This window comes from Mobula hypostoma, chromosome 26, assembly GCF_963921235.1.
Source record: "Mobula hypostoma chromosome 26, sMobHyp1.1, whole genome shotgun sequence".
Lineage (NCBI taxonomy): Eukaryota > Metazoa > Chordata > Chondrichthyes > Myliobatiformes > Myliobatidae > Mobula > Mobula hypostoma.
Genome location: NC_086122.1, coordinates 24,761,887 through 24,822,834, shown reverse-complemented (window position 1 = coordinate 24,822,834; position 60,948 = coordinate 24,761,887). Strand labels below are relative to the sequence as shown.

At 41.1% G+C, this 60,948-nt stretch overlaps 2 protein-coding genes and 1 long non-coding RNA gene across 6 annotated transcripts; 2 read left to right on the top strand and 1 right to left on the bottom strand.

Moving 5' to 3' along the window:
* The first annotated feature begins 7,994 nt into the window (after positions 1-7,994).
* On the top strand, positions 7,995-39,145 carry zbtb8b (zinc finger and BTB domain containing 8B). 2 transcript variants are annotated; one of them, XM_063033591.1, is made up of 4 exons: positions 7,995-8,080; positions 9,272-10,244; positions 22,163-22,341; positions 33,877-39,145. In XM_063033591.1, exons 2-4 carry the CDS (start codon positions 9,311-9,313, stop codon positions 34,183-34,185), a joined length of 1,422 nt encoding a protein of 473 aa, XP_062889661.1. In that variant the 5' UTR covers positions 7,995-8,080; positions 9,272-9,310; the 3' UTR covers positions 34,186-39,145. The 2 variants fall into 2 exon arrangements, with proteins under 2 accessions (XP_062889661.1, XP_062889660.1); XM_063033590.1 differs by having other exon boundaries at positions 7,995-8,060; positions 33,877-39,144.
* On the bottom strand, positions 10,165-30,268 carry LOC134338063 (uncharacterized). Its single transcript, XR_010016128.1, has 4 exons — positions 30,166-30,268; positions 23,215-23,329; positions 22,913-23,078; positions 10,165-10,253 (listed from the first exon to the last, which is right to left on the bottom strand). It is a non-coding gene; the product is annotated as an uncharacterized LOC134338063 (long non-coding RNA).
* A 52-nt stretch (positions 39,146-39,197) lies between the features above and the next one.
* LOC134338062 (zinc finger and BTB domain-containing protein 8A-like) lies at positions 39,198-52,486 on the top strand. 3 transcript variants are annotated; one of them, XM_063033593.1, is made up of 4 exons: positions 39,198-39,349; positions 46,664-47,596; positions 48,787-48,965; positions 50,080-52,486. In XM_063033593.1, the coding sequence occupies exons 2-4, from the start codon at positions 46,693-46,695 to the stop codon at positions 50,407-50,409; spliced, it is 1,413 nt and encodes a 470-aa protein (XP_062889663.1). In that variant the 5' UTR covers positions 39,198-39,349; positions 46,664-46,692; the 3' UTR covers positions 50,410-52,486. The 3 variants fall into 3 exon arrangements, with proteins under 3 accessions (XP_062889663.1, XP_062889665.1, XP_062889664.1); XM_063033595.1 differs by lacking the exon at positions 39,198-39,349 and adding an exon at positions 44,731-44,752; XM_063033594.1 differs by lacking the exon at positions 39,198-39,349 and adding an exon at positions 44,851-44,881.
* Positions 52,487-60,948: the final 8,462 nt, after the last annotated feature.

The window sequence follows — 60,948 nt, the reverse complement described above, 5'->3', positions numbered from 1 at the left end:
GTTGGAGGCTTGAAGTTTTCGGACAGACTCAGAGTCGGACTGTGGGTGCTTCCAGGGTGCTGCATCAGCAAGTTTGCGGCACTGGAAGCTCATGGCAGGGAGAGTTTCTCCCCTCAACTGTCTGCGTGAGATGATGGGACTTTCGAGAGACTTTGAGACTTTTTTTTTTACTGTGTCCATCGTCTGTTCTTCATCAAATTACGGTATTGCTTTGCACTGTCGTAACTATATGTTATAATTATGTGGTTTTTGTCAGTTTTTTTTAGTCTTGGTTTGTCTTGTGTTTCTGTGGTATCATTCTGGAGGAACAAATTGTATCATTTCTTAATGCATGCATTACTAAATGACAATAAAAGAGGACTGCGTATCCTCATAATCTAATCTAAAAACCGGAGCACCTGGAGAAAACCCACATAGTCATGGGGAGAACATACAAGCTCCTTACAGGCAGCAGCAGGAATTGAACCTGGGTTGCTGGTACTGTAGAGTGTTGTATTAACCACTGTGCTACCGTGCCGTGCTGTCCATATACATCACTCCCATATTTTATTGCTTTAGTTTAAGCTAGTAGTTCCCAACCCGGGGTCCATGGACCCCTCGGTTAAAGGTAGGGGCCCACGGCATAAAAGAAGTTGGGGACCTCTGGTTTAAGCAATTTTGACAAGCTTGTGCTAAATTTATCTTAATAAAGTGGCTGCACAGCTGAATTTTCTTTGTCCCATTTGTTCATATACCAAAATGGTGACATGTTTATTTATAATAGGTTAGAGATACTTAGGGCCCTTTTCTGCCACAAAGTACATTCATTTTCAAAGTATATATACTATATATAGTACTGCATAAAAGTCTTGGGCACTTATATATAGCTAGGGTGCCTAAGACTTTTGCACAGTGCTGTATATTGGTTAAAATAGGAAAGTGGTTGGGAAACAGAAATAGGAGTACTTAGTTTTGTATTAGCTCAGTAGTATTAAATGTTATTTGGTGACTGGAAAGACTTAATGTACAGTACTGTGCAATCCTGAGATTTGTCTCCCTTGCATGAAACTCATCCAGTGCCAGTCCAATTCCAATATGGTTTTGGTAGATCCAGAAGACTAGGAACTAGCTAATGAATAAGGCATAAAGACAGGAAATGCAATGAAACAGGGAAAAAACAAATTAGGATAAAGGGAATAAACCTAAGATATAAGCAACACTAGTTTCTTTAAGGTTGGTACATCTGGTGGTGGTAATGGGAATAAGCTCCTAGCTATTAAAAGCTCTCAATAATGTGCGTCTCAAATTGCCTCTGACAACCGTCCAGTTCCTGGCCTTCACATGTAGCTTAGCTACTAAGCCTGGCAGAACCATTTCTACTGACAGGAGAAGGGGCAAAGGCAGGTTACTGCTGCCTTAGAACCAGTCCCTTCTGGCAGATGGGGCTCATCAACCATGGTTGGCAGCTCATCTAGGAGAAGGAAAATTAAGATTTCAAACCGCTGCTGATTTGCAGCTAAACCCATTCACGGGGAAGGCTTTGGGAGTAAACTCCCAGGGAAAAATCCCTAAGGCTGTCCTACATTGAGTTCAAGGCTAACAGAGGAGAGTCTCAGTGGTCGGGTCTCTGGCATTGAGTCTGCCTCTGTGACTCAGAAGGGAAGGTGTGACACGAGTCACTCTGTTGTGATGGGGATTTGTTAGTTAGGGGAATAGACAGGAGGCTCTGTTGGTGAGAATGAGATGCCTAGATGGTATGTTGCCTCCCGTGTGCCAGGGTCCAGGATATCTCGGATCAAGTCCTCGGCATAGTTAAGTGGGAGGGTGAACAGCCAGAAGTAGTCCATGTAGATACTGTTACGAGAATACACATAAAATTAAGATGTTTGCTGGCCTGGGCTAGCATCAGTGGCATCAGCAGTTGGTCTGCCACCTGCCCTCAGGGGAAGGAGAGATAAGGAACAATGGAGCAGCGTCTGGAGATGTGTAATGAAGGGATGTGGGAGGAAGAGCTGTCTGGAGCGGCTCCCCCCTTTGAACCCTGAACTGTTTGAAGTGATGGACAGGCGATACCCCAGCAGGGGGATAAAAAGGGACAGGTTCGCTAAGACAGACACACACGCCACCCGAGGTAACGAGACCCTGGAAGCGGTGCGCTTCTCACGAGTGGGTGAGAAGTAACAAACAACGACCAGGGTGGAAAGGTACGATCAGCGGGAACCCGGTGTGTGTCCGCCCTTGCCTGGGTGCCGGGTTCACTGCAGAGGATCGACCGCATCTGGAGGAGGGGTCACAGTCGGTGACCTCAGGTGACATCACCAAGGACCTGCCCAAAAGCTGTTTGTGAGCCATCTCGCTGGTCTGTGAGCCATCTTGCTGGTCTGTGAGTGAAGCCGTTCTGAATGATGAGTTGTTCCTGTTCTCTCTGTCTCTCTTCCCCCACGTTGTCCATCGCCATGGAAACGATTACTGCGAACTGAACTTTGAGTCATTTTGAAATTTGGTCATTTACCCCTAGACAACGATAGAGCTTGATTGATGCTGTTATCTTAATTCTGTGCACATGTGTGTTTATCATCACTGAACTGTTGCATTTATTATCCTTTCGATTACTGTGTTGCTTGTTTCCTTAATAAAACTTTCTTAGTTCTAGTACTCCAGACTCCAACTGAGTGATCCATTTCTGCTGGTTTGGCAACCCAGTTACGGGGTACGTAACAATACCAAAGACATGGGTAGGATGAGTGATGAAGTTCTGCGTAGGGAGTTCAGGGTGTAAGGTGCTAAGTTAAAGGACAGGATCTCCAGGGCTGTGATCTCAGGATTGCTATCCATGCCATATGCTAGTGAGGCCAGAACTAGGAAGATTATACAGTTTGATACGTGGCAAAGGAGTTGGTATAGGAGGGAGGGCAAAAGATTTTTGGATCACTGGACTCTCTTTCAGGGAAAGTGCACAGAAGGGTCGGTTTGCACCTGAATTGGAGGGTGACTAATATCCTAGTGGGAAGGTTTGTTAATGCTGCGTGGTGATGTTTAAACTAGGGTTGCAGGGGAACAGGAACCAGAGTGCTAGAAAAGTTAGTGGAGAGGTTGTGGAGGTAGATGTCAGTAAGACCTCAGACAAAGTTAGGAATCAAAAGGTTGAGCATGGTGCAACTAGTGTCCTGAGCTGCCTATATTTCAATGCAAGAAGTATCGTAGAAGAGGCCTACCATCATGCTGAAGATAAGGTAGCTGGTTTACAGAGGCAATATGCAGTGAGGAGAGGCTGTTGATAGGGCAAAATTGCACTCAACAGGATGAGTTGCAATATGAAAGGCGGACAAAATCAAAAATGGTGAATACAAGACTGAAGGTGTTGTATCTGAATACGCACAGTATATGGAATAAGGTAATTAACTTGCAGTGCAATTGCAGATTGGTGGGTATGACATTGTAGGTATCACTGAATTGTGACTGAAAGATTATAGCTGGGAGCTTAATGTCCAAGAATACACATTGTATCGAAAAGATAGGCAGGAAGACAGAGGCGTTGTTGTTGGTAAAAAATGAAAACAAATCATTAGAAAGAAGTGACATAGGGTCCAGAATGTGTTGAATCATTGCGGATAGAGCTAAGGAACAGCATGGGTAAAAAGACCCTGATGGGAGTTTTATAAAGACCCCAAACAGTCGTAAGGATGTGGCCTACAAACTACAACAGGAGATAGAAAATGTATGCCAAGAGGACAATGTTACAATTGTCATGGGGGATTTCAATATGCAGGTTGGTGCTGGATTACAGGAGGGGGAATTTCAAGAGTGCCTACGAGAACAGCTCATGGTTAAGCCCACTAGAGGAAAAGCTATTCTAGATTGGGTGTTGTGCAATGAACCAGAATTGATTTGAGAGCTTAAGGTAAAAGAACCCTTGGGGAAAAGTTATCATAATATGATCAAATTCACCCTGAAATTTGAGAAGCAGAAGCTAAAGTCAGATGTATCATTATTACAGTGGAATAAAGGGAGTTACAGAGACATGAGAGAGGAGTTGGCCAGAATTGTTTGGAAAGATCACTGGCAGGGATGACGGCAAAGCAGCAATGATTGTAATTTCTGGAAGCAATTTGGATGGAACAGGATATAAACGTCCCAAAGAGGAAGAAGTATTCTAAAAGAAAAATGACATAATCGTGGCTAACAAGAGAAGTCAGAGCCAACAAAACAGCCAACGAGAGGGCATATAATAGAGCAAAAAATAGTGGGAAGTTAGAGGATTGGGAAGCTTTCAAATACTAACAGAAGGCAACTAAAAAGTCATTAAAAAGGTAAAAATGGAAAATGAAAGTAAGCTTGCCAATAATATTAAAGAGGATAACAAAAGTTTCTTCAGATACAAAAAGTGTAAAAGAGAAGTGAGAGTGGATATCGGACTGCTGGAAAATGATGCTGGAGAATTAGTAATGGGGACAACAAAATGGCAGAGGAACTGAGTAAGTTGCTTGAATTTCCAGCATCTGCAGATTTCCTCGTGTTTGAGGAACTGAGTAAGTAATTTGCATCAGCCTTCATTGTTAAAGACACTAGCAGTATGGTGGAAGTTCCAGGTGTCGGGGGCATGAAGTATGTGAAGTTACCATAAGAGAAAAGGTTCTTGGGAAACTGAAAGGTCTGAAGGTAGATAAGTCACATGGACCAGATGGTGTACACCCCAGAGTTCTGAAAGAGGTGGCTGAAGAGATTGTGAGAATATAAAAGCAAGGATATAATGTTGAAACTTTATAATGTACTGGTGAGGCCTCACTTGGGAGTATTGTGAGCAGGTTTGAGATCCTTATCTTAGAAAGGATGTACTGGAACTGGAGAGGGTTCAAAGGAGGTTCTCAGAAATGATTCCAGCATTGAATTGCTTGTCATATGAGAGTGTTTGATGGCTCTGGGCCTGTATTCACCAGAATTCAGAAGAATGAGAGGTGACCTCAATGAAACCTATTGAATGCTGAAAGCCCTTTATAGAGTGGATATGGGGAGGATGTTTCCTGTGGTGGGAGAGTCCAAGACCAGAGGAAATAGCCTCAGAATAGAGGGGTGTCCTTTTAGAAAGGAGATGAGGAGGGTTTTTTTTTTAGCCAGAGTGGTGAATCTGTGGAATTCTGTGCCACAGACAGTTGTGAAAGCCAAGTTTTTATGTATATTTAAAGCAGAAGTTGGTAGGTTCTTGATTGGTCAGGGCATGAAGGGCTATGGGGAAAAGGCAGGAGATTGGGACTGAGAGGAATATTTAGATCAGCTGTGATGAAATGGCGGAGCAGACTCGATGGGCCAAAGGACCTAATTCTGCTCCTATGGTCTTATGGCCCCCTGTGACGCTGCTAGTGCCAAACTGTATCAGTCTCTGCCATTCCTTTAGGTGGAGAGGGGGAGCTTGCTCTCCATATTATATTGTCCAGGCTTGCGTATCTAGGCAGCTGGGATGCAACATCCACGGTTGACTCTGACCGACGGAGGCCTCACTCATAAGCAACACCTCATAAATATTTACATTGTGACTAAACTATAAATACTTTGAAATAAATACCTCAAACAGACAAATAGATAAAACTTAAATCTTAGATGTTATGATGCATAGTATCTGATGAAAGGTAAACTTGAGGTAAAAGAATGGTCATCCCCTATGTGATGTCCAAAACCTTGACATAGTTCTACTTCATTCTTTGTTGCAGCTACATTCACTCTTCTCCAGCTCTCCCTTCCCCCAATCAGGAATAAGATACAAAATCCTGAAAGCATGTACCAACAAACTCAAGGACAGCTCCTACTCCACTGTTATAAGACTATTGAATGGTTTCCTTGTATGATACAATGGACTCTTAATCTCACAATCTACTTTGTTATGATCTTACACCTTATAGTCTACCTGTGCTATACTTTTTCTGTAGCTGTTACACTTTGTTCTGCAATCTGTTATTGTTTTAACTTGTTCAACTCAATGCACTGTGCAATGAATTGATTAATAAGAGCAGTATGCAAGACAAGCATTTCACTGTACCTTGATACATAAACCAATTCCATTCATATGATGTCACTGAAAACATTAGTTTTCTTACTCTGCTGTAGAGATATTTTATGCAATTCAGTCTGATGTGAATTTTTCAAGAGAGGGTCTGGGTCCACTACTTCAATTTCAGTAAAACTACTTCAACTTGTATTAGTTAGGTTAATATTTTTTGTATATTTGGTTCGTAAAACCACCACATTTTGTCAAAAAAAACCCTATGTAAGAACAAACAAATGCAATGACAACACAAAATTGAGATGATTTCAAACATGAGAAAGTCTGCAGATGCTGGAAATCCAAAGCAACACACGCAAAAACACTGGAGGAACTCAGCAGGTCAAGCAGCATCTATGGAAATGAATAATTCCTCAGGTTTGAGAAGGAAGGAGGAAGATGCCAGAATGTAAAGGTGGGGGGGGGAGGGGAAAGAGGCTAGCTGTAAGGTGATTGGTGAAGCCAGATGGGTGGGAAAGGTCAAGGGTTGGAGAGGAAGGAATCTGATAGGAGAGGAGAGTGGACCATAGAAGAAAGGGAAGGAGGAGGGGGCCTGAGGGAAGTAATGGGTAGGTGAGAAGTGAAAGGTCAGTGGGGTATAGAGGAGGGTACACCTAGGGGATTAAATTGCTCACTGGAAGATGCCATCAGGTTGGAGGGTACCTAGCTGAAATGGAAAGAGATGATTTAAATTTTTTGATGCATTCTATTTTCCTCTGTTACTATCCACTTGTTTGATTCATACAGGAATTCACATATGAATGGAGGCTGAGGTGATTGACCTAAACCTATTGAACTATAGAAGAATGAAAGCTGAACTAATACACCTATGATTCTGAGGGGGAATTGATGGGCTGGATGCTAAGTGGATGTTTCCCTTTACAGAGATAACTAGAAGTAGAGAGCATCACTTCAGAATAAAGGATCCTTCATTTCAGCTGAAAATGATGAGGAGTTTCTTTTCTCAGAGGGGTCTGAATCTTTTGCAGTCTATACCCCAGATCAATGGAGACAGAGTCATCGAATACTTTAAGGCCAAATTTAACAAGCCATTTAAAATAGAGTGGAGTCAAGTGGTATGCAAAGAGGATGGCTAAATATATTAGTGAACTGGTAAATATATCTACATTGTACCTAATCTGTAAACACTTAGAAATAAATATCACAAGCAGTCAAATGTATAAATTTTAAATCTTGGTCCAGTGACATACCGTTCATTGAATAGCGGGACAGGCAGCGCCAACTAGCCGGCTCTTGATCCCAATGTGTTAAATAAACCTGCCAATAAGAAAATAATGAAGGCCCTAACAGCTTTTAAGTTACTAGTTAGCCCAGGTTAATTGACCATACACAGCTGTATAGAGTGGAATGCAACTTCTCAACACAAAAGGGGTTTGGACATCGACGCGTTGGGAGGCAGGGTATTGCTGTCGCTGGTACAAACACCAGAACAACACCCAGCACACTAAAAGAGGGCGCAACTGCGGGATCGCTGGTGAATTTGGCGCATTCGCAGCCTTCAGGAGGAATGACAATCCAGGACCGCGCTGAATGGGACCAAGGAGGAGGGTCGCTTCTGTCAGTCCTCGTTCCCTCCAAAGCACACTGCATTAGCTGACCCTGTCAGCTGAAAATTAGGCCAGTCGCCCTGCTTAACATCAACGAACAGAACGGAAACCATCAACGGACGCCGGCCACTTGTCATTCCATTGACGTGGACCGGGGGGGGGTGATTTGGCGCACGGAACCCTGGGAACTGTAGTTCCCGTGACACGGTTTAACCCTGGCAAATAATCTGGAGGAAACTCCAACTCCCAAATGTAGAATTATGCGCACGCGCGTAGACCTTCAGCCAGTGTAACCTAACTTGGCAGCTCAATTATCCCGCCCACTATCTTGTTTTCCATTCGCTACGGTACTAGGCCTGGCTTCTAAGTGGTGTGTGCGAATGTCAATCAATATGTACGCCGCGATTTCCGGTGTAAAATTAGGTTGGCAGGACGTGTGGGCATCGGTTTGATCTCTGCCTTGATTAAAAGGTGGAAAGGTAAATACAGAAAGAAATAGGTAATTCTGGGTTTTAACGATTTTATGATATTACAATTGAGTTTTGAGGGATGTCCGTTAAACAGAATTAGAGATTGTAACCCTAAGCTCTGACCTCTTGGTGTATTCATTGGGAACTGTGTTGCAGCAGAACAGTTATAACCACTGAAATGGTTCAACGTCTAATTCTTGGCACAATTTATTTTTGTGCCTGCTATTTTATAGGAAGTTTATTTTTTTTGAAGGTTTCTTCTTGGCTCAAAAGCAATCTGTGACGTCATAAAAAAGAGCCTTGAACCAATTATTTTTTTGGGGAAAAAAATTAGTCTATCAGAACAGAACCTGAAACAATAGCCTAGTTGAGCTTCCTGAGTACTGCTAATGAATAGTATTCAAAATTTAGACCTTCATTTGCTAAACAGTATTCAGCTATTGTTAATGCCTGATATTTTCTATCAGCTTTTAATGTGAAACTGGGGTAAAGAGTTAATGGAACCCAATAGCAACTTAAAAAAAACAATGCAGCTTTTCTTGATGATGGCAGTTCATTGCCTGAAAGCATTTTTTATGCAAGATGTGTATTTATGAATGAAAATAGTACTATTTAAAATAGTGGTGCTACCTAATGTTATGAGTCACTGTGTTTTTGTCAACAATGCATACTGCGTCTACATGATAACAATCAGTTTTTTAAAAAAATCAGTTTGCTCAATATTTGATGCAGTTTAAATCTTTTATCTGGAGTTACAGGAATTCATTTATTTTACTCTTACCTATCCATGCAGGTCAAGCACTTTAAAATGAAAGTTTCTCTGGTGCTAATTGGGCCTTTGTGGGTCTCTTAACCTGAATTATAATTTAAACGTTGCAGTTTCCTTCAGAGTGTTTAGATTTTATTTAGCTTCTAATAAGTAGTTAGTGAACTGTCATTCTAATGCAGGAGCTGTATAGAAAGCTGAAGTGGAATGCTCTCTTTTATAATGGTTTAAGTGCATTTTTGCGGCTAGATAAATAAACTTTGTTTTCCTCCTGGTTATTTGATATCTAAGGGTTTTTCCACCATTGGTAAATTATTCTGGGGAAAAAAAGGAGAGCTTGGTCTGTGATTTATTGTTGACACCAAGGGCCAAGTGGGTAATTCTTTCTGTTGCTGCTTTATTGTGGAACCCACTGTTTATTTTTGAAAGCTCTTGACTTTTGTTTCTTCTACAGGTAAAGAAATACCTTTTGACAAAGTCCTGCTCATGAAAGATGGAGATCACATCGTATTATACTAAACTTCTGGGAGAACTAAATGAGCAGCGTAAGCAGGACTTCTTCTGTGACTGCAGCATAATTGTGGAGGGAAGAATTTTCAAAGCTCACCGGAACATTCTATTTGCTAACAGCGGCTACTTCAGGGCCTTGTTAATTCACTATATCCACGATAGTGGACGCCCTAGCACTGCTTCGTTGGACATTGTCACATCTGAGGCCTTTTCAATTATTCTGGACTTCCTTTATTCTGGAAAGTTGAACCTTTGCAGTAAAAATGTTATTGAAGTAATGTCGGCTGCTAGTTATCTACAGATGACGGATGTGGTCAGCTTTTGCAAGTTGTATATTAGATCTTCTCTTGACATCTGTGTGAAAGATGAAAAGGATGATGATTGCAGTCATGTGGAGAATGGAAATAATATAAATGCCTTTGGAGATGCCGTGTCCTTCTGTCGGAATCAATGTCCAAACCCTGTTCCGACAGTTCAACAACAGAAAGAGGCAAGCCCGGAGAATAATAAAGGACTTAACTGGAATGAATGCAGTACTTATCATCCCATGGATCTTGCACAAAAGGATCAAGATAATCTTTCTCCAGAGAAAGTTCATCCTCCATCGCTACCCAAGCTTCCAGAACCGAAGGTTGAATTCGACGAGGATGAAGTGGGATCGGTTGAGCGGTTCCGACAGTTTACACCGTCTGCCACAGATCAGACCGAGGAGCGGCTGCAGTCTGCCCCAGCCATGGAGATAGCTTATGAGAATTACCAGATGAAACAATTCCTGGAAGTTTTATTGAGGACAGGAAATGTCCAGCGGAAAGATGACATCATGCAGCACTTTTCCCGTGGGGGGCGTCCGGAGGATGGAGGGGGCACCTTCTCGAATATGATGGATGTCCAGAGCGATTGGTATGGGGAAGATGCAGGTGAGATCACTGCAACAGCATAACATAATGCAGAACTTTCGTTAGAAACATTGCATCCTTTGATGCAATACATAACTATCTTAGACAAATACTAAGATTCAGATTGGAAATTCTCCACAAAAAATCTGGGAGTAATTGACTATTTCGATAGCACCTACACCTTAGTGAAACTAATGTAATACTAAAATAAATGCTGGTATATTTCAAAACATCAGCCATGTTAGTTTTGGATTGTATAAGTGGCACCAGTTGTTTTTTTTTGTGTGACAATCCACATATTCAAATACAGGGTCTCGGCCTGCAACATTGATTGTTTCTTACCCTCCATAGATGCTGCCTAATCTGTTGAGTTCCTCCAGCATTCTGTGTTCGTAGCATAGGTTTTGCGTCACAATTTAAATTCCTCAGGTGTCATCAAGGTTACTCTCTTGTGATGGTGTATGAGAGTGTCTGGTGCTTTGGGCGAATCAGTATTTCCCCACAAAATGTTATCTGGGCACCAGCCCACAAATTGAATACATTCTCTGCATTTCCCCAAATCAACAAGTGACTGCGTGGCTACGATGGAGGGAGAGTGGGTGGAGTTTTTTCCTGTTCTGCCAGAAGCAGGAACAGATTGTGCTGCCCCTTAAGTCTATCAGGCCATTCATTAAAATTATGGCTGGGTTTGTACCTCGTCCACTTTGCCTCTATCCTTAATGTCTGAAGATCTATTGAATTTGGTTTTGACTATACAGTTGATTCTTGTTAATTGGGACACATGGGAGCAGTACATTTTGGCCCAATTAAGCAGTTGCCAAAGTTTCATAGAAATAGTTAGAAAGGTATTAAAAAAAACGTGAGTGAGCAACAAATTATGTATTTAAATGAACACCCCCAATAGTATGATAATACTATAAAACTGTTTATTAATTCTTCTTACTTAGAATTTATCCATGTTACATTCTTTTGACTGGAAATGAACCAAATCAATGCAGATATTGGACTGCCTTCATACAATGCTATTGATAATTGCATCCTCCTAACACTCATTTTCATTTTAACATTCAAGATCTTACTTTCAAAGTAGGAAAGGTGCAGAATTCGATACCTTGAAAATTTTTTGTAGTTTCTAAGTTTTTGAAGTAGTGAAATCATTTCATTTTCACTCCCAGCTGTTTCTGGCATCTCCAAGCTGGAATGTTTGAAACTGCAGTGAACAAAACAGTTCTGAATTGTCTTGTTGCTTATTTCTTCCCAACTCAGTGACAAAACACATGGAACTAATGCTTTTTAAAAACAGTTTGCTGGAAGCATGGTGTTGTGGCTAATGGCTACAAAGTGCACGTGACTAATGCTAGTTAGAAACTCTTCAGCAAGTTTCCTACCCCGTAAACAAAGTGACAAAGTGTTCCAAATAAACGAAGAGAACCCCAGCTATTTTCTCGATTGGTTTTTGTTCTTTAAGAGTGGTCTCAAATAAGTGGCTGCCCCGATTAACTCGTGGCCCAATTATCTGGAATCTACTGCACCTAAAGTACACCCACAACCCTCTGGAGTAGAAAATCACAAAGATTTAAAACTCTAAACTGAACACGTATTCCAGATGGGATGCAATTTGGAACTCAATTCAGCTGTCATTCCTTGGTAATTCAAACTTGAGATAAAAGCCAAGATTCCACTAAACTTTATTTTTTAAAAGAACATAGTATGTTTTTGTTTCTTCTAAATGTGGGCTCCCAATTCTGATCGTTCATTTCTAACTACCAGCTGTTTAATAAATATTCCAAGCGTTGCCAAATTCAAGTGATCTTGTATTCTCTCACATTGACCTCCACCTGCGACAATGTTAAGCTCTTCACTGAACCTCCAAAGTTCTTTGCAACTTTGTACTTTGCTCTACACTACATTATTCTCCAACAAATCCGGTGCCATTGATAATCGTAGATTTTCTAATATCTGTTCCTTCAGCTCGGTCACTTACTAATATAATGAAAAGCTGTAGCCCTTTCCAGATTCTGAGAAGAACACTGTCAGTCACGTTTTGCCAATTTAAAGGTTCACTGGTTATCCCTACTCGGATTTGATTGAAAAATTGGAGGTCATTCAGCCCATCACAGCTGGTTCCTAAAACAGTTTCCTATCTAAAACAATAGGTAGTACAATCCCACACTTCCATTTTCACCCCTCCTGCTCCACTCCAACCACCATTTCCTTTGTATGGGACAATACTGTCGAAGTCGAATTCACCATATTATCAAAGTATGTCTGCAGAATGCAGCTCTGAGCTTCGTCTTCTCCCGATAGGCACAAAACAAGAAAACTCATGGAAGTCATTGAAAGAAAAGACATCAACCCCCCCCCCCAACACACACAGACAGACAGACAGACAGACAGACACAGACAGAGAAAGGTAAAACAAAAACTCTCAAAATCCAAATCCCCTACCCCCACCCTCACAAAAAAATGAACAGATCGCCCACACAGAAAGTGACAACAAGAACATCAAACCCCAAATGCCCAACCCCTGACTTGCACAAAAAAACTAACGTATGGCCCACTGGTAAACAGTCTTGTCTCAAATATTAATACAATCCCAAGAAGGTTCCTTGGCCACTATGTTAATTGTCACCTGTTTGTAACCAGCTATCAATTATAATAGCAACAATTCTCATTTTTTAGATAGTTTAACAAAATATCATCTGAACATGATACGACAAAGGGATATGTTCATGCAGATGACCAGAGGTTGGTCAAAGTTGGTTATAAAGAACATCTTCATGAGGTGATGACAGAGCAATTAGTTTCAGGAATATTCAAGAGACCAGAAAATAGATGACGTATATTGATAGTACCGGGGTTGATTAGAGCAAGAGAAGGGAGTGAGGCTGAGGAGGAATTTATAAACCAAGATGAGAATTACATTCATAGACACAATTATATATTGGTTATGATTATAATAAGCTTGAATTTTCCCAATTTAAAAAAAACCTAAGTAATACACAGAAAACGTTGCAGGAACTCAGCAGATCAGGCAACATCTATGGAAAAAAAGTAAACAGTCAATGTTTTGAGCCAAAACACTTCATCAGGAGTAAAAAAATACTAAACCTCAATGTAGAAATGCTATTGTAATTTATAATCTCACACATCTTAGTGTGGTATTTTGAAACATTTCAGATCTTTTCATACACTTTCATGACATTTTTTTTAATCTTCTAAGGTACAGTGGCATGCAAATGTTTGGGCACCCCTAGTCAAAATTTCTGTTACTGTGAATAGCTAAATCAGTAAAAGATGACCTGATTTCCAAAAAGCATAAAGTTAAAGATTACACATTTCTTTAATATTTTAAGCAAGATTACTTTTTTTTATTTCCATCTTTTACAATTTCAAAATAACAAAAAAAGAAAAGGGCCCGAAGCAAATGTTTGGGCACCCTGCATGGTCAGTACTTAGTAACAGCTCCTTTGGCAAGTATCACAGTTTGTAAATGGTTTCTGTAGCCAGCTAAGAGTCTTTCAATTCTTGTTTGGGGGATTTTCGCCCATTCTTCCTTGCAAAAGGCTTCTAGTTTTGTGAGATTCTTGGGCTGTTTTGCATGCACTGCTCTTTTGAGGTCTATCCACAAATTTTCGATGATGTTTAGACCAGGGGATTGTGAGGGCCATGGCAAAACCTTCAGCTTGCACTTCTTGAGGTAGTCCATTGTGGGTTTTGAGGTGTGTTTAGGATCATTATCCTGTTGCAGAAGCCATCCTCTATTTTTCTTCAGCTTTCTTATAGACGATGTGATGTTTGCTTCCAGAATTTGCTGGTATTTAATTGAATTCATTCTTCCCTCTACCAGTGAAATGTTCCCTGTGCCACTGGTTGCAACACAAGCCCAAAGCGTGATCGATCCATCCCCGTGCTTAACAGTTGGAGAGGTGTTCTTTTCATGAAATTCTGCACCCTTTTCCAAATATACCTTTGCGCATTGTGGCCAATAAGTTCTATTTTAACTTGATCAGTCCACAGGACTTGTTTCCAAAATACATCAGGCTTGTTTAGATATTCCTTTGCGAACTTTTGACGCTGAAGTTTGTGTTGAGGGCGCAGGAAAAGTTTTCTTTTGATGACTCTTCCATGAAGGTCATATTTCTGCAGGTGTTGCTGCATAGTAGAACCGTGCACCACCACTCCAGTGTCTGCTAAATCTTCCTGAAGGTCTTTAGAAGTCAAACGGGGGTTTTGATTTGCCTTTCTACCAATCCTATGAGCAGTTCTCTCGGAAAGTTTTCTTGGTCTTCCAGACCTCAACTTGACCTCCACCGTTCCTGTTAACTGCCATTTCTTAATGACATTATGAACTGAGGAAACGGCTACCTGAAAATGCTTTGCTATCTTCCTATAGCCTTCTCCTGCTTTGTGGGCATCATTTATTTTAATTTTCAGAGTGCTAGGCCGCTACTTAGAGGAGCCCATGGCTGCTGATAGTTGGGACAAGATTTGAGGAGTCAGGGTATTTATAAAGCTTTGAAATTTGCATCACTTGGCCTTTCCTAACGATGACTGTGAACAAGCCATAGCTCTAACAAGCTAATTAAGGTCTGAGACCGTGGTAAAAGTTATCTGAGAACTCAAATCTCTTGGGGTGCCCAAACCTTTGCATGGTGCTCCTTTCCTCTTTTTCCCCACTTTAAAATTGTACAAAACAAAAATAATACGCTAATCTTGCTTAAAATGTTGAAAAGAATGTTTCATCTTTAACTTTATGACTTTTGGAGATCAGTTCATCTTCTACTCACTTAACTACTCACAGTAACTGAAATTTTGACCAGGGGTACCCAAACATTTGCTTGCCACTGTAGGCATGAAAATAAGTGCAGTAGTGTAGTAAAGTCAAAAATTACTTTAAAAAGAAGTAAATTTCCATTAAAAGAAATGGGTTTTGATGGAAGTGTATAGATTGCACCTGTTTGTATGCCCCTTAACTTGAGAGTCTTCCAAGTCTTTCATTCAGGTAATTTTTTTTAATGATGCCAAACTAATGGTAGATTGAATGTGTCTTTCCAAAGTAGAAAAGGAACCAATTGTAGACCTTGGTCAGACTACAAGCATATTACTGCACTGTTGAAGCCAGAATAACTGGGAAGACTGAAAAGCAGGATATAGTAGATGTTTGTGGAGTAAGTTATGACTTTAGTTCTATTGGTGAACGTACCACAGACGTGCAATGTTGCCTTTTGAACCTACCTTCCCACTGCCCATTGCACCGATGGCGATGAGGGCAGCAATGAAGGTCCTCCATTGCTGGCAGTGTTCATTATGTCAGTCGTGCAGGTTCCAGGTGGAGACTGAGGAACACAGCCGCACCCAGATGTGGAGGATTCTTCATTGCTATTTCTGTAACAGTTTTGGTTTACTAGTCAGGATTGTTAGCCCTGAGCTGAACCCTCGAACCTGGAAGACCAGTGAACCACTCTTAGTCTGATCTCTACCCTTTGACCTGTTTGGCATGGGTGACCCTACCATGAGCTGAAGCATAAAGTCCTGACTGCATCAAGCATTGGTCTCTGGGTTATTCAGACTTGCATGCCTCAAAATCCTATGACAAGATTGTGGTACTCTTGGAAGAGCCTCTTGAAGTGGTTTCTTAAAATTATGGAATTTAATTCATGTTAAGATTATGTCTGTGATCAGCAAGGACTATTTCTTTTTAAAGATCAAGTAATGTAAATTGATTCAACAATTTATACCAATTTAAAATGTATGATCTATTTGATAAAGAAAATCTAATTAATGAAGTGCATATAATTCTTTAGGATGGATTAAACGTTTCTTTGTCTGATCATGCAGGCTGGTTTATCTGACAGTGGTAGTGAGATTGCAACAATCTGACTTGGAACCCCCGAGTTATTCAGTAACTCCTGTGGTAAAATTATATGCAATTTGATGGAGGACAGCACTGATTCTCAAATAGGATCTATTTTGTTTAATAGTTGGTTGTTGAGGTTCATATCTAACTGATAACCACTTGACAATACAAAACAATGGATGTCTTTGGAGTGATAACCAAGAGTTTGAAAAGGTTTCTCACGGATGCCATTTGATGATGGAAATGGACTCTGTTTACAAGTCCTGACTGTAAATTGGTTGGAATCTTTTTACAAACAAAGGAAAATCTGCAGATGCTGGAAATCCAAGCAGCACACACAAAATGCTGGAGGAACTCAGCAGGCCAGGCAGCATCTACGGAAGAAAAGTATAGTCGACATTTCAGGCTGAGATCCTTCAACAGGATTCAGTCCTGCCGAAGGGTCTCGGGCACGAAATGTCGACTATACTTTTTACCTTAGAGGTTGCCTGGCCTGCTGAGTTCATCCAGCATCCTGTGTGTGTTGGAATCCTTTTAAACTCTGTGATGTCATGAATATTTTAAACATAAGTGGGTTCTGAAATGCAGTGTCAATGGCAAAGAATCTATGAGATATAAATAGTCGTTCAATCATTTTGTAATCTCACCTGTGGGCTACTGTCGCGTTTTCAGTTTGTATCTGGCTGGGAGAACTAGATTTGATCAGGTAGTTGATGCCAACCAAAATGAATTGACACTGTGCACTCAGTAGCTACTTTTAGGTACACCTGTTTGTTAATGCGAATATCCAGTCAGCCAGTCGTGTGGCAGCAACTCAATGCAAAAAAAAAACATGCAGGTATGGTCAAGAGGCTCAGTTGTTGTTCAGATCAAACATTAGAATGGGGAAGAAATGTGATCGAAGTGACTTTGACAATGGATGTTTGTTGTTGCCAGACAGGGTGGTTTGAGTATCTCAGAAAATGTTGATCTCCTGGGATTTTCATGCACTATAGGCTCCAGAGTTTACAGAGAATGGTGTTTTTAAAAAAAAATCCAGTGAGCTGTAGTTGTGTGGGCAAAAATACCTTGTTCATGAGAGAGGTCGAAGGAGAATGACCAGACTGGTTCAAGCTGACCAGAAAGAGACAGTAACTCAAATAACCATGTGTTATATACAGTGGTGTGCGTAAGAGCATCTTTAAATGCACAACATATTGAATGTTGAAGTGGATGGATTACTGCAACAGAAGACCACGAACATACACCTAGTGGCCACACTTTAGATACCTCCTGTACCTAATGAAGTGACCACTGAGTGTATTTCTGTTTTATGGCTAATATAGTACCCAGATGCTTCAATAATATTGTATTAAATTGTTCCATAATAACCCTGGCCATGAATTCCATAGTCACCTGTGTCTTTAATGCTTTTCTTGCTCTTTGCTCTAAATCTTTTGTTTAATCTCGTACCAAATCATCACTGTCTAATATTAAAGTAACAGAGTAGAGTCTGGATTATGGGGATGAGTAGAGAGTTTTGAAAATTAACTTTTACAAGCATCAAGAAAGCAGATGCAGTTTCTCCTTGATCAGTGGCATTGAACGTGCAATATACTAAATCGTGTGCTATATTCCACTTCGACTCCCAGGGGCAAAATCCTGGGTGTTGTTTAGTGCTGCTAATCCAAGGCTGAATTTTTAAGTGAGTACCTTTGGGGAATGCAAACAACAGGAATTCTGCAGATGCTGGAAATTCAAACAACACACATCAAAGTTGCTGGTGAACGCAGCAGGCCAGGCAGCATCTGTAGGAAGAGGTGCAGTCGACGTTTCAGGCCGAGACCCTTCATCAGGACTAACTGAAGGAAGAGTGGTTTGGGGAATGGTCTACATTATCCACCCTTCATAATATTGACTATTTTATCAAATCACTTCATAATGTCCTCTAATCAAATGATAACAACACTAGTTCATTTTTGTTTTACACCAGAGGCTTTCCATCAGGCCTATGCCAGGGTTTCTGCTCCGTGGGAGTGTTTCCTCTCCACCCTACCACATTAATACATCCTTCATTTTGTTTCCTCCCTTCTGAACTCATTGAACTTCCCATTGTGCTATTTGCATTGATTGCTCCACAAACTTGTGTTTTATGTGCTTACCACTGTTCCTCCCCCCCCCCCCCTTTGATTCAGGCTGTATGCTAGTTCATCTGTTCAACCCTTAGATTAGTAGCATTAAATGCTATGTGTAGATGCATCTGGGAATGATACATTGTTCCTGGTATTTCTAAGATAAATTGCAACATACACAAGCTTCCAACTTGCCACTAAACCCAGTTGGAAATTATCCATGTTGTATTTAATGTTCTGTGCATATGCATTCCTAAAACTTTTTTCCCTTCCTTATAGCCCACTTTTTTCTCCTCAAGACCGTTGTTGTTAAAACTAAAGTAGTATATAACAAATATGAGGTGGTATACATCTGCCATTTATTTTACAACTCAACCATCTTGGCAGTATCTGCTTACAACTTCCTTTGCTCTTTGGTGTTGTTCAGGTTGTCTGCTATCCTAATATGATAGGCAAGTTCGATCATAGTTTCATTTAGGTGTAAATTACTGAAGTATACAGTGAACAGCAGTGATCCAAAACAAAACCGTGTGAGCTATGGTTAATCACTTCTGTCTCATATGCAAAACCACCCTTCACTTCAACTTTCTGTATCCCCTCTCCTGATCAGTTTTCAATCCAGTTTGCTACAGTTCCCTTAATTTCAGTAATATTCTGTTTGGGACTTTGACAAATACTTTTAGAAGATTTTCCTTATATTTATTTCCCCCCCATCTATAGTATCATTTCCTTGAAGGACCATTTCATGATTGTAAGCATTAATTTTGCTTTCAGAAATTCAGCTGCTTCTAATTTTTTTCCCCTTAAATAAGCAAATTCATCTTTAATGAAAGATTTCAAAATGTTTCCTTCTGCAGCTGTTAAAATACGTGGGCTATAATTACATCGTATGCCTTTCTGAAAATGGATGTCACATTGGCAATAATTTGGTTCTCTTATAGCTGCAAATGATGTAAATATAATTGCTACTTAAAGATTTTTCCCATTTGCATCTTCTGAAGCCAAGGTTATTTTTCATGCATTTCTATGAATCAGTGACCCAGACTGGGATTTATTGGGTGCATAATTTCACTGTTAGACTTCAAAATTCTGAAGTAGATAATAGCAGACTGCTGTGTACAAATTGAGGACATTTAATAGAGTATTGGAAAAGCACAGTGAGCTGAACGACTTCTGTGCCACATCACTGCTCACTTTGAGTCAGAGGATGATGCAGTATCAAAAAAAAGCAGCATCAACTAAATGGTCTAATTTATAGGGAATTCCAGATCAGGAAACTGGGGAATTACCATAAGATATAGGAGCAATATTAGGTCATTTGGTCTGTCGAGTTTTCTCTGCCATTTAAAAACGCAAACATGAGGAATTCTGCAGATGCTGGAAATTCAAGCAACACACATCAAAGTTGCTGGTGAACGCAGCAGGCCAGGCAGCATCTCTAGGAAGAGGTACAGTCAACGTTTCAGGCCGAGACCCTTCGTCAGGACGTACCTCTTCCTAGAGATGCTGCCTGGCCTGCTGCGTTCACCAGCAACTTCGTGTGTTGCTTTCTCTGCCATTTCATCATTTCAATTTTGCTTTTGGCCCTAATCTCCTGCTTTCTCCCTATATCCCTTCATGCTCTGACCAATCATGAATCTATCAACCTCTGCCTCAAATATACCAATGACTTAGCCTCGACAGCCGTCTGTGGCAAAGAATTCGATGGATTCACCACTCTCTGGCTAAAGAAATGCCTCCTCATCTGTTCTAAAAGGACACCTCTATTTTGAGGCTGTGTCCTCTGGTCTTAGACTCCCTCACCATAGGAAACATGCTTTCCTCATCCACTCTATCAAGGCCTTTCACCATTCAATAGATTTCAATGAGGTCACTCCCCATTCTTCTGAATTCTAGTGAGTACAGCTCCAGAGCCATCAAACACTTTTCATATAACAAGCCATTCAATCCTGGAATCATTTTCTGAACTTTCTTTGAGCCCTCTTCAGTTTCAGCACATTCTTAGAGGTAAGGGGCCCAAAACTGCTCACTATACTCCAACTGAGGCCTCACCAGTGCTTTATAAAGTCTCAACATTACATCCTTGCTTTTTTATTCTAGTCTTCTTGAAACATACGCTTTAAGTTTGCAAATTAACCTTTAGGAAATCCTGCACAAGGACTCACAATTCCCTTTGCGCTTGTTTTTTATATTTTTTTCTCCATTGAGAAAATAGTTAACATTTTTATTTCTTCTAACATACGCTTCCTGACACTGTATTCCATCTGCCCTTTCTTTACCCACTGTTCTAATCTGTCTAATCCTCTACTTCCTGAAAACTACCTACCCCTTCACCTATCTTCATATAGTCTGCAAACTTTGCAACAAAGCCATCAATTCCATCAAACAAATCAGTGACATCTAACTAACAAAAAAAAACAGTCCAACGTAGATCCCTGTGGAACACCACTAGTCACCAGCAGCCAACCAGAAAAGGCTCCCTTTATCCCCACTCTTCGCCTCCTGCCAATCAACCACTGCTTTATCCATGTGAGAATCTTTCCTGTACTACCATGAGCTCCTAGCTTGTTAAGCAGCTTCTTCTGTGGCACCTTATCTAAAGCATCCTGAAAATCCAAGTACACAACCTCAACCGATTCTCCTTTGTCTATCCTGTTGTTTCTTCAAAGAATTCCAATAGATTTGTCAGGCCAGGATTTTTCCTCGAGGAAGCTATGGTAATTACAGATTATTTTATCATGTGCCTCCAAGTACCCTGAGACCTTATCCTTGATAATCGACCCCAACATCTTCCCAACCACTGGAGTCAGACAAACTGGCCTATAGTTTCCTTTCTTCAGCCTCACTCCAAGAAGGGATTGAAGTGACATTTGCAATTGTCCAGTCTTCCCAGAACCATTCCAGAATCTACACAAATAGTTGAAGTCTTTGGGAAAGGCTGAAATTGCCATTTCAAGATGCATAGCAGTTCAAGGGCATATGAGACAAGCTACAAAAGCAAGCTTCAGATGTTTTCTTTCAACATGGACTTTAAACTCAGTTATGATCACTGCTGCTGTGTTGCTCACACATCAACCCTGTTTTGTTGTCCACAGCCTGATGTAGCAAAGCTCTTTCCCTCTGTTAGTTACTGCCTGTTACACCGCTGGCATTTAGAGCAGCTTTTTTTCCTGCTGTTTCCGTAACAATTTTTTTTTTTTAAAAACCTGTCAGGGTTGTTATCCCCAAGCTGAACCTGGAGGACCGGTGGACCACTCTTAGTCTGGCCTCTACCCTTTGATCTGTGTGGCGTGGGTGACCCTACCCAAGAATCAAAGCACAAGGTCCTGACTCCAGCCAACATAGCTCCTCGGGTCATTGAGGCATGAAAGCTTCAACACCCTATGACAAGTTTGTGGTCCTCTTGGAAGCATCTGTATCCAAACAATGAATACCTGAAATTCAAAACAGTATTTATCTGCTTATTTGATGACTTACCTAAATAACCTTTTGCATTTTCTCATTCATTTAGTGATTTCTTGTTTTCCCTTTGAGTTCTGGAAGCCTTTGATAGATCAATCTTTCACAGTCATATGGAAACTAAAGCCTCTTTTTGGCTTTATTTTTGGAATTACTGGATTAAGTATTTACCAGATTAAATGGTTGAGGTCACAATCCAGTATTTAAAGAGCAGATATTTAAATGAATTTGTGCAGGTTTCTTGCATTGAATTCTTGTCTATTGTGTTCAAGGGGAGTTAATATGATAGAAATTATTCTTGGTTGCCAGTGCAAAACAGAGTGAGATATCAGGTCTTTGTCACGTCTCTGATACATTGGATGTGTGGAACCAAGGAAAGTAGTGTGTTGGATTTATTCTTGTGCTTTATATTCAATATCTCTTTTGACTACAGTATTTATCTTTATTTCTGACCCTAAGCTCCTTTAAGTTGTTCCATTGTTACAATATTTGATTATTTCTATTCCTAGGGAATGGGATAATTGTGCCAAAAAAGATCTACAAGTGTCCATTTTGCACCTACACAGCAAAGCAGAAAGGGATCCTGAAGCGACACATGCGTTCCCACACAGGAGAGCGCCCATACCCTTGTGAGACCTGTGGAAAGAGATTCACCAGACTTGAGCATCTTCGAAGTCATGCTTTAAGTGTGAGTAAAGGTCTTACGATTGAACCAATTTCTTCCCACTTCCCAACAATTGTGCGGTTATGAACCCATGATTTAAAACATCCATATTTTTGTAGTTGGTTTCTTGATGAAATCTAACAATGTAATTTATAACTTAGTGTACAAGAGCCACTTGGTGTCCATGGATTTGAACACTGTACTGAGGGAATGCTGAACTGCTGGAAATGGTGACTTTATAAGTAGTTAGACCAAGGTTTATTAGCTCTCACAAGGAGATGAAGAACATCCCATGCAGTACTTTGATAAAGAGTAAGAAAATTTTCCTTGCCAATATTTAGATTGAAGCAATACTTAAATGCAGTCTGGTTATTAGTGTACTGTTGCTTATTGGATCTTCCTAAATGTAAGATGGCTACCTTGTTTTTTCTAATATAGTAATCAAGACTGTTCATTTATTAATTGTGTGGAAAGCTCTGAGACATCACAAAGTTCTGAAAGATGCTTTATAGAATATCACTGAGTTAGAGGTCTGTATGCAAAATGCTGGTGATATATATTTAAATAATGTGAGCAAATATCTTCACAAGATTACCTGTCAATTATTCAGATTTTCACTCTTCATTGCCTTCCCATTTTTAATATGTTCTCCCTTTCCTTGATTGACTGATTTTGATTAGGATCCTGTCATGCTGCATCTTCAAATTCACGAACAAAATCAGAGTCTCGGAAGGGTTAAAGAAAACTTGGAATTTTGTTAACTAAAGAGACAAAGCAAAACAGTAGAACTGAATTTATTGGATAACTCAGCCAGAACGTCACTAGGCAAGGATCAGGATGACCAAGCCGATGAGGGGTTAGCACTGCACTTTCTATCTGCACAGCTGATAAACTTACTTACGGTCCACTATGCCACTGGCATTTAGGGCAACAGTGAAAGTCCTCCATCTCTGGCTGTGTGCCTTCGTGTCAGTAGTTTCCACTATTTTCACTGCTGTCAGTCATGCAAGTCCTGGTAAGAGACACTCGGATGTAAAAGGAATCTTCATTCCTGTTTCCATTATAATTGTTTTACTAGTCAAGGTTGTTATCCCTGAGTTGAATTCCTGAACTTGGAAGACTGGTAGACCACTCTTGGTCTGTCCTCTACTCTTTGACCTGTTTGGCACGGGTGACCCTACCAAGAGCCAAAATACAAAGTCTTGACTCCAGCCAACATGGCTCGCTGGGTCATTGAGGCACGCGAGCCTCCAAACCACAACAAGGTTGTGATCCACTTGATAAAACCCCACACTAATTACAAGCTAACAATTAACTATTCTATTAAGAAACAAAAGTCCAAGGGAACTTAATTGGACACCTGAAAAATCTGAGAATTAATTGGAAGTAATCAAGGACAATTGCAACTTAAATGTGGACTGGAGAAGACCTACCAATAACCCAAAAACCCGAAGTGCAACAACAGTTAAATATAATGAAACAATACAAAAAGCCAACAGCAAAAAACTTAGAACCCTCAGAATACCCTACCAATGACCCAAGGTTGTGACAGAACTACTCACCCCATGGCCAGCACATGACGGCCCAGGACTATCTGGATATAAAGTGGAATTCTGAAATAAGGTCAGGAGCCAAAATCTCTGGAAGTAACCCACAGTTCTTTTGGACCATATTCCTCCCAGTATACCAAGTATTGTGGTTGTCCCCTTAATTTCCTTAAATTGAGCAGTTTTTGGACTTTGTAGACAGACCAAGGGGCTACAAAGTAAAGATTTCAATTTAGATACATGAAAGGTGGGATGAATTTTCAGAACGTAGAAGTTGTAACACGTTACTGGGTTAATTTTCCTCTTGACTTTAAAGGGATTGATAAAGGGAGGGGCTAGTTTCCATGATTCTAGTTAGAGTGAAAGATCTTCAGTTGAAAACCAGACCCACTGACTAGTATAGAAGGGGAGACCAGATGCCTGTTTCTGCTGGCTTTGGCCTGTCACTTGGCTGACCTATCTTCCAGAGTCTATTTCACCTTGAGCCACCTTTGTTTGCACCTCACAGCAAGTTGTTCAGCTGAGGGGTCACCAACTTCTGCCTCCTGAGAGGAGGCCGAAACCCGAATTAACATTTGAAAGGGATCCTACCAAATGATGAATGCTTAAGGGTATTGTGGATGAACTCTGCCTAAATTAGTTGGTCAGTCCAATAGGATGGATTACCAGACACTAGGCAAAGGGTGCACTGCAGTTCCTGTTTTGTCCTCTGTCTGTCCATTAGTCAGAGGATAGAACCCCTGAGGAAGACTAGAGTTGGCTCCAATCAGCTTGCAAAATGTTGCTTGAACTTGGAGCTGAATTGAAGACCCTTGTCCAAAACAATCAGTAGGAAAACCATGTATAGGGAAAACCAGATGCATGAGTATTTCTACAGTCTCGGGCTGATGCTAGCTTGTTAGAGGAATGAGTCAGCAAGCCTTGGAAAACCTATTGACTACAACTAAGATAGTGGTAAAGGTATGTGACTGGTAATAAAATCTAGAGAAAGCTGAGACCAGGGGAATGAAGGAACGGGTAGAGGTTTTACAAGGCCTTGGAGGGGAATTAGGATGTTAGTAATGGCACAGCTGTCAAGCCTGCCCAAGTGGCTTAACGTCCTTATGTACTGGGCCACCAATATCTTTTAAAGAACTGTAGAGTCTGCAAGGTACTGGGGTGACACCTTAGAAGTGTGACACTGTTTAAGAACCTCAGATTGCAACTCAGGCAGGACAAATAATTCACTGGGGGAACCACCTTCTGGAACCTGGTTATTCCCTTCTAGGGCTTGCCCGGCTTGTGTGTCTACATCTCATGAGACAGGGGAACTAATCTTTCACTGGTATAATGGGTTCCAACCTCTCCACCTTAGCTGGGGGCTTGAATTGTTTTGATAATACATCGGATTTCTGATTTTTAAACCAAGGACGATATGTTATAATACAATTTTTAAAAAAACAATGACCAGCAGGCTTGCCAGGCATTCAGTCTTTTCACGTCCTGAATACAAGCCAAGTCCTTATTGTGTGATCAGACGATGAATGGGTGCCTAGCCCCCTCAAGCGAATGCCACCACACCTCTAGTGCCAACTTCACTGCCAAGAATTCTCTATTCCTGATGTTGTGGTTCACCTCGGCAGGTGACAGACATTTTGGAAAAAAAAAATAGGCACGGGGATGCAACTTCTGGCCAGCAGTGGATCTGAGATGAAATGGCACCCATTCCATTAGAGTTATTTACCCCAACAATGAAGGGTCACTCAGGATCAGATGGATGCAGAACTGGGGCAGTAATAACATGGCTCGAGCTCATTAAAAGATGTCTTGGCCTCTGGGGACCAATGGAAAACCCAATGTCATTTTGGTCAGATTAGCTATTGAGCTTCCCTTCTTGCTTTTTTAACTGTTTTTAATGGAGGTCGGGTTTGAGGACGTGATTGTTTTAAGTTGTTTAAGTCTACTTGATACCTAGTTAGCCCATTGCTTTGCTTTTTAGGTTAGTTGCACGGTGGGGGTTTTTTTTGGGTTTTTTTTGGGTTTTTTCTTCTCTTTATTGATATGTATGGAAAATTAGTATACTATTATATTACCTTGTTATTTTATATCTAAACTGCACTGTTTGTACTAACTTTTTTTTCTGTATTAATATCCCTTGCACATTTATATTGCAACAGTGTATTAGTGTCTACATGGTTTACCTATTGTGTACTAATTTAATAAAAGATTTTAAAAGATTAGCTATTGAGCTAAAATTTCAAATAAACCTCCTGTAAAAATTTCTAAAAACCATTCAACTTGTTTAACAGTAGTAGGTGGAGGTCAATCTTGCACTGCATGGGTTTTTTCTTTTTTTTTGAGGGCCTATAAGTAGATTTCCTGGAAGGATGTCAAATCCCAAGAAAGATTTTTGGGATGTGGACCTCACTTTCCCAATTTCACAAACAGGCAATTCTTTTACAGGCACTGAAGAACCTGCCCTGTGTATGTGTTACATGCTCAGGAGTTAGAAAAAAAAATCAAAATGTCATCCAGGAGCACAAACATGAAATTGTTAAACATTTCCCTCAGAATCTCATTAATAAATGTCGAAGCCAGCTGGAGCATTGACCAGACCAAAGGGCATCACCAAGTATTCATAATGACTTGTCAGGGTATACAAGGCCATCTTTCAATTGTCCCTTCATGAATGCAAATTAAATTGTAAGTGTTCCTCTAGTCCAGTTTTGCGAAACATTTGCTCCCTTGTGACAGTTCAAACTGTTAATTAGGGGCAACACACATAAAAGTTGCTGGTGAACGCAGCAGGCCAGGCAGCATCTCTAGGAAGAGGTACAGTCGACGTTTCAGGCTGAGACCCTTTGTCAGGACTAACTGAAGGAAGAGTTAGTAAGAGATTTGAAAGTGGGAGGGGGAGGGGGAGATCGGAAATGATAGGAGAAGACAGGAGGGGGAGGGATGGAGCCAAGAGCTGGACAGTTGATTGGCAAAAGGGATATGAGAGGATCATGGGGCAGGAGGCCCGGGGAGAAGGAAAAGGAGGGGGGGAAAACCCAGAGGATGGGCGGGAGGTATAATGAGAGGGACAGAGGGAGAAAAAGAGTGAGAGAAAGAATGTGTGTATATAAATAAATAACGAATGGGGTATGAGGGGGAGGTGGGGCATTAGTGGAAGTTTGAGAAGACAATGTTCATGCCATCAGGTTGGAGGCTACCCAGACGGAATATAAGGTGTTGTTCCTCCAACCTGAGTGTGGCTTCATCTTTCCTCCAACAAACCCATGTAGAATATCAGTAAAATATAACGGTGCAGAATATGCATAAATATAGTCCAGACCTCCTGGTCCACAGATCTCTCAACTAGCCCAGTCACCTGCTAGGCAATACCATGGCTTAGAAGCCCAGTCCTTGCATATACAGGCAGAAAGAATATCAGTAAAAAACACAACCAGACAAATGTATATAGTCCAGACCCCTCAGTCGACCACAACTGCGCTCTGCTACCCCGGTAAAGCACGACGGCTCAAATGCCTCTCCTCTAGCGACTGAAAAGCAAGTGACCCTGCACCCTGCAGCTTGAGGTCCAAGTCCATCCATTGCTGCCAAAATCTGCAGTCAATCACAGAGCTCGTCTTCTGCCAGGCAAAAGCCTGGGAGAGCAGTGCCAACTCCATTCTGGACCTCTGGTAAGGTGCATCGGCTTTGTCTGAAAACTCCAGCGGCTGCAAACAGGTGAAACAGTGGCTTTAGGCCTAGTACTCACCATGACCGAAGCCAGGGAGCTCCCACGCCATCTACCTGTTCTCATCCAATAAATCAGCTAATCAAACATGTGGCGTACCAGATTAGCAATGTCCAAAGGGGTCTTGCGATTGCAAGTAAAACGACTGTCAACTTGGGCAGCAGCAGGTTGGGCAGCTCCTTCATTATCTCCGCCAGCGTGCAACTTGCTGATGGTGTAGACCTGCAGCACTGCGAGTTCTTAATGTACAGCAGGATCTTGCAATCATTCGAAGTTCAAGCAGAACTTCGTTCTTTTGTTGACACTGTAAAAGCAGCAGCGACCAGTCACACTGCCATCTTGCCGGAATCTGAGGCAGATGCAGAAACACAGGTGACAGATTTGGGAACTCGGGAAGCTTCTAGGAGGTAGTCCTCAAGATAGCTGGAAGCTCAGCCCAGGATACTGCCATTAGACCAGTCTATAACAGGGCCATGCTGCAATAACCATGGATACCCTAAGGCGAGGGGGACCCCAGGGAATAGACCAGGTGAAATCTGAAGCAAAGGGGCTCTGAAACACGACACCTTTCCTTGCTCAGGTGGTCTACCATCAAGAGCGATGCCTTTCAAAGGATGATCAAGCCTGGAGATTGGGACTCCCGTCTGTCAGGCCACACCCAAATCGAAAAGAAATTACCTGTGGAGTTGGAGTCTAAATGATTGAAGGGTCAGTTCCTTGCTGCCCCCGGCAAATAAAGAGGGCACATGTACCCCAGACGTAGTCGGTATCTTTGGGATAGTCACAGATACTGGATGGCCCTTGGAGTTTCTGACCTCTGCACCAGTAGGTTGAAAGTGCCTTGCTTCTCTCCAACACAGGCACAGTCTCCCTCTCTCAATCTCCTGTCCCGCTTAGCAGGGGTGAGACGGGTTCTGCCCAGCTCCGACGCCTGCTCGGTTGTGGCTTTGCGGTGAGGAGCTTGGATGATTAGAAAATGTGGGTGGAGAATGTGGAAAGGAGGAACCTGATCTGGGGAACTCACCGTGATGCTCCCTGTGGTGCTGAGACATCTGATCATCGAGTTGGATAGCCGAGTTAATCAGTCCATTGAGGTCCTGAACCAGTTCACGGGCTGTCAGTTCATCCATGAGCTTTTCATTCAGTCCTCTGTAGAGCTTGGCGACAAGGGCTACTCCAAGGTGTTGTGGGTAAGGAACTGTGTGGGTAGCCCACACTGGAGCCTTACCTGACAGGAGTGATATATATGCTATAGGATACTTACTTGGGCCCTTGGCTCCTACGTGGAGCATTGGCCATCAGTGACTTCCCATCTCCATTTGTCCTCTGAAGTCGAAAGGTTTCATACCCGGCAAGTAAGTATCCTATAGGATCGCCAACTGTCTTGTATTAGCTGGGATATCCTGTATATTAGGCTCAATTGGTTTGTCCCATACGGGACCACCCTTGTCCTGTATTTCCCCCGCTAAGGTAGAGCGTTCCTATGAAACCTTTCGTGCCGAAATGGCGTAAAGCGAAGAAGCAATTGCCATTAATTTATATGGGAAAAATTTTTGAGTGTTCCCAGACCCAAAAAAATAACTTACCAAATAACACAAAACTTAAAATAACACTAACATATAGTAAAAGCAGGAATGATATGATAAATACACAGCCTATATAACGTAGAAATAATGTATGTACGGTGTAGTTTCCCTGAACAGAATCGCCCAAACCGATCTGTAGAAAAAAAAATTAGCACACATCACGCATGCACACGCAGGTGCCCGCACAAGGCTTCATGGTCATGGTAGTCTTTCTCAGGGTAAACACAAGGGTCCCGTATTTGACTGCTACTTTTGTCCCTTATTTGGGAGTGAGGAAGTTGGCAACCCTACTCACTGCCTGTCTCACCACCGAACTAGGGACACAGGCCTGTAGCATCGTACATTATCAGTGTCCAACAGGAAATTGAGATAGCAAAAAAAAAAATCAAAAATAATCACCCAGTTACACAGCACAGTCTTCATGCACCAACTCCAATGCCTTTGAGTAGCAGCCAGCATGGTGGTCTGCACTCAGGCCCACTCCTCTACTGAGACATGCTGCCAGCTCCTCCAATCAACTCACTGATGTGGTGGACCTGCTTACCCCATGTTCTTGGAGTCTAGTTTAGTCTTGCAATCTTAAAAAACACATTTAGCAAAGGAAAAAAAAGCTGTGGTTGGCCCCTGAGAAGCCACCATGTCCAAACTCTTAACTATCTTACCAGAATCAGGGATTCTTATCAAAGCACTTGATATTGGGCAACCTTTCAACACCATCTGGCTCGGTCAGGGATGTTCCTGACAGATTGGCTCCATGGATCTCTGAGAAGGTCTTGATGGCTACCGCCAACTCTTGCAGCATCTCTTTGTGCCAGCCAACTACCACGTCTTGCAGTGCCAGGGCTAACCAAAATTCAAATCTTGCTAGATTCAGGGGTTGTTTAGTCATACTGTCATGCTGCATTTTCAGACCCACATGCCAAATCACACAGAGACTTGGAAGGTTAAACAAAACTAGGAATTTTACTAACAAAAGGGACAAAGTAAAACTTACAAGGTCTTGGATAACACAGAATTACTTGGCCATAACTTCACGAGACAAGGATCAGGACAGCTAAACCAACAACGAACTAGCACTGACCCTATAAATACACTCCAGAGCATGAAAGAATCTGTGAGCAGCTGATAAAACCCCAGACTAATTACAAGCTAACAAGTAACTATTCTAATAAGTAACTATTCTAGTAAGAGGTAAAAGTTCAAAGATACTTAACTGGACACCTGCAAAGTCTCAGAATTAACTGGGAGAAATCAAGGACAATTGCAACTTAAATGTAAACTAGAGAAGACCTAACAATAATACATTAAAAAAGATCACAAAATGCAATAATACAGATAGTTATAATTAATAAAATGAAGAGAATACCAAAAAAAACACAATAGCAAAAAACTCGGAGCCCTCAGAATACGTGACCTGAGGTCGTGACAGGATTCCAGTGATGCTGGCTAACTTCCACTACTTCCAAGCAATCTTTGAACCATAGAAAATTACACCACAATAAAGGAGAATTGGACCAATGCTTTGCTTTGTTTCAACTTATGGATTCCTGTAAAAACAGAATTCATTTCTTGGGGACAGTGGGGGAGGGGGGCACGGATGGGAAATAGATTTCTGTTCTTTGTGTTCCTATGCATTAAAGGAAAAACAGTTGGTCATTATTTCCCAAATTGCTGTCCATTAGGAATTGTGCTAAATTGGGAAAGTACCGAAATGACTATTTTTTTTAAGAAGGGGCAGGAAGGGGGAAAAAATACAACTGAAGGCCTGTCATTTATTTTGCCTGAAAGTTACTGGAATCTATCATCAAATTCCATGCTAACGTCCTTTTATTTTGTTGAATTGATTTTCTAAAGGTAATTTTAAAACACATTCTGTGAATTTTCTTCACTATTCTGTTACAATTTCAAAAAATTCCAAAAAGCTGTTTGAAACGTAAGCTGTCCTTTAGTTATCTATAGTTTAAGGTTTGAGTTCCTCCTGATCTACTCATGAATCTTGGAGTTTCTTCACACTGCTGCTTTTCTAAGCTCTACATTTACATGTGAAAATATTTCCTATTAATGTTTTACAGTTCTGTTCAATTTTGGCTAATAGTCTCATCCAGTTGTAGCTTGCTTCTTTCCGGTCAACACTGAACCTCGTTATAATGTGGCCATAGTTTATACTATAACCAAGTCTGATCCTGCATGCCTCTTCAGTAGCAATTTATTGACAAAGGAAACTATCCTAGGCGCACTATTAAACAAAAAACATCTGTTTTTACCACAAACTTTAAAAAATTCTATCTACTTTTGAGAAAGATTAACTCGATAGTATTAACTTTGAGGAAACTGTTAGGTTTGTCTACAGATGCAGAGGTATCAACAGTGTAAACGCAAGCTGGCTTTTTTCACTGAGGTTGGGTGAGACTAGAACGAGGTTAAGGGTGAAAGGTGAAATAACTAAGGGGAACGTGAGGGGAAACTTTATGTGAGGGGAGGGTGGTGAGAGTGTGGAATGAACTGCCAGTGGAAGTGCTGGACGCAGGATTGACTTCAACACTAAAGAGAAATTTGGAAATAAAGGGCTATGGTCCAGGTGCAAGTCTATGGGACTAGGCAGAATAATAGTTCAGTATGGACTAGATGGGCCAAAGATGTTCCATGACTCTATATTGCCATCAATTTATTCTGATTGCTTAGCAATTTTTGCTGTACTGTCAGTAATGATTTCTTGTTATCAATTCTGTTTGAACACACCGTTTTTATAAAATGCTATGTGGTCATTGGTACACCGAGAATTATTTCTGGCCCTGCAGTAGGTTTCAGTGGCGCTGAAGGTCCAAGGATTGGGGGATCAGTGATTAACTGTTAAACAATCAGTCACATCAATAAAGAACAGATTATGCATAGATGCTGGAAATTGATCTTTTAAGTCCATCTATCTCCATCTTAAACTGCTTCCACCACTTGTCCAGGGCTGGGGGAGCCGGCAAAGGTATACAGAGATTCATTACCACTGAGTGAAGAAATTTCTATCCACCTTAGTTTTAACTGGCCCCTTGATTGTGACTCTCCTACTAGTGAGAAATCTACCTCGTCAACAAGCCCTACAAGGATATTCTGTGTTTGAGTGAGATCACTCCAGGGAATACAAACTCAAATTATCTAGCCCGGGAGTTTCTGACCTTTTTTATGCCATGAACCCTTACCATTAACTGAGGGGTCTGCGGGCCCTGGTTTGTGAACACCTAATGTAGCCTCTTGATAGGACAACCCTCTTGTTCTTTCCTGGTGTATCTTTTTTCAGACTACCAGCAAATGTACTATATTCTTTTTAGGTAATGGGACCAAAACCGCAGAATATTCCCAGGTGACCTCATGAGCACCCTGTACTAACCTGACTTCCTTCTTATTAAATTTTACCCTCTTTGCTATTTTAGTCCGAAATGCCGCTTGTCGCCTTTAATACTTTTTGAACTTACAAACTTTTTGTAACTCGTGCACCAGGAAACCTTGATCTCGTCGAGTTCCTCCAGTGATTTTATTTTGCCCTGGATCGCTGTGAACTTCTCTCATTTGCAGTCTCTCTGAATTTTGATAATCTATTTTTTGATTCCTTGAGGCAAAGCTGTTATCAACTGATCCATGGCCAGCACTGCTCTTTACTGTCTGTAAATCAAAGACAGTTATTTGGTATCATTTCGCTGAAATGCTTCCCTTGCCTTCCTTTGAATAAACTAGTCCATGTGAAAGACACAATACTCTCTCCTCAGATGCAGATAGTTCCTGTTGCTGTATCAATGTATAATGCAATTGTAAAGTTATATATTGGGCTATTTGGATGTGCAGCTGAATTTAACATATCTCGACCACCATTAAAGTGACTATTGTAATTTGTAAACAAAAGAATATCTAAAATCTGGAACAACTTTTCTGCCAGTCCAGCTAAGATAAACCAATTTGATGTATCCAAATCTAGTTTATTATATCTGTTTTATTATGGATCAGTATCTTTACCATCTGTGACATTCAGATGTCCTGTGCTTTCTCAAACAACGCTGCAAGTTTGGTCAATAATTACTTGTGCTAGACTTTATTTGATGCAGCAGAGATCTTTGATATTTATTAATTAGATGTACTTGTACACTGTTTATTGATTGCAGTTTAGGTTCCAGTCAGTGATTGTTCCAGGTATATTGTAGCAATCCAGCATATTTTCTTTTCACCATTGTGATACAATCTAAAGGCTATCGGATAGCAAGAATAACAAAATTTAAGAGAATACCCTCCCGTTTAAGTTCTGATTTCTGAGAATCACAATAAATGAGAAGACAGAAGGCTGTGAGTTTTCCAATCTAAAGGCAGTGTCTGTTTCTAGCAGGACGTAATATTTTTATTATTTGCCTGCCAAGTTATGCACGTGTAAGTAACATGGCATGGGAAAAAATATTTTCAGCTGGTTGGAAAAATTCACTAAAATTAGTGGCGAATGACAAGTTTAAAATACTTTGAAGTTTTAAAATGATGAAATGGAAAGTCAGATACCCATATTTACAGATGACACAAAGATAGAAGTAGTTTGTAAAGTATGAAAAAAATATTAAAGGACCATAGTGGGAGATGACTTATTTTAACTTTTTAAAATGCTAAAATATAATATTCAATCTGAGCATCTATGTTTGATCAAAGAATGAAGTATGCATGTTGACTTCGCTTCCCTCAGGTGCACCGTTCTAACAGACCAATTGTCTGCAAAGGATGCAGGAGAACCTTTACCAGCAACTTGCAGCATGGAGCAAGGCGGCTTGGCCTCTGCGATAGCTGCACGTGTGTGATGACAACGAATGAGGAAGCATCTCCAGTCAATCTAAGCCAGACTGAGCAGGGTTTGGAAACCCAGGAGAAGGAGGACAAAGATGCTAACTGGCCTGTGTACATAGAATCAAGTGAAGAAAATGAGTCTGCTGGAGACAATGTGGACGACAAGCAACAGATTCAGAGAAGTTTGACAGATAGTGAAGGATTTATTTAGTGACACAGTTTATTCCCTCCACTCCAGATGGGTTGCAAATGTTCTTCCCTAAGCATCATGATAAGCAAGTGCAGTAATGTACCATTATAGTGTTGGAACCTTCAAGGCCAAAGAAACTCCAGCCAATATAGATCCCTTATTAATTTTCAAATGGGGTATCAACAGTTGGAATGGACCTCTGCCCAAGGAATCCAATTAGAAGTTGGTAAACTGGACAGAAGAATAATACAGAATGGTTGCCAACCTGAATGGAGGAAGCTGGGAAGCCTCTTTCTGTGACAATTCCTTAAATAGAAAGAGCCAAATATCTGCTGGTACAACCAAAGTAAAATCCAGAGCCAATTCCCTTTCAGCATTTGCTGATTATTACTGCTTGAGAATATTTTTCCCAAAAGAAACTCCGCAAATACAATGGGACTGTGCTAATTCTACTTTAAGTGACTTGTTCAAAGCAAATACATTTTGGTTGACTATGCCATTGGCTAATCACTTAGTTCAAGATCAAACAACTTGTAATGTTCTGCATTGAATAGATTTGTGGATAAACGTTTTATTTTAAAAAGCACTAAAGTGGTGGTGTTAGTGCATTCAGATCTTCACCTTTGAATTTTATGTGGATGTTTTCTAACTTGTACTTGGTGAACATTGTGTTGATGTTCCTTCGGTTGAGTAAAAAGTCAGTTCTCCAAGACTTTTATTTAGGGGCCAATAGCCAGACCAACTGGATAGCCCAGTCCTGGCTGCGATACTGAACATTCTTTAATCACTATATGCCACAAATGAAGGCAGGCAAGTTGGACTTCAGACAACTGAAGAAATTTCTCCAGCACTTGATATATTTATGATAATTGTAACCATTCTCATTATCGTCTTTTTCTGTTTATGTTTTTTTATTGTAAGGGGTGGGGGGGGGAAATATGTCCCCAATCCTGGAAGCCCGCAGGTTCAGTTAAACAGTAATGAACTGCTGTAATGCCGAGAGCTCGATGAACCCTATTCTTCACAATAGAAAATAAAATTCAAGGGCTAGAAAATAGTATTTAAACGCAACTTGGAAAAGAAGCTGAACCTTGTCCAATATAAAACACTGTTTTGATGTATCAGAACTGCTTTAAACTGCAATAATTTTTAATTCACATTTGACCTCTCAAAGGGAACAAGTAGAAGACTAAAATGCTTACCTGAAAGGTCTCCTCACCATTGTCTCTCTGACAGATTATATTGCTATTTGATAGCCCGACATCAATAAATTGTCAATGTTTGTGTGGTCCACATAATAATAGGGTGGAAGCAAGGACCCTGTGATTGATGCATCATTCCTTTGGTGTCAAGATGTTTGCTGTTTTTAAGCTCATCTTTTTAATAACTGATTGGATGTGATTTTAATGTATGTGTGCATGTTATAAAGTTTGTTCTCAGCTGTAATGAGTCTAATGTTCTTTGATTAGGTACAGAGAATCTTTTAATCATGCTGCACTAATCTTGGAATATGAAGAAAAAGAATGATAGTATGTTCCTTTGTCCCCCCAACCCCAATGCTATGGGTTCAAATATATTCTCACCCCATAGTACATGTGCAAAAACCTGTTTTGTAAATTTTTACTTGTTATTTATCGACACAAATTTATTTGCAACACAAAATTGTTATTAATAAGGCTTTTGACGTACCAAAGGATCTCAGCAAGCTTCATAGTAATGTTAATGAACAAAATTTGACACCAGACTGCATAATGAGATATTAGGTGAAGAAAATGAAAACTTGCTTGATACTTTTTCCTTGTTTGAGAAGGAAAGAAACAGAAGAATGGAGAGGTTTGAGGGTAGGATCCCAGAACTGAAGACATAATCCACACTTGTGGACTGATTTTAGTATTTAATCTGCAAGCCACTTCAAGGGGTGTGGGGGAGGGCTGATAGTGTAGCTTGCTAGAAGCTTGAATGGTCTGGATGGACTCCAGTGATTATAATAATAGATTCATTTAGTTTAACTGACCTTTTTTTGGCCTGTTTTGCATTGAGAGGAAAATAGATCAAGTAAGTTGGTAATCTTTTAATTCTGACACCTGGATATTAAATCCAGCCGAGAGAAATGGAATTTATCTCTCACCTAACTGTTTCCATTGATGGTAAATGTGACTGTATGGCCAATAAATTATGGGTCATTTGTGCAGTTTTATTTAGGTACAGATGATGTGAGGGAAGTTGTGCTATTGAATAGGTGATCTAATCAAGTTTAGAATCACACCACCAACATATGCAACCAATGAAATTGCCCACTCTGCTGGCAGAGTCAAGTGGAAACTTAAGTATGTGGATGAAAACGAATTTTTAATCTACACCTATATTTGTTATAATGATGTTACCGGGGGAGCAAATAGTTGCATATTAGATTAGCTACTAGCAATCAGTTCAAAATGTAAGACTCTAGATCTGGAGAGAAATTTCCCTTGTGCTGGTGCAGAGTTAATGGATCTTTACTGGTAATGAACCCGTATGTTGTTCCATGTTTGACATGGTATCCAAGAAATTCCATTTGCACTTCGAATCAATACAACTTCAAAGCTTTCTGAAGAATTTTTATTAATTAAGCTTAAACATTCTAGAATTGTTGCTTTATAACAAATTTCGGTTTCCTGTACAATTTTCTACTATGTCTTCAGTTTCAAGTACAAATTGATGCATGATACCGTTCAGTAATCGTGCTGTTAAGCAGGCCGGTGGTGTAGTGGCATCAGCACCGGACTTTGAGGCAAATGATCCCGAGTTTGAATCCGGCCGGCTCCTAGCAACTCGACCTCGTAAGAAAACCCCATAAGGGCAATGGCAAGAAATGCCGCCTGATGCGCCACAAGGCGTGAAAAGGAACAACTCCAACAGCACAGTGCTGTTGATGTGTCCATAACAAATGGATAATTCTTCCTGTGGTCAACTGTAAGGAATAAAGGATGAGTGGGGAGGACGGGCTGCTGTCTTTAATAAGATTATTACTAACCTGATTGTAATCTCAATCCAGTCTCTCCTAATAAGAGGAAATATGCCATAGCATAAAAATACTTGTTTATGAATAAAATTCCTTGCAGTGAAATCCATAAAAGTCAGTAATGATTGTTGTGTTATGCATAAACATATGACCTGAGGAGCAGTATACTGTAAAGAAGATGGGTATTCTCGCCCATCGATCTGTGGCTATTGAGTAACATTGGCTCCCTGTTGAGCAATGCCTTAATTTTAAAAAAAATCTTGTGTTTTCAAATCCTTACAGTGTATGACCTTGTCTCTAATTCTTATAAACCTCTTCAGCTCTACAACCACTGAGAAATCTTTGTACCTCCACTCTTGACTTTTTGATCCTCAAATTGAAATATCAAAACATTAATGGCTGTCTCACCAACAATGCTGCCAAAGTTCTAATTACTTGAATTCCAACTCTAAATCATCCAGCTTTTCTTTATTCCTTAAAACTTATGTTTTCAATTAAACTTTTACTCAAACATTGGTATCTCCTTTTGCGGCTTGGTGTCAAATTTTACCTTTGAGTATTTTGCTATGTTAAAGGTAATATAACTACAAATTGTGTTTGATCTTAATGTTTCAGTTGCTATGAATAGTACAATAAAAGAACACAGCCCCACTCCACAATTCAAGTACTCTCAATCTCATTGGATAACGTCATAAAATTTAGAGATTAATATCCTTTTTGAATGTTCTTTAAATTTTAAGGTGTACTTTAACCTCCTCGCAAAAGAGGGTGCTGTCTTTAAAAAATGATCAAAAGACCTTGTACAATTTGTATGGGCTCCAAGTGCAGAATTAATGCAAAGGCACATTTCGTAATAGCAGAATTGTTTTTGGAATTGCAAAATTTGTACTGACAACAAGTAAGAATATTTTTAAAAAACAGAGAAAGAATGGATTAGTTTTCCTCAACCTCCCATGTTAGAGTCTTCTGGAGAAGGAAAAGAATTTATGCCTCTGATTACAGTCATTCTGAAAACTATTAACTCCTACATATGAGATTCAGAAACTTGGTAACTGATGTTTATCTGAAAGGATTCTACTTTTGGTTCAATTATTGGCCACTTTTGAACCCTTTTTTTCCACCTTAGGATCACATACTTCAATATTTCATATTGTTTGACTAGAATATTCATTAGGCAACTTCCCAGCTTCTCTCTATAGTTGCTTTTCTATTTTAGCCACTAGGATATTTGCATGCACAACTTGAAATGCCCATTCTTTTTTATACTTTATCTCTTCCCCCAACAGTTCAGTAACTCCCTATCCCTCTGTTCTCTTTTGCAAAACTGTTCCACCCAAAATCCTGTGTCACTTCTCTGGTCAAGACTTTTCCCCTGAAAGGAAAAGTGCATTTAAATGGGATTACATTTTTAACTCCACACTGATTTAGAAAATTTGATGCCCACTGCAATCTTGCCTACACAAACAGTAATTCCACGTTGTACATCTTAAGTTTGGAGTTTGTATCTGCTTTCAACTGCACATGACTCTTAAGGAGAAAAAGACTGATCCTGGTGGCAACTCAGCAGTGTATAGGATAATGACGTGACTTGATGGCGACTTTTTTTTATGTGAACCTGTTTTTGAATGTGTTATCCTATTTCCTTAAAGAAAAGATCTTTTTCCACCCTTCACATCTTAATGAACCATCTGTTTTTGGTGCTTCGGTGCTGAATTTCATAGATTGTGACCATGTGGACATTGTTGGCGTCAATGTGCCAGTAGGTGCAATGGAATTGTAAATTCAAGTATTTTATGATCATTCAACAATATGGCAGTTTCTAACTTTTTCTAAATTTAAATTTCTGTTAACTATTTCAAATGTCAGCTGGAAAAAAACTGGTATCTTTTGTGCAACGTGGACATCTTTAATTGTTTCCATAATCTAAATAACCAAAATAAATGTGACCTAGTGCTTAGAAGATTAGCTACATTGTAGCCATGTACCTCTATTACAATGATTAAAATGCATTTTCATTCTGTATGTAGTTAAGATATTTTGTATTATTCAGACATGATGCAGCCAATTTTGGATCATGGGAAACTGAGGTAAACTCAATGGTGGCCATAATGAAACATCTCGAAAACAGCCTAACTGGTCCATGCCAACCAGGATTCCCATCTAAGCTAGTCCCATCTGGAGGTGGTAAGCAATTTTTTCTTCAACTTTTTGCTACACATTTTATAGCTTTGATCACTCTCAACTGGTTGGAGTACCTTGCCCATTTATCCACGTGAATATCCATGTAATCTGCCGATGTAACTAATCAAATCCATTGTGGTTTTCACTGGATATGATGTACTATATATCTGTCCTCATTCAAACTTCTCTAATTTAATTGCTAGACTAAACTCTTTAGTGAGATGAATTTCAGATTGAATTGTTAAGCTGCTTTACTTTATAGATCCAAGTCAACTTTAAGCTCATTTTCTTTGCTCGACTTGTATCCTTTAAAAATAAGGAAAAAATAGGGTTTTTTTTTGAACAGAATGTTTGCTACATGCTTCTCACTAAATAATCAATTGCAGCAACTGACATGCAGCTTTCCCTTGTGTTGTTTTTATATTTTAAACGATTTAGAACCTTTGAGCATCCTCATCTAGTATTCTTAAGAAATGGAAGAGCAGTGTTCTTTATAGATTTTCCAAAACGGGGATTTTCTGTTCAGTCTGGCAGCTAAACCTTCCCAAGAATATATCATCCCCAGAGCACTGACTGTTGGGCTTAAGGTTATAAATTACCTCACCCACAAAAGGAATATATGCTCTGTTTCTCCACTGAGGAGGGAAAAGAGATGACATCCACAGTTGTTACAGACAGATCCAAATTTCCTTCCAACCACCACTATTTCTTCTGTCCCCGGCTCCGTCAATGCCATTCTGAGAGGATATATTTGTTTTGTTTTAAAATTTGTTATATAATTATTATTCCTGGATACTGTAGAATTTGCAGAAATGACCTTAACGATGGTCAAGAATGTTAATCTGTTGATCTTGCCTAACCTTTTAAGATCACTAAGTCATGAGTAATTTGGATAATTGGACAATGCTCAAAACACATTGCACCAGTAAGTAGTTATTGATTAGAATTTTGTATCTCGGATCAATTTTGCATCTGTCTGAAAATATAAATAGTGTGACAGATGCTCTAATTGCTGTAAATACTGTAAGATACTAAAGAAAAAAAGGCCTGCGGTGTTTAACTGTTAATCTACAGAGTCATTTTAAAGCTGCTGCTCTGATTAACCCTTTGGGGATATAATTTGAATAACTCCTAAGATACTTAAAATTTATCTGATAGGAGTTTCTCTCCTTGTTAACTCAAGGGTGTGGGAGTAAATGGATTTCTTACTCTCTTACATCATAAAATTGCTCTGCTGTAATTTCAGTTATACAGAATATTAAAAATTTCACAGTTACATTAGATTGCATTAATATTTATCCATGTGGGGAAAGTAGTCAGATAATCATTTGAAAGGAGAAGAAATTGGAAAACCCTTCCAAAATATGGAAGTAATGATGAACATTGTGACAGACTTGAAGAAAATTAGGAATTGTGGAAGGAGAAGCTAAGTATTGTATGGCAGAAGAATATAAATTACCTTACATGTGGTATAATAAATCTAAATTTGTCTGAGAATGAAGCCATTTATATAATAGTATAAAATGGCTTCATTCTCAGACATGAAGTTAAAAGAAAGTTGTCATTGTCTTGCTGAAGCTTTCCCAATCAAAAGCAAATTTGTTGATGTGTGGATTTGTGAACAATAAATTTGAACACAAAAGTGGATAGTTTTGGATAACTTTTGGAAGCCCGTGTCTGGTGGTGTACCTCAGGGATTCGTACTGAGTCTAATTAATAAATCAGATGATATTGTGGTGAACTGGAACAGCAGATTTGCAGATGATACCAAGATTGAGGATGTCGTGGACAGCAAGGAAGGCTGTCAAAACTGAGAAAGTGGCAGATGGAATTTAATGCAGACAATCATGAGGTGTTGCACTTTGGTAGGTCAAACCAGTGAATTTCAGGGCAGTGAGGTATGTGGCAGAACAAAGCAATCTGGGAATACAAATCCATAATTCTTTGAAAGTGGTGTCATGGATCAATAGAGTGATAAAGGAAGCTTTTAGCACATTGGCCTTTATGAATCAGGGCATTGTGTACAGGACTTGGGATGTTATGTTGAGGTTGTATAAGATGTTAGTGAGGCTGAATTTAAAGTTTTCTGTGTGGCTCTGGGCACCTGCCTATAGGAAAGTTAACAAAAATTTTGAAGGAGTACAAAGAATGTTGCCAAGACTTGAGGCTGAGTTACTGGGAATGGTTGGATAGGGTTAGGAGCTTTACTCCCTGGAGTGCAGGAGAATGAGGGGAGATTTTATAGAGGTGTTTGGATAGATAGATTGCATGCATACATACTTTCCCCCCTCCGGTTGGGTGAGACTAGAACTGGAGATCAGGTCCAGGGTGAAACATTTGATGGGAATCTAGGGGGAACTTCTTCACTCAGAGTGGTGTGAAGGTGGAACGAGTTGCCAGTGAAAGTGGTGGATGCAGGTCCAATAGTTACATTTAAGGGAACTTTGGATAGCTATATAGATGAGAGGGGTATGGAGGGCTATGGTCCAGGTGCAGGTAGATAGGACTAGGCAGAAAACTCGACAGGCATGGACCAGATGGGGAGAAGGGCCTGTTTCTCTGTTGTAGTGTTTTCTATTTTGCTTGTCCCATTATAGTTAATCCTTAACTATATAACACCAAAAAACTGATATCGACCATCGCAGCGATGTGTTCTATTAAAATACAGAGACATGAACATGGCTTTGCTGTGTGGTATGACAGGAACTACAGTAGTATGGCAGCTCTAAGCACCCTGGCTTCAATCCTGACCTAAGTGGAGCTTGCATATTCTTCCTGTGATAGTGTGGATTGCCGGCCAGTGATCAGGTGTCTTCCTACAACTCAGTCTCATGCAAGATTTAAACTGACCACTGTAAATTGCCCCAGATATGCAGTTGACAGGTAGAACGTGAGAAGATGGTGATAGGAATGATTGGAAAACAAAATGGAAATGGCAACACACATCAAAGTTGCTAGTGAATGCAGCAGGCCAGGCAGCATCTCTAGGAAGAGGTGCAGTCGACGTTTCGGGCCAAGACCCTTCGTCAGGACTAACTGAAGGAAGAGTTAGTAAGAGATTTGAAAGTGGGAGGGGGAGGGGGAGATCCAAAATGATAGGAGAAGACAGGAGGGGGAGGGATGGAGCCAAGAGCTGGACAGCTGATTGGCAATGGGGATATGAGAGCATCATGGGACAGGAGGTCTGGGGAGAAAGACAAGGGGGGGGAATCCAGAGGATGGGCAAGAGGTATAGTCAGAGGGACAGAGGGAGAAAAAGGAGAGTGAGAGAAAGAATGTGTGTATAAAAATAAATAACGGATGGGGTACGAGGGGGAGGTGGGGTATTAGCGGAAGTTAGGAAGTTGGAAATGGCAGTAGATTTGGTTTAATGAGTAACACACGTACAATGCCGAAGGAACTCAGCAGGTCAGACAGTATCTATGGAAGGGAATAAACAGTTGATGTCTTGGGCTGAGGCCCTTCATAGTGGTACTGATTGCTAGTGTGAACTTGATGAGATGAAGGGTCTTTTTTCAAGCTGTATGACTCTTGCTTCCCCCCCCCCATCACAAAAGCTAGACTTTATTTAATTTTATTCACTCTGTACTGCAGAGAAAGGGTCTGAGTACTGGTTATAGCAAAAGTTTGAGCTGTAGCTACAAAACCACTGAGCTCCAGCACCCCCACCAAACTCTTATGTTACAGCGACAACACTGGGGAATTGGTGGGGTGCATCTGATTCACAAGGATGGGCTGAGCAATAACTGCCTGAGCAGCCTACTCTCAAAGTGACAGAAGGCATGGACGGTGTTAGTGAGCAGTTCACCTTAGGAGCACTTGACTCCACACCTCAGTACACACTTGGGCCAAGTGTAGATCAAAGTTGAACTGCCAAGGTAGGGGCAAGTAACTGCTGTTGACATGAAGACAGCACATGGTCTAATGCAAATTGGCAAATGGCACTGGGGAGGGATGGTGTTGTGGCAAGAGAGACTGGAGAGATCATGTCACCCCAGTATCTTTCCATCGTCTGCAAGGCACAAGTCAGTGTGTGACCAGATACCCTCTGCTTGCTCGGAGAGTGCAGCGCCAGCAAGACTCCTGTGTGTTTGGGACAAAGCAGCCTGCTTGACTGCTATCCAATAATGAGTGTAAGCCACGTATGAACTGCCCAGAGCTTGTTCAGTGTTTGCCGGTCAGTCGTCTGTTACTTTGCAACCCTGCATGAGAGCACCAGTTATGTCAGAGGAAGAACCCACTTCCCTGCAATCTAAAGTGACCCCATATCTAAGAAAGGATGTGATGCTGTTGGAGAGGATCCAGAGGGGGTTCATGAGAATGACCTCACGAATGAAAGGGTTAACATATGAGGAGCATTTGATGGGTCTGGGCCTGCACTCACTGGAGTTTATTAGAATGGTGGGGGGGCATCTCATTGAAACTACCGGATATTGAAAGGCATAGATAGCGAACATGGAGATGATGTTTCCAAACACAGGCACAGCCTCAGGATACAAGGACGTACCTTCAGAACAGAGATAAGGAATAGGAACTTAAGAAATAGGAGCAGGAGTCGGCCATCTGACCTGTCGAGCCTGCTCCACCATTCAATAAGATCATGGCTGATCTGACCATGAACTCATCTCCACCTACCTGCCTTTTCCCCACAACCCTTAATTCCTCTACTATGCAAAAGTCTATCCAACCTTGTCTTAAATATATTTATTGAGGTAGTCTCCACTGGTTCTTTAATTTCTTTAGCCAGAGGGTGGCAAATTTGTGGAATTCATTGCCACAGAAGGCTGTGGGGGCCAAGCGACTGCGTATATTTAAAAATACGAAAAAGTCTGCAGATGCTGGAAATCCAAAGCAACACGCACAAAATGCTGGAGGAACTCAGTAGGTCAGGCAGCACCTATAGGAATGAATAGATGGTCTATGTTTCGGGCTGAGACCCTTCTTCCTGAATGGATTGGGGGGGGGGAGATGCCAGAATTACAGAAGTGGGGGGAGGGGAAGGAGGCTAGCTGGATGGTGATAGTTGATGTCAGGTGGGTGGGAAAAGGTAAAGGGCGAGAGAGGAAGGAATCTGATGGGAGAGGAGAGTGGACCATAGGAGAAAGGGAAGGCGGAGGGGACCCGGGGGGGGGGGGAGGGGAGGTGAAATTCCTGGTACAATAAAAAGGTGGGAAGGTTAGCTGGAGGGTGATAGGTTCTTATTTGTAAAGGCGTCAAAGGTTACGGTGAGAAGGCAGGAGAATGAGACTGAGAGGGAAATATAAATCAGTCATGATCGAATGGTGGCTCAGACTCGACGGGCCGAACTTCCTGATTTTGCTGGTATGCCCTATGGGTCCGCAGACGATGCTGCCTGATAGTCCAAGAAAATGTTTTTAAAAAAACCCGGGCAGTTGTAAAATACAGGTAAAAGCGCGATGAAAAAAATGCGCTTTGGTGGTTTGTTCTACTTCAGTTGTAAGTGCCTCCGGGTGTAAATCCGGGCGTTAAAAGCACGTCCGGGTCGAACCGGGTGGAGACCGACATTTATCCTGGGTAAGGGGGATTCGGGGTTTTATTTTTTGCTGTAATTGACCATGACCGGCAAGGCGCCCTGGATGGCGGGATGAGCAGCGAACTCATTGAGGGCTGATAGGAAGGGAGACCGGGTGGCCGGGAGGATATCGCACTGGCGGTGCTGCCGTCCGCGTACCCCCACCACCACGCACTGGGAGGGAGACGGGCACTTCTGTCAAACGGGCTTGGTCTGGTTCTTCGCTGCACCTTCGTCCTCCCGCTGCCTGCCTGCTCTCTTCCTCGCCGTCCCCGTGGCTGCGCCCGGGCGTGCCCAGGTCCTGCGCTCGGGTGATTATTTACCCTCGCAGGGTGGATTAAATCCGGCCGTTCTCTCTTGCTACCCCTCCCCCCCCTTTTTATTTGACTATCCGACCATTTGAACCGCGCGGAGAAATGGTGCGGAGTCTGGAGTCGCACAGGACAAAACACGTCTGCCTGTCCAAGTCTGCCATGCTCTGCTCGAGTTGCGATCGCGCTGCGTATCGAGGGTGTAATGTTTGGATATCAAATAAAAATCCTCTATCTCTCCACATTACGGGCATCATTTGGAGTAAATAATGAGTAAATATCAAGGGAAATGTGGAGGCTGTTTCTTTAGCTAAGTACTCGCCCTATATTTTCCAGCCAAGATCAAAAGTTGAGGTTGGTAACTTGCAACCCATTGAAGTTGTCTCTACCCAGCCACTGTCTTTCTGCCCGTCACCCGTGCCCTGCTAGGCCAACAACAGCCTGCACTTTGTGTAGCAGCGTTCGCTCCGCTGAACGAACCAAGCGTGGTTCGCAGACCAGAGAACACCAAATCGCGTAAAACGGTTTGATAAATTGAAAGTTAAAAAAAATATAACTGCGGATGTTGGAAACGGGCAATCCTGGACTCAGCGGGGCTGGCAGTGCCTGCTGAGGAAAATGTGATTTCAAACTGTTTCTCTTTTGACGTGGCCTGTTTGAGTGTTTCCATCATTTTTTTGTTTTTGTTTTGCGAATGAGTTGATTTGGCCAAAAAAAAGGGTAAGTTTTAAGTGGCAGAGAGTTGGCATTAACAGCAACCGGATGGTGAGGTTTTCAGAGAGGGCATGTTCAAGACTGGTTAAGGTATGGTCACTCATGGAAAAGCAGAGAACAGTTCAAGTTTATTATCATAGGGAAAATGCTGTTTTAACGTACTCTTTTAAAGTTCCAAGTAATTTTTATTATTAAAGTACATGTATGTCACCAAATACACCCCTGAAATTCATTTTCTTTGGACAGACACAGCCTCTTGAGCTTGCTGAGTCAGGAATTAAAATGGTCTGATTTGAACTTTGACCTTGGCTGTTTTCCCACCTAACACCACTCATCCCCAGTCTTAAATATTGCAATTCACCTCTTACTTATCTAAATTTGGGCTCATTTGTTCAATCTACAGCTACAATCCCCCTCCCTCCACCTATAAACTTACAAATGTTTGGTCTTCAAATGAGTGTTCAATTTCCATTTGAAACCTCTGTGAAATCTGATTTTGGGCAATGGTATTCAGATCGTACTGTAGGGTTGGAGTGAGTATGATCTCATCTGCACTTCGGTTGTTTTGATTTATATTTTATTAAATATATATCTTAAATTTGGATGGTCATCCTGCATTAGTTGATTTTAAACTGAAAAAAAACATACACAAAGCCCTTTTAATTGCTACATTGACTTGTTTGAGATGAATTGATATATATTTGACTTGGGGATTATCCTCTGCTCTAAGCAAATTAGTATTCTTCATGTCCTTTTCAGACTGATGTAACCCCCAGGCAGCTCTCAAGATGGAGATCTCCTCACACCAAGCCCGTTTATTCCAACAGCTAAACGAACAGCGTAAGCAGGAAATGTTCTGTGACTGCAGCATCATTGTGGAGGGCAGAGTCTTTAAAGGTCACCGTAACATCCTGTTTGCCAGCAGTGGCTACTTCCGTATGCTGCTGCTTCATAACGCCCAGGATGTGGGGCAGCCCGCCGTAGCCACATTCGACGTCTTCTCTGCAGATGCATTTACAATTATTTTGGATTTCATCTACTCGGGGCGACTGTCCCTCACGAGCCAAAATGTGATTGATGTGATGTCAGCTGCCAGCTTCTTGCAAATGACAGATGTAATTAATGTCTGCAAGAGCTTCATCAAATCATCCCTGGACATAAGTGAAAAAGAGAGATACTTAAGACATTCCAGTAATAGTGAAATTAAATGTGGGGAAGCACCTCCCTTGTACTCAGGCAGCCGTGGTGTAGAGATTAATGCTGGTCACGCTCAGAAGGACTCTGATTTGGGAGGTACTGTCGGACATTCCTGGAGAAATTTCAACTTTCATCAGGCAGTTTCAAACCTTCCCTGCCCCAGAGACCAATTGCCGATGTCTTTTGCCAATGACCAAGCACCTCAGGAAGTTGCTGTTTACAAAGGCAACAGCTTGTGTAGTTTGGGTGCAAGAACGTCTGAACACATAAACACAGAACCCCAGGATCATGAGAAGAGAATAGCGGGTTCTGAGCCAATTGGTCCGCTTGTGAATTATCATTTCAGGCATCAGGCAGATGCGCTGTCTCTACCACAAAGGAACGCTGACACAGTGCAGCAACCTTCTCAAGGGAGAGATCGAAAGGCAGAAGATTGGTATCCTCCAGTGCCTACAATTGTGGAAGTTGTAGGTGACTGGAATGGAGAGAACACAGGTAAGCTTTCTTTAATGCCAAAGGTGCAGGCAAACCATTGAGATTTAGTGTCTGGGTATCTCATCATCTTACTGTAAATCTTTTAATCTGTTGCTTTACTAACCTGAGAAATTAAAACAGTTCAAATGCATACATTCGTAAGGCCAGTGATGTTGTGGGGATGGAACTGGACTCTCTGACGGTGGTGTCTGAAAAGAGGATGCTGTCCAAGTTGCATGCCATCTTGGACAGTGTCTCCCTTCCACTACATAATGGACTGGTTGGGTACAGGAGTACATTCAGCCAGAGACTCATTCCACCGAGATGCAGCACTGAGCGTCATAGGAAGTCATTCCTGCCTGTGGCCATCAAACTATACAACTCCTCCCTTGGAGGGTCAGACACCCTGAGCCAATAGGCTGGTCCTGGACTTATTTCCTGGCATAATTTACATATTACTATTTACCCTTTTATGGTTTTATTGCTATTTAATTATTTATGGTGCAACTGTAACAAAAACCAATTTCCCCTGGGATTAACAAAGTATGACCATGACATGTCTGGCTGTACATAGTCATTTGTTTGAAAGGCACTGTTGTCCATTACAATTGATTTTTGTTAACAGCTGCAACTGTTTCTATTTGTATAGCATGTTTAACAAAAATTAACACGTAACCAGATTCCATGGCTTTTTACAGAGGTATTACTTAATCAAATAAAATAGCTTTAAGAGCCGGCCGGTGGTGTAGAGGCATCAGCACCGGACTTCGAGGTGAGTGGTCCTGGGTTTCAATCTGGCCAGCTCCTTGCACACTTTCAATCTGCGCTGGGTGGAGTGTCGAGCTAGCAACTCACTCAGCCTCGTAAAAATTAGACACGGCAAGGAGAGGAATAACATAACATGAGGACGGATTAGGAAATGAGGAGACATGAGGAAATATAAGCACTTGCCCAATACAATATTAAGCTTTAAGGAGGAACTGTACAGAAGGAAAACAGTAGTTTGCTACATACGTTGATACATTTTGACAAGAATAATGCTTTCAATGTCAGGTTTTTAGCTTCCCTAGATTTTCAACTGCTTAAAATTATTACTAATGTTCTGTAGTCATAATTCACATATGTATTGCATTGTCTCATCTGGATATGTGCAGATTTAGAATTTCAAGTATTTTAAATGTTGTTTAAACATCTACATTTTTTTTTCAAAGGAGACTGCAATATATTACCAAAGATGAGATTCAAGTGCCCTTTCTGTACACATACAGTGAAGCGGAAATCTGACTTGAAGCGACATCTTCGATCACATACAGGGGAGAGACCATTTCCTTGTGATTCCTGTGGAAAGAGATTCACACGACTCGAGCACCTCCGCAGTCACCACATGACCGTGAGTGTGAAGTCTCAGTGTTTACTAAAGTTAACAATGATCATGGGAGACATGGGAGCTCAACCTCGTGCATATCCTGCATCTTAAATAAACAAACTATTGAATAATAACGTGAATATTATGGTGCACCTGGCAGAAACTTCAGCTGGCATTGTCACTTGGGTAACATCAAATATTAATCTGGAACTCTTAGCCTGCCTTACCTATTTTTGTGGTTTCTTCCTTGTTACTGATAACCACTTGCACGTGGCCAAGTGGTTAAGGCATTGGACTAGTGACCTGAAGGTCGTGAGTTTGAGCCCCAGCCGAGGGAATGTGTCGTGTCCTGAGCAAGGCACTTAATCACATTGCTTTGCGACGACACTGGTGCCAAGCTGTATGGGTCCTAATGCCCTTCCCTTGGACAACATCGGTGTCGTGGAGAGGGGAGACGCAGCATGGGCAACTGCTGGTCTTCCTTACAACCTTTCCCAGGCCTGCACCCTGGAGAGTGAAGACTTTCCAGGCGCAGATCCATGGTCTCGCAAGACTAATGCATGCCTTACTGATAAATTAAGAGGGAAGTTGTGTACTCTGATCTAATGTTAACATCCATTGATTTAATGGCAACTTATGACAAAAAAAATCTAAAACTATAAAAGTTCCGCCTTTCCTCAACCCTGATCTTCCTGCCATTGTGTGTCAGTCACAGTTGTGTTTCTATATACATTGTATATAGAAACACAACATTGTATATAGAAACATTCTGACTTACCACAAGTGTGGGTGAACTTGCATTACTAATGAGTCTTGATTTTGTTTGTTGGTGCTGTTTGCTTGCACTATAATATGGCTTTGTGTTAATCTTATTAAATTCATCATTTTATTGCCCTTCGCAACATTGCTGACTTGTTTTATTAGCTCTGCAATTATCAAGAGCAATGACCTAGATGAAAGATCTTGACCCAAAATGTCGACGGTCCATTTCCCTCCGCAGATGCTGCCTGACCCACTGAGTTCCTCCAGCAATTTACTTTTTAATCAAGGGCAATAAGTTCTATTTCAGTTAGTAACAGTATTGTGCCTTTCCATTTTTGTTCCATTCACGTCTTTGTGTTGTTTGGACTTTTTCCAGATCCATGTGTCCAGAAAGGCTATTTGCAAAGTTTGCAGGAAATCACTTACCGGCATTGCAGCCAAAATTGTACAATATGATGGCAGGTCATTTGGGTTGTGCAATAGCTGTACAAATCCAATGAATTCGGGTCACGATGATGAACCTATCGACTTGGATGCACACGCAGACAATGATACGGAATTTCAGGAAATTAACAAAGAATCTAGCTGGATTTCTGCAGAGACTCAGGGCGACACAGAAGTCCTGAGTTCAGGAGGAGAAGATCCAGGCAGCAACCAAGTTAATGTAGTAGAAGAAATTCTGGATGATTCAGATGAGCAAGTGTAAGTTTATGGTAAAACTGAGAAGAGAGCCTGAGGGGACATTCTATGCTGAAACCTTTTTATAAGGATAGAAAATTACAAATGTTACCCGAGGGGTTATAAAGAGAGGTTCCAACACCTTGTACATATATTTGCCTTTTAAAATGTTACTAACAACTTGTTAGTTGTTTCTCATTTCTGCATATTAAAGGTGAGATGGTTTAAAGTATTGAGTTACTAATGGAAAGCATTGCTTTAAAGTGTTGCATGATGAATAGTGTACAAGTATTTAAAACCACAAGGATTAGGTCATAGCCAAGAACCTTTTTGACAACATGTTAAAGAGAAAATGGATTCTCAAGATTAGATTTGAAGAAACATATTGTTTTCTGTTGTAGAATAATGATTATACATAATGCTCAGATATTCACTGTCATGTTGCCCTGGTGGAGAGCTAGCATGGACATGATGTGTTAAGTGGCCTTCTGTATTGAAACCAATCTGTGATCCTGTTCATACAACATACTTCTACATACAACATTTTTACACTCAGAAAGGACTTCAAATCGCATGCTTATAACCAGATGTCACAGATTCATACATGAACATAAATCTAGAGTCCATATGTTTGGATTGTTTTCAAAATGTTAAAAGTCTGTGATAAGACAAAGGACGATTTAATTTTCATGTTAATTCCAACTTGGGAAATAGTGCAGAACCATTTTATTTATCCATCAATATTATACCTAATTTATTTTAAGACTTAAGTTATTTTTAGGTAATTTTCATTTCAGTTTTGTATTATTATCAAATCATCCTGTGTTTCTGGCATCCCCTCATCACCTGCTGGCATTTTTGCTTAGCATGATCAATATTTGTCTCTTGGTTAAGGAAATTGAAGTCGTGTGGTATTACCTGCTTTTGCACCTGAGTTTGTTATAGTAAATAATTTTCAGTCTTGGACAGATGGATCTTCAGTAAAGAAGCATGTCTGGAAATTGACAAAACTTTCTTTAAAAGAACAAATATAATGTTTATACCCATACCCTAATAACTTGCATTTAAACTCACAACATTGATATTCTGTTTTCCTTATTAATTACTGTACAGGTAGTCAATATTCCTGCTCATATAATTCATGTTCAAATTATTGACAGAACATACGGTATTTCCACCATCTCCTGCTCTAGGTATAGAAGACTGTAACATGAGTGTTCAGTAAGGTGACGTTATGAGCGCACATCTTGAATGCCTGCTAACTCACTGGATGCCTCCCTGACCTTAAGGACTGATAGATATATGTTTTGTATTACATATTAAATATTCTTTGTACAAAGAGGATCCAATTCATTGAGCTTCATGGGAAAAGAGGATAAACAGATATGTTTTAAGTGATTTGTGGTTTTAAAACATCAAAGTCAAGATGTATGATATTGCAATACACAATTTTTATATACTGTATATTAATGTTTATTGGATTTTGATCTTGTGCCAGAACTGTTAAACTTGTTGTATTGTAACATTGTTTTTATATTCTGACTGCTCTGAGAATTGCTGTCAGCTAATTATTTCTTTTTTGGATTGGGTAATGTGTTCTAAGTGATTTTGATAATTGAACCTGTAATGCTTAAAACCAATCATGATTTTAAATCATACCCAAATTGGATGTCCAGATTATTTTTATATATAAGTTTCCAAAAAAATACGCCGTCACTTAAAAAAGTGAGTAATTCTATGTTTAAAAAGTATATATTTTTTCTACAAAGTGCATCTGTTACTGGAACAATGTGTTTCATGGTGGTATATTAAATACAGCTGAGTTGACTATTGTGGATTGATCCATACAACTTGTCTAAGATAAAGGTAACCTATTTTGAAGCTTCAATTCATTCTGTTAACCTTATCGTCTCCAAGAAGATGTCAGATTTTTGAATGCACAGTATTTAGTGCTGTAGAAGTACCCTAGGTTTTTAACAGATCTCATTCTTGTATGAATTTGATGTACGTTTTGATTCATAACTTTGTGTGCTTCTCCAGTCCTCTGAAAGGTGACTGGAGCGATAAGACCCATTATAAATTGATAATCAATTATAAATAAGTTATTAAACAATGAAACTTTACTGTAAGTATCCCTGTATCTTATCTTTGAACCATCTTCAACTCATTTTGACCCCTCCACAAGCGCTGCCTGGACATTTTGTTGCTCTGATTTCTTGGCATGTTTCTTGTCTTCATTTTTGTTTGCTGCACTATTATAACCTGAAAATAAGTCTCCAAATTTTCTGGCATTTCCTTTCTTCTTGCTCCTCCACTTCCCGCGCTCACTAACTTCCTCCTTGAAGATCCATTTGAAAATCTATTTCTTTGATCAAGTTAGCATTAATTGCACCTCTGAGAAATTCTTTTGAATTGTATAACATGGAAGATATTATGTAAGGACAAGTTTTAACAATGAAAATAACAAAAATGGCTGCTATATTTTCATTAGTGGGCCATCTGTACTCTTTTAACTAGAAGTCCTCATTGCCCCAGGCTTTATTGAGTCATAGTGTTGTACTATACTGAAATGGGCCCTTCAGTCCAACTCATCCACACCAAACAAGTTGCCTATCTGAAATGGTCTTTTTTGCCGTATTTGGCCCGTATCCCTCTGAACGTTTCCCATCCATGTACCTGTTGAAACATCTTTTAAGCAGTGCTATTGTACCTGCCTCTACCACTTCTTCTTGTTCCACATACTCACCAGTTTCTTTGTGAAGAATTTGCTCCTTGGTTCCTGAAATTTCTCCCATCTCACCTTAATATTTAGCAGCCATTCACCTCATTCTTGCCTCTCATTAACTTTTATACCTCTGTAAGGTCACCCCTCAGTGTTCGACCCTCGAGGAAAAACGCTGCAGTCGCTCCTCATAACTCAGGTTCTCCAGTTCTGATAACACCCTTCTGAATCTTTTCTGCATCCTTTCCAGCTTAATGACGTCCTTGTAGCTAGACAACCATAATTGCACAAACTATCCCATGTATGATCTCAGCGAAGTCTTGTACTGTTGTAACATGACATCCCAACTCTTTTACTCAGGGCCCTGGCTAATAAAGACAAGTGTGCCAAATGCCTTCCACACCAGCCTGTCTAGGGTATGACTTTCAGGGAACTATGAAGATATCTATTCCTAGGTCTCCCTATTCTACAACACTCTCCAGAGCCCTTCTATTTACTGTGCAAGCCCTGCACCGGTTTAGCTGACCAAAATTGCAACATCCATCACGTGTCCAAGTTGCTGTTCCTTAGCCCACTTTCCCAGTAGATTTAGATCAGGCTGTAATTTTAGATGATCGATTTCACCACTAATTTACTAACAAATCAAAAAAAAAATACTTCGGGTAAAACAGCGAGGAGCGGAACAATGTATTGGAACTGGATCTCTGTGCTCTTGATGAAGAAGCATAAAAGGAGGAATAAACTCTTGGGTTTCCAGCCAAGTATGAGTATCGATTTTCAACTGGCATTTCAAACTCTGTCCTCTTCATCAGGGGTGATGCCTGGGCACGTCTAGTCTGGTGGTATTTATACCCCCGTTGTCCGTTCCTCCTGATTGGTTAGTTCTTATCCAATCAGGTTTCTGCTGTTCCACCTTGTTTACAATCAAATTACAGTTCTTACAGGAGCAAAACCTTCATCTTTGTTTAAATTCATTTTCTCTATTTTTATTTCAACAGTTTCTTTCACCAGGCGGTTCCAAAAGCCATTGGTGTGACACAATAGTTTAGTGCTGTTGAAGTCAATCCTATGGCCATTGCAAATGCAATGTTCTGCTACCGCTGATTTCTCCGAGTAACCCAAACGGATTCACCTCTTGTGCTCGACGCGGGTTTCCACCATGCGTCCCATCTGGCTGATGTACACTGCTCCACATTCACAGAGAATCACGTAAATGCCAGCCGCCCTGAGTTCCAGGTCATCTTGGACCCACATACACTGTGATTTGAGCTTCCTTGTGGGTTTGTGATGGTATTAATCTGGTATTTCTTCAGGATCCAGGTGATCCTTCCAGAAGCTATGGAAATGTTGGGAAGCAGGCGGTAGCAATGGGTTCCTCCTCGTTAGGTTTCCTGGTTTTTCTATCAGCTCTTTTAAGGGCCCGATTGATTTCCTTCACCTGATAGCCATTCTGTAGGAACATTGTGCATCTTATTTCTTCATGGAGATTCTCCTGGTCTGAAATAGTTTTTGCACAGTTAAACAAAGTAGAAAGAACCACTCTACATTGGGAGGTGTGATGGTGGTGGTTTTGTGGAGGTATAAGTCCGTGTGAGTGGGTGTCCAATAGATGCCATGTCCAAGGCTACCATCCAGTTTCCATTGTATTAGAATGTCAGGAATGGGAAGCAACCATTCTCCATCTCCATCGTAAATTGAATGTTTGGATGTATACTGTTCAGATGGTTGTGGAACTGTTGGGAGTACCTAGAGTCCATGAGGCCACACTACAAAAGTATCATCAACGTATCTGAAGAAGCATTTGGGACGTAAAGGTGATGAACTCAGAGCCCTCTCCTCAAAGTCCTCAATGTAGAAATTAACAATACTGGCAACAAGGGCCACTCTGTTCATTTGTTCATAGTAGTTCCCCTTTAGAGGAAGTACACTGATGTAAAGGTGTGTTCAAAAAGGTCAATGGTACCCTCATCAAACCTTGACCACAGGAGGACCAAGCTGTCCTTAACACACCGTGCCAATGGCTTTTGGGACCACCTGGAGAAGGAAGCCATTGAAGTAAAACCAGGGGAAAAGACTTTTAACAAAGACAAAGATCTCATTCCTGATAAAAACAGGAATTCGATTGTAAACAAGGTGGGATAGTGGAAACCTGATTTAACGAGAGCTAACCAATCAGGATGGATGGATGATGGAGGTATAAATACCACTGGACTAGACATGTCCAGGCATTATCCCTGATGAAGATGGCAGAGTTGGTCATTGAAATGTCAGTTAAAATCAATATCTGTACCTGGCTGGAAACCCAAAAAGAGTTTATTGGTCATATACGCTGGGAAAGCACTAGATCCTTTTTCGAGCATATAAGGAGTTGAAAATGTTATTTTGGTTCAGAAAATGGCAAGAGAGAGATGGGGAACAGAGTTTGTGGCGGGGACTAAAGATTTAGTATTTTCACAGAGTGATTTTTCTCAGCTAATAATAGATATCAAATGAACTGAGCAGAGCTACTGGGTTCACATTTTGATGCAGGTATTTATTTGTAAAATAAACATTAACTTTACAGTGTTCAGAAGAAAATCATCCCTCAGTGTTGGAAAATAACAGGTCAGGAATGACAATCACACACACAAAATGCTGGATGAACTTAGCAGGTCAGACAGTACGTGTGGAAAAAAAATAGCGTGTCAATTTTTTGGGCGTGACCTACTGAATTCCTCCAGCATTACTCTGGATTTCCAGCAGGTGCATAATCTCTTGTGTCTATAAGTGACAGGACTAGTAGAAGGTGCAGACATGGGGTGGATTTTGTACTTTCTATGCAGATGTTTTTCATACATTAATTCAACAAGTGAAACTATCTATAGAACATCTTTAACCTTTTAAGTTGTGTTGGTGTAAACAATACTAGCAATTTAGGATCATAAACATCCCTAAAGAGTTTGTTGGCAATTGCTTTCATTGTTTGTCAATGTGCTCTGATAGATACATAGATTTAAAGGTCATTGAACTAGTTCCACAATTCAATTCAATTAACTCTCGGTTCATGCAAGAATAGTATTTTACATTGCTGTGTAAATCCATAAAGAATTCGAGGATTTCTGCATAGAATACTTATTCAGTTTAAGAATAAGGGGTAGACAATTTAGAACGGAGTTAAGGAAGAACTTTTTCACACAGAGTGTTGTGGTTCTGTGGAATGCTCTGCCTCAGAAGGCAGTGGAGGCCAATTCTCTGGATTCTTTCAAAAATGAGTTAGATAGAGCTCTCAAAGATAGCGGAGTGAAGGGATATGGGGAGAAGGCAGGAAAAGGGTACTGATTGTGGATGATCAGCCATGATCACAGTGAATGGTGGTGCTGGCTCAAAGGGCTGAATGGCCTACTCCTGCACCTATTGTCTATTGTCTAAAAGAGAGATTCATATACTTTTAAAGAATGGATTTCCACTTATTTAAAGCAATTCAGATGTATATAGCTTTCAAACGAAATTGTGAAGTTGCTTTGTTTCAGCATAGCTGTTTGCAAGCTTCTGCATTACAATCACTTGAATTTGAAGTACGTTTAAGGAATTTATGAACTAATTGTTTTACAGAGTACCCTTAAAATTGTGTGCAAGTAGCATGAAACAAGTTTTTAATGACACTAAAGGCTATTATTACTCAAACAACAGGAATTCTGCAGATGCTGGAAATTCAAGCAACGCACATCAAAGTTGCTGGTGAACGCAGCAGGCCAGGCAGCATCTGTAGGAAGAGGTGCAGTCGACGTTTCAGGCCGAGACCCTTCGTCAGGACTAACTGAAGGAAGAGTGAGTAAGGGATTTGAAAGTTGGAGGGGGAGGGGGAGATCCAAAATGATAGGAAAAGACAGGAGGGGGAGGGATGGAGCCAAGAGCTGGACAGGTGATAGGCAAAAGGGATATGAGAGGATCATGGGACAGGAAGGGATGGCGTTTTTGCAAGAGACAGGGTGAGAAGAGGAATAGTCCAGATAGCTATCAATCTATTACAATCTATGTTCCGTGCCTATTCTGGTATCTGTCCCCCACTTTTCCTTCCATGCAGAGCTCGTTGACTTTATTAACTTTGCCTCCAACTTTCACCCTGCCCTCAAGATTACCTGGTCCATTTCCGACACCTCCCTTCCCTTTCTAAATCTTTCTGTCTCTGTCTCTGGAGACAGCTTATCCACTGATGTCTACTATAAACCTACTGACTCTCACAGCTATCGGGACTATTCCTCTTCTCACCCTGTCTCTTGCAAAAACGCCATCCCTTTCTCGCAATTCCTCCGTCTCCGCCGCATCTGCTCTCAGGATGAGGCTTTTCATTCTAGGACGAGGGAGATGTCTTTTTTTAAAGAAAGGGGCTTCCCTTCCTCCACTATCCTCTGCTCTTAAACGCATCTCCCCCATTTCACGTACATCTGCTCTCACTCCATCCTCCCGTCACCCCACTAGGAATACGGTTCCCCTGGTCCTCACCTACCACCCCACCAGCCTCCGGGTCCAACATATTATTCTCTGTAACTTCCGCCACCTCCAACGAGATCCCACCACTAAGCACATCTTTCCCTCCCCCCCTCTCTCTGCATTCCGCAGGGATCGCTCCCTACACAACTCCCTTGTCCATTCGTCCCCCCCATCCCTCCCCACTGATCTCCCTCCTGGCACTTATCCATGTAAGCGAAACAAGTGCTACACATGCCCTTACACTTCCTCCCTTACCACCATTCAGGGCCCCAAACAGTCCTTCCAGGTGAGGCAACACTTCACCTGTGAGTCGGCTGGGGTGATATACTGCGTCCGGTGCTCCCACTGTGGCCTTTTATATATTGGCGAGACCTGACGCAGACTGGGAGACCACTTTGCTGAACACCTACGCTCTGTCCGCCAGAGAAAGCAGGATCTCCCAGTGGCCACACATTTTAATTCCACATCCCATTCCCATTCTGACACGGCCTCCTCTACTGTAAAGATGAAGCCACACTCAGGTTGGAGGAACACCACCTTATATTCCGTCTGGGTAGCCTCCAACCTGATGGCATGAACATCGACTTCTCTAACTTCCGCTAATGCCCCACCTCCCCCTCGTACCCCATCTGTTACTTATTTTTATATACACATTCTTTCTCTCACTCTCCCTTTTTCTCCCTCTGTCCCTCTGAATATACCCATCCTCTGGGTCCCCCCCGCCCTGTCTTTCTTCCTGGACCTCCTGTCCCATGATCCTCTCATATCCCTTTTGCCAATCACCTGTCCAGCTCTTGGCTCCATCCCTCCCCCTCCTGTCTTCTCCTATCATTTTGGATCTCCCCCTCCCCCTCCAACTTTCAAATCCCTTACTAGCTCTTCTTTCAGTTAGTCCTGACGAAGGGTCTTGGCCTGAAACGTCGACTGCACCTCTTCCTGGAGATGCTGCCTGGCCTGCTGCGTTCACCAGCAACTTTGATGTGTGAGGCTATTATTACTGTTTGGACTCAAGTTTATCATCACTGACATATGTGAAATTTGTTGCTTTATGGTCTTTTTTCCTGTGTTTAGCCCGTATCCCTCTGAACATTTCCCATCCGTGTTTTTGTTGAAATGTCTTTTAAGCAGTGGAATTGTACCTACCTCTACCACTTCTTGTTCCACATACGCGCCTGCTTCTTCGTGAAGAATTTGCTCCTTGGTCCGTGAAATTTCTCCCATCTCACCTTAAACCTATATTAAGCAACCATTCATTTCATTTTTTGCCTCTCATTAACTTTTATATCCAATGCAAGATATTAAAAATACCACGTTGCAATTTTTTAAATGCAAAAGGGAAATAGTAAGGTAGTATTTTTGAATTCATGGACTGTTCAGAAATCTGTTGGAGGGTGGGACGAAGCTGTTCTAAAATGTTCAGGCTCCCTGTACCTCCTCCCTGATGGTAGTAATGAGAAGAGTGCAAATCCCAGATGGCAAGGGTTCTTCATGATGGATGCTGCCTTCTTGAGTCTTCACCTTTTGAAGGTTTCTCAATGGCCTTGGTGGGAGCTGTAGGCTTCCATTGAGACAGGAGATGCTGAGGTGGGGGTGGCGTGGGATTGATTTGTGAGTTGGCCTGCTCTTTTGGCTATTTACACAGGGCTTCTCTATGCCCTGGACCCAAGGCTCTCAGTATCAACAACAGTGGCCCTCCACTTTGGCCATGTGTGAGGGATTTTCTGGAGTCAGTGGGTATTGTTGGGCATCATTCGGGAGTGACATTATTGATAGCATAATTAGCGATTAACTAAAATAAGAACATAGAACATAGAATAGTACAGCACAGTACAGGCCCTTCGGCCCACAATGTTGTGCTGACCCTCAAACCCTGCCTCCCATATAAGACCCCACCTTAAATTCCTCCATATACCTGTCTAGTAGTCTGTTAAACTTCACTAGTGTATCTGCCTCCACCACTGACTCAGACAGTGCATTCCATGCACTAACCACTCTCTGAGTAAAAAACCTTCCTCTAATATCCCCCTTGAACTTCCCACCCCTTACCTTAAAGCCATGTCCTCTTGTATTGAGCAGTGTTGCCCTGGGGAAGAGGCACTGGCTATCCACTCTACCTATTCCTCTTATTATCTTGTACACCTCTATCATGTCTCCTCTCATCCTCCTTCTCTCCAAAGAGTAAAGCCCTAGCTCCCTTAATCTCTGATCATAATGCATACTTTCTAAACCAGGCAGCATCCTGGTAAATCTCCTCTGTACCCTTTCCAATGCTTCCACATCCTTCCTATAGTGAGGTGACCAGAACTGGACACAGTACTCCAAGTGTGGCCTCACCAGAGTTTTATAGAGCTGCATCATTACATCGCGACTCTTAAACTCTATCCCTCAACTTATGAAAGCTAACACCCCATAAGCTTTCTTAACTACCCTATCCACCTGTGAGGCAACTTTCAGGGATCTGTGGACATGTACCCCGAGATCCCTCTGCTCCTCCACATTACCAAGTATCCTGCCATTTACTTTGTACTCTGCCTTGGAGTTTGTCCTTCCAAAGTGTACCACCTCACACTTCTCCGGGTTGAACTCCATCTGCCACTTCTCAGTCCACTTCTGCATCCTATCAATGTCTCTCTGCAATCTTCGACAATCCTCTACACTATCTACAACACCACTAACCTTTGTGTCATCTGCAAACTTGCCAACCCACCCTTCTACCCCCACATCCAGGTCATCCAGAACCAGTCTTCAGGAATTAAAACCTGTACACAATTTAACTTCCAACTGATGCTTTGTGGCTAGTGAAACCACTCTTTATGTAGGACATTCTTTGGGCCATTGAAACTACATAGGGAAACACAATTGATGATGTTTTATGCTGTTAGAACATTATTAAAGCTGTATCCCTGCTAGCTAATACATAGTTCAGGACTGGTTTGTTTTGCTACTCAACCTTCTGGTTCGTCTTGCTTTTGTTTCAAGGAGACTTTGAATGCATTCTTATTTTTTTTTGAATTGTTGCCTGGTAATCTCTTCTCCCACAGAATTTAGGATAATTTTGTTTGTTTTGGTGATGAAGTTTTTGAGGATATTGGGGGTGCAGGGGTTAATGACCTTCAAGGACTTTGTACTCTTTTGGCATAAGTTGTATCCTTTTTCGCTTCGCATGATTGATTGTATTTCTGCAGTTGTGAGGTTGTGAAATCGCTAAACTACTTCTCTGTTTTAATCAAGGACAAAACTGTCTGATTCTGTAAAGTAACAGATGTGTGGGTGTCTGATTTAAAAACTCCAAGGCTAATTACTCCTTTCTCTGACCCTCTGTACCTTGTAGTTCCCCAAGCTTTGTACAAAGAACCGGAAAACAACTCCATATAT

What these genes read in the sequence shown, in the direction of transcription:
- zbtb8b (XM_063033591.1), top strand. Translation starts at nt 9,311, where the DNA reads ATGGAGATCACATCGTATTATACTAAACTTCTGGGAGAACTAAATGAG. An exon ending in TTGGTATGGGGAAGATGCAG is followed by an intron (nt 10,245 to 22,162) that starts GTGAGATCACTG and finishes TTCTATTCCTAG; the next exon opens with GGAATGGGATAATTGTGCCA. An exon ending in TTCGAAGTCATGCTTTAAGT is followed by an intron (nt 22,342 to 33,876) that starts GTGAGTAAAGGT and finishes CGCTTCCCTCAG; the next exon opens with GTGCACCGTTCTAACAGACC.
- LOC134338062 (XM_063033593.1), top strand. Translation starts at nt 46,693, where the DNA reads ATGGAGATCTCCTCACACCAAGCCCGTTTATTCCAACAGCTAAACGAA. An exon ending in CTGGAATGGAGAGAACACAG is followed by an intron (nt 47,597 to 48,786) that starts GTAAGCTTTCTT and finishes TTTTTTTCAAAG; the next exon opens with GAGACTGCAATATATTACCA. An exon ending in TCCGCAGTCACCACATGACC is followed by an intron (nt 48,966 to 50,079) that starts GTGAGTGTGAAG and finishes GACTTTTTCCAG; the next exon opens with ATCCATGTGTCCAGAAAGGC.